Source organism: Ziziphus jujuba, chromosome 4 (assembly GCF_031755915.1).
Source record: "Ziziphus jujuba cultivar Dongzao chromosome 4, ASM3175591v1".
Lineage (NCBI taxonomy): Eukaryota > Viridiplantae > Streptophyta > Magnoliopsida > Rosales > Rhamnaceae > Ziziphus > Ziziphus jujuba.
The window spans coordinates 17,399,175-17,471,263 of record NC_083382.1 but is presented as its reverse complement, the minus strand read 5'-3'; the positions used below and the strand labels follow the sequence as shown (position 1 = coordinate 17,471,263).

The following is a 72,089-nucleotide window of genomic DNA, read 5'->3' as shown; positions in this document are numbered from 1 at the left end:
CTTGCTCACAATGACATTAGTTTCCCTTAACACCATTAAATGGATAAACTCTTCGATACCAAGATAAGAAAACTAGTAACACAAGTAACACTATTTATCAAATCATCATTTTCTCTATATTATAAGAGAACTTAATCATCCAATGATCCATGGAGCATCAAATCTCCAAAAATATTATTACAAATTGTAAATCAAAAAGCATAGATCATAAACAGTAATACAAATCTATAACTAAAATCCAATACATAACAATCCAAAGATGATAAGGACATGATCAAGAGCCCTTCAAGATGGAGCCTAGATCCACTTCAAATGTCTACAGGACCCATAACCCGAGCACGAGCAAAGAGATTGAAAGAGGCACTAAATAGTTTAATCCAGGAGGTGTTTACAACCCAAGGAAGCAAGTTCATTAGTGAAGATGAACTAAAATTGTTCCATATGATTGGGATGGTGGATACCACGTGAAAGAGAGTTTAACGCATGGACTTCTACAACATGGTGATGTGGAAAGTTTTGATGACATGGATGGTTACTTGGCATCATATGGTGACATGACACTTTTGCCACGTGGAGGATGATATGTGCCTACATGGCATTGGCTAAATTTTATAATTAGGAAAATATTAATTTTTATTTATGTTTTGATTGGATTTTGGCATGTTGCCTATTTACTTTCCTAATTTAGTTTTTATTAGGTATTTAAATTACTTTCCTAATTTTATTAGAGTTGAATTGGTCAAAACATTAAAGGCCATTCAAATTAGGAAACTAGGAGCTAAATTAGGTTTCCTAAACCTAGCCACATTAGGTTTTCTAAACCTAACCAAATTAGGTTTCCTAAACCTAATTTTCATCTATTATTATTCCACCTTTACTTTTAGCAAATTTAGGAAAGCTTTGTAATTTATTTTGCCTATTTAAAGGCACATAAGTCATGAATAAAGAGGAGATTACAATTTTGATTCAAAGTGAGAGTGATTCTCTTGGTTCTCTAAGAACTATATCGAAGTTTTTCAAGCTTTGTTTGTGGAGTTCAAATTCGAATTATCAATAGGTTATTCCGCACCTTATTGTGGTGTCTTCACTATACCAAGGTTCTTACCTCAAATATAGGTAACGGATCAAGGTTTTCCATTGATAACTTGTAATTAGACGGTCCTAATTCAATCTTTGTTACGGGTTTAGAGGCAGGTCGCTCTAGGTTCGTATCAATTTGGCATCAAAGCTAGTTTCTAATTACAGGTTTGATCTATCTATTTCTTTTCTTTTGTTTCATTGTTTTTCTTGGTTTATTTTTTTATTCTGCAATCTTAGCATTAGGTTGAGGTTGCTTCTATCATCATACATGTTCTGCACCTTTAAAAAAAAAAAAAATCATTCCTTGTCTGACCGTATTTTTGTTTCCTAGTTTGTTGGTTGTCTTTTATCATTATTCTTGTTAATTTGGTTTTTGTTGATTTTTCTTTGCTGTTTTAGTCTTCAATATTTGCATTCATATATTCAAAAAAAAAGAAAAAAAAAGAAAAGAAAATTCGAACAAATATTTTAAAAAAAAAAAAACTACACTTTTGTTTTTGTTGGAGGCTAAGTGTTTGGTGGATTTTTGGTGTGGAATTGCAATTTTTAGTTTTGATCTTTGCTACTGCAGTTGTTTTATGTTCTGTGAGTGAAGGAAAAAAAAAAAGAAGAAGAAAAAGTCGAATTAAAAAAAAATTCGGTTTGTTGAATTTGGTGTTTGCTGGAGATTTCTTTGAACTACTGCATTGTTGACTATTTGTTACATATTTGGTGCTGCTGGAGAATTATTTTTGCTACTGGATATTTGGAATTTTGGGTGCTTAAATTATTGGATTAAAATTAGTTAAAGGATTTGATACAAAATCTTGAATTACAAGAACAACAACCAACAGTATTCTATATATTTGTTCGATTTGATTGTTGTTTGAGTTTGAAATTTTTTTTCCTAAATTTTATTATGAATCCTTAATCTCTTACCATCTGGTCCATTTCTTAAAAATTCCAAAATTTTCTCATTGTTTTGCCTTATTTTGCCTAGAAAAGTCGAAAACTAGGATTTGTTAATTCCTTCCGTATTGCTTACTTTTTGCTACTGTTTTGTTGATAAGTTTAATTAAAACATACTTGTGATCTAATTGCTATTTTGTGGGTGTTTTAATTAGAACTTTGAGATAATTACTAAAGTGGTAAAAGGTAAGAGAGGTGAGAATTATAGAGGGTAAAAGCCGAACTATAACTAGAGTGCAAACACGAGTGAATTGAGACCTTGAATTTGAGCGAAACACGTGAGGGAGTGTTGTGAGGTCCTTTTTACTAACAAGTTCTGCAGAAAAATCATATCACAAGACCAAAGCAAAGAAAGTGTAGGAGGAACTCCGGGTGTGGCTGATCCTAAGTTATACATTCAAACCATGGTGGGAGAACTTCAAAGAGCACTATGGTTGGAGATGGTTGGATAGGATGGAATCATCAATCCAAATGCCATAACAACGACCTCCAGAAAGGTTTGCTCATGGATGTGGTAGAGGAAGAGATATTCCAAGAAGGGGAGATCGGGAACAAGTGGGAGATGACTATGAGGAAGAAGAGGAAGACATTGGTTCGGGAACCAACCAATTCTGTGGGAGAGAAAGGTTAGACCGAGGCAGTGACTATGGAGGAATTAAGATGAAAATACCATCATTCCAAGGTAAAAGTGATCCAGAAGCATATCTCGAGTGGGAGAAGAGAATTGAGATGGTATTTGATTGTCAGAACTACTCCGAAGCTAAAAAGGTTAAATTAGCCGCTGTTGAATTCATGGACTATGTTATTGGATGGTGGGACAAAGAGACACTTTCTAGGAAGCGAGCAGGATAAAAACCTATAGATACATGAGAGGAGATGAAGGCTTTGATGAGGAAGCGTTTTGTACCTAGCCATTACTATAGGAGCATTTTTTAGAAATTACAAAGCTTATCTCAAGGAAATAGAAGTGTGGAGGACTATTATAAGGAGATGGAAATGCTTATGATGAGGGCTAATGTTGAGGAGGATAGGGAGGCTACAATGGAACGTTTCTTGGCTGGTTTGAATAGGAAAATAGCAAATCAAGTGGACTTGCACCATTATGTGGAGATTGAGGAGATGCTGCACATAGCCATCAAAGTAGAGCAACAACTCAAGAGGAGGGGTACCACAAGACCTAGTATTGCTTAACAGACTTGGAAAGCAAGCCCATCCACATGGAAATCAAATCAGCCCAAGTTTGAAGATAAAGACACCACATAGCCTAAATTCGAAGTTAAGGCCGAACCATCCTCATCTAAGCAAGTAAGTTAATCCGATTCACCTTCAACTAGAAATTGAGATATCATGTGCTTTAAATGTTAAGGCAGGGGTCATATTGCAAGTCAATGTCCTAATAAGAGGGTCATGGTGATTCGGAAAAGTGGAGACATTGAAACTGAAGAAGAAGAGTCAAACAATGAATCCACGCCACCATTGGAGGACGTTGGTGATGAAGATGAAGAAGATTACAAGTATCCAGTTGGAGGGGACTTGTCATTGGTTGCTAGAAGTGCTTTAACTATGTATAAAGATCAGAAGGAAGTGCAACGGGAGAACATCTTTCATACTAGGTGCAAAGTCAAGGATAAGGTATGTAGTATGATTATTGATGGTGGGAGTTGTACTAATGTTGCTAGTGTTACTATAGTTGAAAAACTAGGTTTACCCACTATGAAGCATCCAGAACCATATAAGCTACAATGGCTTAATGATTGTGGAGAGTTGAGGTGAATAGGCAAGTGAAGATTGTATTCTCTATTGGTGATTATGAAGATGAGGTTATTTGTGATGTGGTACCAATGCAAGCTGGTCATTTGCTTTTAGGACGTCCGTGGCAATTTGATAGAGATACTAATCATCATGGTAGAACTAATAAGGTTGTCTTCAATTTCAAGGATAAACGAGTGGTGCTTATGCCGATGACTCCTAAACAAGTTTTTAATGATCAATTGGCTTTACAAAGGCAGAGAGAAGCTGAACAACAACACAATCAAACTGTATCCAATCACCAAGAGAAGAAAAAGAGTGGTGAGGATGAGAATGTGAGTGAAAAAGAAAAGAAAAAGAGTGGAAAGAAAAAAGAGAGTTTTTATGCAAAACAGAGTGAGATGAAGCAGCTTTTTTGTTGTAGAAAGCCTATGATTGTAATGATGTACAAAGAAGCATATATGAATCATTTAACTAACCCTGATGAATCTATTTTGCCTAGTTCTATTGTTTCTCTTTTGCAGCAGTTTGATGATGTATTTCTCAAGGAGATTCCAAGTGGGTTACCACCGATTAGAGGGATTGAACATCAAATTGATTTTGTTCCAGGATCAACAATTCCAAACCGGCCGGCTTATAAAGTAATCCAGAGGAGACAAAGGAACTTCAAAGGTAGGTAAGTGAATTGCTTGAAAAGGGGTATGTTAGAGAGAGCATGAGTCCATGTATTATACCTGTGTTATTAGTCCCTAAGAAAGATGGAACATGGAGAATGTGTGTAGATTGTAGGGCTGTCAAATATCGTCACCTTATTCCTAGGTTAGATGATATGCTTGATGACTTGTATGGTGCATGCATGTTTTCAAAAATTGATCTTAAGAGTGGTTATCATCAAATTCTCATGAAGGAAGGTGATAAATGGGAAACAGCATTTAAAACAAAGCATGGTTCGTATGAGTGGTTGGTTATGCCATTTAGATTAACTAATGCACCTAGCACTTTCATGACATTAATGAAGCATGTCATGTGATGTGATTCCGCCCGAGACCGCTCAACCGATAACCCGCTGGGGTGCTGACTCAACACGAATGAAGACTAGGCCAATCACAAGAGCTCAAATTAAGAGATTTAATGACAAACTGGGAGTATTTATACAGGGGGTAATCAATCTCAACAAAGCTTGTCCATACTTGAAGATACAAAGCCTATTCTAAGCATCCAAGTGGTGGAAGCCGATACGGACCCGGGTGACGGTTTTGGTACATTTTTGGAGCCTGGGAAGTATGAAATAGTTCCAATACTTTATGGGTTCAATACATATGCCTAAGAGGTCATGGAATCAAGTTAAATCAGCCTCAAATGCAATCAAAAAGGGCTTGTACGGACAGCATCAACAATTTGGCCGAATTTGCTGTATTGCTTGCTGGCTTTACTGTATTTTACTGTATTAGCCTTTTCTTATTTTTCCAAGCATGGGCAACGTGTGGGACTTCATATTCAGCTTATTTGGCATTCTAGAAAGAATCTAGAAGCTGATTTGAAGATCAAAGAGGTCAAAGATTGATCAAAGTCAACTTGATCAAAAAGGCTAGCATTTTTAGTTTTCTAATTTGTTTTTACTTTTTGTTTTAGGAAACTACCATTACTTTTTGGCATTTATTTATTTATTTTCTGGAAAAATAACTTTAGGATGGTTTTTATTTTATTCTTTCCATTGTAAATTAATTAATTCCTAATTTAATATAAAGGAATTAATTAATCAAACTTAGCTTAGGAAAGGAAGTATAGTTTCAGCCAACTAGGTTTCTTTATGCGTGGTGGCTGGTTTTCTTTATGTTCTAGGGTTTTATTTCATGGCTTTGTAGCCTATTTAAAGGCTTAGTTATCAATAAGAAAAAAACTTTGATTTGATTAAGAAAATACTTGTGAGATTAATTATCTCTTTGTTCTTTGAGAACACCTAAAACACCATTAGAGAATTGGTTGTTTTAGCTTGACTTATCAATAGGTTTTCCATCCCCTATTGTGGCGTCTACATTATACCAAGGTTTCTAACCACAGGTTGGTTAGGGGTTGAGGTCCATTCCATTAGAACTTGAACTTAATTAAAGATCCGGGCTAATATAATACGGGTTTAGGAGCAGGTCGTCCTAGGTTCGTATCATTTGGTATCAGAGCTATATTTTGTTCAGGTTTGATCTATCTTTATTTGCTTTATTTGTTTTTGTGTTATTCTGCAATTTTAGCATTAGGTTAAGGTTGCTTCTATCACCATACACGTTCTGCATCTTAAAAAAAAAAAAAATTCATTCCTAGTTGAATTAGGATTTCCTAGTTTTATTGTATTTTTTGTTTCCTAGTTTGTTGGTTGTTTTTCATCATTGTTCTTGTTAATTTTGGGTTTTGTTGATTTTCTTTTGCTGTTTTAGTCTTAAATATTTGCATTCATATATTCAAAAAAAAAAGAAAACAAGAAAAAAAAAAAAAAAAAAGAAGTTTGTGGCAACATTTAAAACAAAAAAAAAACTGCACATTTTGTGTATTTGGAGGTCACGGGTTTGGTGTTTGTTTTGGATTTGGAATTGCAATTTTGGTACTTACTCTTGATACGGCAGTTTTTTATGTCCTGTGAGTGAAAAAAAAAAAAAAAAAGAAGAGGCAAAGCCGGATAAAAAAAAAAAAAAAAAGGAAAAAAAAATATTTCGGCTTGTTGGAGTTTGATTTGTTTGCTGGGAATTTGTTGGACCTGCTGGGTTTTTGTTTATCTATTCAATATTTGAATTGCTGGGAAATTATTTTTGCTGCTGGATATTTGGATTTTGGGTGCTTAAATTATTTGGATTAAAATCAGTTAAAGGATTTGATACAAAACTTGAATTACAAAGAACAACAACCAACAACTATTCTATATTTTTGTTCTACTTGACTCTTGTTGAATTTGACTTTCCTTTGCCATAATTTTGTTCTTGGACTCATAAACTACTACCATCTGGTGCAGTTTTCAAAAATTCCAACATTTTCCCATTATTTTGTGTTTTCTTGTCTAGAAAGCCGAAAAATTTGGATTTGTTGGATTCTTTCGGTATTGCCTACTTTTTGCTACTGTTTTGTTGATAGTTTAATTAAAACATACTAGTGATCTAATTGCTGTTTTGTGGGTGTTTTAATTAGAACTTTGAGATAACTCATTGAGTGGAAAAAGCCAAGAGTGTGTGAGCTTAAAAGAGGGTAAAAGCCGAAACTAGTGTGCAAACACGAGTGTCGAGACCTTGTTTGAGTGAAACACGTGAGGGAGTGAATATTGTGAGGATTTATTTTATTTTTGCAGTATTTTACTAACATGGCAGATTCTAGAATAAGAAGAGGAGAGCCACCCTTGAGGATCAATGAGGAGGAGTCCGTAGCATTCCATGGCGATGCCCGAGCTACCGGGAGTGGAGACCAAGTGGACATGAGAGCTGTTTTGGAGTCAATACAACGGGTTAGTGCTCAAGTTGAGCATGTGAATCAAAGAATGGGAAGGGTAGAAGCCTCACAAGAAATGCCGAATACAAGAAATAGGCAAGAATTCCATGGAGGATGAGGTCGAGGACGAGGAGGTCATGAGAGACCGAGAGAGGAATTTGAGGAGGAGAATTTCGGTGGAGACTTTAGGGAAGGCATGGACGAAGCCTTTGCTGTCCAAGAGAGAACTGGCCGTGGAAGATATAGGAGGGAAGAAACAGATGACAATCTTAGCAATATCAAGATCAACATCCCACCATTCATGGGAAAAAGTGACCCCGAAGCATATTTGGAGTGGGAAGAAAAGATGGAGATGATATTTGACCGCCATAATTATTCGGAGGCTAAGAAAGTGAAATTGGCAGCAATGGAGTTTGGACATTATGCACTCCAATGGTGGACCAATGAGCAAAACACCCGAAGGAGAGTTGGTGATGACTTGATTACTACATGGCGACAAATGAAAGGAGCCATGAGGAAGCGATTCGTACCATCACACTATCATAGGTTGCTGCATCAAAGACTTCAATCTTTATGTCAAGGACATGGATCCGTGGAGGATTATTACAAGGAGATGGAGATGCTTATGATGAGATTGAACTTGAATGAAGATAGGGAAGCAACCATGGCAAGGTTTCTTGGTGGTTTGAATTGTGAAATAGCCAATCAACTAGAATTGCAACAATATGTGGAATTGGAGGAGATGTTGCATGTGGCTATTAAATTAGAGCATCAATTCAAGAGGAGGGGTGTAAGATCATGGTTTGGAGGTGTTTCCAACAGTGGAAGGTCCAATTCAAGTGGCTGGAGGAACAATCCCATCTATGAAAGCAAGCTAAAGCCGAAAGTCAAAGAAGAGAGTTCAAACTGGCCAAGGAAAGAGACTAGAACCAAATCTGTCCAAGCACCAAAGAATGAGGTAAAATTAGATCCTAAACCTTCTAGAACTCATGATGTTGTGTGTTTTAAGTGGCAGGGAGGAGGACACATTGCTAGCCAATGCTCGAATAGAAGAATTATGGTGTTAAAGGGCAATGACGAGCTAGAATCGGAAAGCGAAGAAAGTGAGGATGAAGCCAAGCAAGAGGAGGAGGACTTGGAGGATGAACTCGAAACCTTGCAAGCATCCAATGCTGAATTAAACTTGCTGTCTAGGAGAGTACTTGCTGCATACAAAGATGAGGATGAAATTCAAAGAGAGAACATCTTCCACACCCGATGTGAAATTCAATGTAAGATTTGTAGTATGATTATTGATAGTGGAAGTTGTACAAATGTAATTAGTAACATTGTAGTTGATAAATTAGGCTTAATAACTATTAAACATCCAGAACCTTATAGATTACAATGGCTTAATGATAGTGGTGAAAAGTGAATAAACAAGCCAAAGTAAAATTTAATATAGGTAGATATGAGGATGTAGTTTTATGTGATATTGTACCCATGATTGCTGGACATATACTGTTAGGTAGACCATGGCAATTTGATAAAGATGCTACTTATTTTGGTCGAGAAAATAGTATTGTTTTTAGGTTTAAAGGGAAGAAGGTCAAGCTGGAACCATTATCTCCTAAAGAGGTTTACAAAGACCAATTACAAATGCAACAAAGGAGAGAAGCCGAAAAGCTCAAGGAAAAAGCAAGTATGGCACCAACGGCTTCACCATTTTTTCAAGAAGGTAAGAATGAGGTTGCTGATCAAGGTAAGGTTTCTAAGACTCATATTGAGTGGAAAGATCAAGGAAAAACTGAAAGAGAGGGGAAAGAAAGTGGCAAACCCGAGAGCTTGGAGAAGGAAGGGAAATCTGAAGGTTTGCGCCAATCCAAGGGGGAAAAAGAAAAAGAAAGAAAAGAAAGGTCAAGTAGCAACTTTTATTTGAGTTTAGGGGATATTAATAAGGTTATTGAGTGTAAGAAACCTTTGCTGGTCATGATTTATAAAGAAAATTATTTTAATGATCAAACTAACATTGAAGAACTTGAATTGCCAAGTTCAATGCTTTCTCTTTTGAAGGAATTTGGAGATGTCTTCCCAAATGAAATTCCAAGTGGACTACCATCCAATCAAGAGGGAAAAGGTGAGCTTGCTATCCAAGGTAAGTATTCTAATACTCAGGTTGTGTGGAAAATTTTAGGAGTGCTGCATTGTTACTGATTTAACTCCTTTTGTTGTAGGTGATGATCTTGATTTGAGGATAAATCCTTTTCAAGAGGAGGGGAATGATGTGATTCCGCCCGAGGCCGCTCAACCGATAACCCGCTGGGGTGCTGACTCAACACGGATGAAGACTAGGCCAATCACAAGAGCTCAAATTAAGAGATTTAAGGACAAACTGGGAGTATTTATACAGGGGTTAATCAATCTCAACAAAGCTTGTCCATACTTGAAGATACAAAGCCTATTCTAAGCATCCAAGTGGTGGAAGCCGATACGGACCCGGGTGACGGTTTTGGTACATTTTTGGAGTCTGGGAAGTATGAAATAGTTCCAATGCTTTATGGGTTCAATACATATGCCTAAGAGGTCATGGAATCAAGTTAAAGCAGCCTCAAATTCAATCAAAAAGGGCTTGTAGGGACAGCATCAACAATTTGGCCGAATTTGCTGTATTGCTTGCTGGCTTTACTGTATTTTACTGTATTAGCCTTTTCTTATTTTTCCAAGCCTGGGCAACGTGTGGGACTTCATATTCAGCTTATTTGGCATCCTAGAAAGAATCTAGAAGCTTATTTGAAGCTCAAAGAGGTCAAAGATTGATCAAAGTCAACTTGATCAAAAAGGCTAGCATTTTTAGTTTCCTAATTTGTTTTTACTTTTTGTTTTAGGAAACTACCATTACTTTTTGGCATTTATTTATTTATTTTCTGGAAAAATAACTTTAGGAAGGTTTTTATTTTATTCTTTCCATTGTAAATTAATTAATTCCTAATTTAATATAAAGGAATTAATTAATCAAACTTAGCTTAGGAAAGGAAGTATAGTTTCAGCCAACTAGGTTTCTTTATGCATGGTGGCTGGTTTTCTTTATGTTCTAGGGTTTTATTTTATGGCTTTGTAGCCTATTTAAAGGCTTAGTTATCAATAAGAAAAAAACTTTGATTTGATTAAGAAAATACTTGTGAGATTAATTATCTCTTTGTTCTTTGAGAACACCTAAAACACCATTAGAGAATTGGTTGTTTTAGCTTGACTTATCAATAGTTTTTCCATCCCCTATTGTGGCGTCTACATTATACCAAGGTTTCTAACCACAGGTTGGTTAGGGGTTGAGGTCCATTCCATTAGAACTTGAACTTAATTAAAGATCCGGGCTAATATTATACGAGTTTAGGAGCAGGTCGTCCTAGGTTCGTATCATCATGCGTCCATTTATTGGGAAATTTGTGGTTGTTGATTTTGATGATATTCTTGTATACAGTAGAAATTTAGGTAAGCATGTAGAGCATCTTAGGATAATTTTAGGAGTGCTTAGGAAGGAAAGATTATTTGCTAACCTTAAGAAGTGTGATTTTTGCAAAGATAAACTTGTATTTCTAGAATTTGTTGTGAAAGTGTTTGACCTAATAGATTGGGTTTGGTTACACATAAGGAAGTCGAGGTTTCCAAAACAACGAAAGTCTAAACTCATGCCGCATGGAGATGGTCCATTCCAAATATTGGAGAGACTTAATGACAATGCCTACAAGTTGGATCTTCTAGGTGAGTATAATGTGATGCTACTTTTAATGTCGCTGATTTATCTCCTTTTTGTGCAGGTGACGATTTGAGGACAAATCCTTTTCAAGAGGAGGGGAATGATGTGGACATGACCAAGAGCCCTTCAAGATGGAGCCTAGATCCACTTCAAATGTCTACAGGACCCATAATCCGAGGACGAGCAAAGAGATTGAAAGAGGCAGTAAATGGTTTAATGCAGGAGGTGTTTACAACCCAAGGAAGCAAGGTCATTAGTGAAGATGAACTAAAATTGGTCCATATGATTGGGATGGTGGATGCCAATGTGAAAGAGAGTTTAACGCATAGACTTCTACAACATGGTGATGTGGAAAGTTTTGATGACATGGATGGTTACGTGGCATCATATGGTGACATGGCATTTTTGCCACGTGGAGGATGATATGTGCCTACATGGCATTGGCTAAATTTTGTAATTAGGAAAATATTAATTTTTATTTATGTTTTGATTGGATTTTGGCATGTTGCTTAGTTACTTTCCTAATTTAGTTTTTATTAGGTTTTCAAATTACTTTCCTAATTTTATTAAAGTTGAATTGGTCAAAGAATTAAAGGCCATCCAAATTAGGAAACTAGGAGCTAAATTAGGTTTCCTAAACCTAACCAAATTAGGTTTCCTAAACCTAATCACATTAGGTTTCCTAAACCTATCAAAATTAGATTTCCTAAACCTAATTTTCGTCCATTATTATTCCACCTTTACTTTTAGCAAATTTAGGAAAGCTTTGTAATTTATTTTGCCTATTTAAAGGCACATAAGTCATGAATAAAGAGGAGATTACAATTTTGATTCAACGTGAGAGTGATTCTCTTGGTTCTCTAAGAATTATATCGAACTTTTTCAAGCTTTGTTTGTGGAGTTCAAATTCGACTTATCAATAGGTTATTCCGCACTCTATTGTAGAGTCTTCATTATACCAAGGTTCTTACCTCAAATATAGGTAACGGGTCGAGGTCTTCCATTGATAACTTGTAAGTAGACGGTCATAATTCAATCTTTGTTACAAGTTTAGAGGCAGGTCGCTCTAGATTCGTATCAAAAGATACAACTCAATTCCGAGAATCTAGCTTAACCTCTTAACCTCTATGACATGCAATAATGCAATCATTATAATTTGCCAAAATCTTATGAATCTAATAAATCAAAAGTAAACCTTTAGGAAAAACCTTTCTAGTAACAACTATTGGCTTCAATCACACATATAAAACAAATCAATACATGCTTTTGTAATTTGTGGAAACAATAAACAGAATGTTTATTTAATCCAACACCTAGAAAAAATAGACATCACTGAACTAGATTGATAAGATATACCACACCACATCTAAATCCATATCCATAGACAATTCATATATTACCTTAGGGACATATGCATCCATAATACTCTACTACTAGTCCTTTGTGGATCAGATTAAACTAGAGGTCAGCCCTACATAAAAGTTTATCTACACATAAATCAATCAATCAATAATCAATAATATCTTTTGAGCAAGCTCTAGGCCAAATCAGTAATCATATCCATCAACCAACTCCAAGCCTAAACCATTATCCAATACCAAATTAAGTAAGTTCTAGGTCTAGACTTTGTATAGATTGAAACCAAAATTTTATAATCAAATCTAAAAGACCAGAATTACCAAATCATTTTTTGCATCCAATAAAACTAGAATGTCAAAGATATATAACTAGTTATTTCTCAAATAATTTTTGAAACCATTGCTTTACCAAAAATCCCTTTCTAATACTAAAATATGAATGATACATGTAAAACATGCTATATGCAAAGTAATCGAAAAAATAACCAGATACATTTCCCAAAGCTCAAATTATCTCTCCATAAATGCCACCATACCAAAAGTACTTTATGCATTATTTAATATACATAAAATAGATAATAAAATTTTAGAAAAATAAAGTACGCTAAACTTCGAAAGAAATTTAGATCATATCACTCCACAAAACACGATCCTCAAAGAAAATCAGTTTACACAAATCCAAAGGTTCCAAAATAAGATGACTTAATGCATGATATGTCAAATGCATTATTACAAATATATAAAATTTCTATTTCCATTTCCTAACTCAATAAAATAATTTTTGATAAAAACATGAAATCATGTATGCTCATGTACATGCTATGCATGGTATAATACACACACACACACACATATATATATATATAAGGTTTTAAGGAAAAATCTCATTTACAGACTATGCCTCCTATAGAAATCTTATTCTAGAAATGGACTTCCTTTAGACTCATTCAAGTTCTCTTTTATCCTTCTCAAAACCACATTTTGATTAATACCAAGTCTAAGAAATCAAACTATCCACTCACAAACTACAATTCTCACTTAAAGAGGTAGAGAATTGTAACACCCCAAAGTATCTAAAGATTTCTTTTTCTAAATTTCCAATATGGCATTTATTAAATTTTCTCTTACTAGTCTCTTTGAAAAATGGTAGGAAATGTTTTTGCAATTTACATTGTTTTAAAATCTATAAGCATGATTTGTACAACTAAATTTTATTTGAGAAAATACTTGTTGAATTAATTTCTTTTTTTTTGTAAGATTTTGATACCAAACCATTTTCATGCTAACTGAAACTTTTCAAATCATAAATTTTAAGGATTAATTAGTAACTGGTTTATGCTTAATTGTATTTTTGCATTTAGCAAGGTTGAAATATTTTTTTTTAATGAAATTTTAATTTTGGGAAATTGATTTTTGGACTTAGAAGGAATTGTTAAAAATTGGTAAGGTTATTTGTTATTATTCTTTTTAAAATCTTAGAGAATTACCATTTTACCTTCCTATTCCCATGTCTATATAAACCCCACATCTTTTATTTAAATTATTTTCCCTCTCATATTTTTTTCCTCACCCCACCACATAGGGATGTACGTGGGTTGGTTCGGTCTAATTTTCATCTCGAAGCTAAACTGATCCTACCTAATTGGGTTGGAAAATTTTCAACTCATAACCAATCGATTGGAAGGATAACCCAAACCAAAACAATTCAAAAAAATTTTGGTTAGATGATTTTGGTTTGCCAGTTATCATTTTTGCACTCTATCCTCTTTAAATCAAACATGTAGAAAGAAAAGGATAAGAAAAATTTTAAAAAAAAAAAAGAGTAGAAAAGCTCTATGTAGATCAAATGTTATTAAACTAACAAAAGATATTGAAAATTATAGGTGTGAGAGAATAAGATCTATAAAGTGATAAGATCCATCAATCAATAAAAATAATGACATTTAGAAAGAGATAGAAAGTCATTGATTAAAAGAAAGATAAAATAAAAGTGCATAGGAAAGTTGAAATATCTAGTACAGAGATGAGAAGTTGAAAAAGTGGTTTCTTTAGGTTTCTTCAATTTTTTTTAGTAATATAGTAAGATGGAGTACTAGCTAAACTGAACATATATAGATGTGGGAGAGTAAAAGAATATTTTTGAAAAGACATTAACGTAAATCTTTGGCTGGTTTAGGTTACAACGGGGGGTAAAAAGCCTAAATCCATTAACCAACTAATCTTACTTGAGTTGGAAGGCATGCCACCTACCAATCGAGTGACTAAATTAAAAACCGGCTTAAATAGGTTGGTTCAATTTGGGTTTGTTGGGTATTTTGTGTTAGTCGGTTCCTTGACATCCCTACCCCGACCCCCTAACTTTTTCTCCTCTTCTTCTTTTTCCTCTCCAAATCAAAAATAAACACACATCTCTTAAAATCTTGATCCATTTTCTTTTTCTTGCTAAACCCATGGGATTCTACTTGAAAGTATGGTTTAAATCTTGATGCTTTGTTTGTGTTAGAAACTTATGTCTTCTCTATTAGCTACCCGAAGGTTTCTTTGATTTGTAGCCTTGATTGTTTTGCTTTTTCAAGATTTGCTAGTATTATTATTTTATACTTTCAATAATATAGTTTCTAATACTTTAATCTTGTTATATGTGGAATCTAGTAAAGTTTTTAGAATGTAACTCATGTATGTTAATGAGCTTGTAAACTCGAGAAGTATAGAAGCTCAAACATGAACTTTCCTTTTGGATTTAAAATTTTTATTGTAAGTGTTGCTGGAATGTGTATTGCATGTGCTGATCCATGGGTTTTTCTAAACAAAATTTGTTCTATTTTTTATCCTCTTCAAAATTGTGAATCTGCAAGCTTTGTTCTTCAATTTTTTTTCTTGAAATTTTTAAGTTGGATTTGTTCTATGATCTAACTAAGTTAAATACTAGCTTGTTTCTTGGTTTGCATGTTGAAGTTGGTAAAGTTTGATAAAGGAAAATTTTGGTTTTGGTGAGTCCTTAAATTGAGAGCTTTCTTTGTGATGTACTATGAATTTCTTTTATTTTCCCTTAAAATCTAAGCCTAAAATTTTTACAGTGTTTTGGCTAAATGTGTTTTAAGGATTGATCTTGCCTTACATGTAGTTTTTGTTGAGTTTAAAAATGGAAATTTCTCTTCTTTTTCATGTCGTCTCAAAATTGGGTTAGTAATTACTTGTTCTTAATGACCTTTCTTTTATGTTTTTTAAACCTTTCTTTCAAATTTAGTGCATGTCTTGGACTCTTGAATTTCATAATGGCTTTATTTGTCACATGTTGATGTCCATTTATTTTTCAAAAACAAAAGTGATAGACTTGTTATTCTAGACAAATCCAAGAGGATTGTTTTAAAATTTTCTCAAGGAAAATCTTGTATTTTTCTTAAGGTTTATATTTATATATATATATATATATACATATCTATCTCTATGTGTGTGTGTGTGTGTGTGTGTGTGTGTGTGTGTATTGGACATGTAACCTTTGTGTTGTTTCAGTTAGAAGCATAAATTTTAGTATTTTTGAAGCTATCTTGGTTCTTTTAAAAATGAAACCCGTAAGAATTTTTCTTAAACTTTTCTTCTTCTTTTTTTTGTAATTTTTGTAAAGTTTTGACATGGAATTTTTATTTGTTTTGGTACTTGAGTAATTAAAAGATTGATGATTTTGTGTATGAAGACTCTTGGAGATCAGGATGAATAAGCTTGGAATTTTAGTTGTATTTATCATGTGTATATGGTTTGAATATTGAAACGATGGAACCTTTATTATTGTAGTTGGAATTTCTTTCACGTTGAGAAGCTTGGATTTGTTGAATGGTTTTAAGTCATTTTGAGCATGTTAGATATAATGTATTTGCTTATTGGTAGTTCGCCTTGGCTTTGATCTTTTAAGAAACTTGGAGAATTGCTCCTTGTTTCAATAATAGATGGTTGCTTGAATTAAAGTTTTGGGGGATTGATATTTGAACTTGTGAATTCTTTATGCATTTTTGTAAGTTTAATTGGAAATTGAAAATGTTGTAATCTTTTATTTGTGGTAATGAAATTTTTGAACCTAAATTTGCTTGGCCAAATGGTTTGTTTAATTAAAAATGAATTGACTTTTGCTTGCTTATTTTAGAAAGAATTTTATATATTATTTATAAAATGAGGTTAAGTACAAGTTTCTTAATTTTTGGATAATTATGATTAACTAAATTCTTAAGGTTAAGTTAAAATTTGTCTTTTACTTAGGAAGACTTGGAATTTAATTATTTTATTATTAAGGTTAAGGAATGGATTCTTCTTAAAGCTAATGACAATTGAACTTATGTGTACTTTGTGGAGTTTGGTAAAATTGTTTTGGACTTAAACTTGTTAAAGCTAAGTGTTTATTTGGTTATGTCTTACTTTTGGACATAAATATTTTTTTAAGGCTGAGTCTTGTTACTTAAGATATAAGTTATTGATTCATTATTGTGGATTGATTTGGTTTTGTTTTAAATTGTTTGTGTTGGATGCTAAATGGTCTGGTTTGTAGTTGGTGATGAATTGTTTGGTGTTTGTTGGAAAGTACCAAACTTATTAGTTTGGAAAATTTGGTAGAAAGTGGAACTATAGTTGAAGTGATGTATTGTTTTAAGGTTGAGATTTAGTAACTTGTGTTAGAAGAAATGTTTATATAACTATCCACTCCTTTGAATTGCAAGTGTATAAATGTATTTGGATTTTGGAATCTTGGATTGGATACTAATTTAAGCATGGCTTTTTAAACCAAATAGCAGAACCTGCATAAGTCTGGAAGGCAGGTCCTTTCCTAGGATAGGATTTGCTAAAAACTTACTATAAGCGAGACTTTTCTAAGCCCATTTAAGTCTATATACATATAAGGCTAAGTATAATTGCATTCACACATTCATGAGAATTGTATATAGTAGGTTGTTTTTGAAAGTTTATTATGCTTTCTTATTTATATAGTTTGTGTAATATCTTGGAAATATTAAGTTGGATATTATGTTTGTAAATATATATGACATATGCACATATTGTATCATACATAGCATGCATTTGAGCATAGCATAATGACATCTTTTATAGAAACTATTTTCAAAGTTGATTTTGGAGAATGTGCATAGATTTTGGATATATAAAGAATGATTTTAATTAGTTTTGACATATAGTTTTAGCTTAAGGACTTTGGATATTTATATACGATGGATTGTGAGTTGTGATTGATGGATTATGGATCGATTAATTGATGGATTATGATCTCTAGACTTAGTCTGACATAAGAACCAAAGACATGGCTATCCTATAGCCTTTGATTGATTCACTGGGGAGACCTGTGGTCTCGAAGCTAATCATTGACCAAAGACAGACAAGAATGATATATGGATTTAGTTTGATCATCAAAAACTAGAGTTAGGGTTGCAATGATGAATTTGGATATGATTCTAGTTGTCTACACACCATACATATTAATAACATAATGTTCTCCTAGCATGCTCTAATTTGTTCTTGATATGTGTTAGTACAACAATTTTCAAATAGCAAGCATACATTGATTTGTTCTTTATGTATGTTAACTGCTTAACAAGCGTACATTGATTTGTTCTTTATATATATTAGCTAGCTTTAAAATAGATATTTACTATATTAAGACATAGTTTTCACTAGATTTATGGACCCTAAACTCATGATATTCATATGCATTGCTTTACATCTCCTGTTTTATACATATATATCCTTATAGTATTTTTATACACTAAAATAATGACTATTTTAGTGTGAGTGCTTAAAACTCATTCATTGGGTACATAATCTCCACAAGTTTTTAATGAGTTCTAGTGGATGATGGGTTGGTAAAAATTGAGCTTGTTGGTTTATTTGGTCCTGATAATACCTATATATGTATTTTGATATTGTAATTAAATTTGAGTAGTGATGAGATTATTTATAACTTGTATTGGAAATTTAATTGCAGATATTTTGTTATATTGTGTTGAGATTAAGGTTTATATAGTTGTGGGACTTGATGACTTGTATTGGAAATTTACATGGATTTTTAAGCTGTTAAGGTATTTGGTTTCTACTAATTTTACTAAGTCCTCTCCCAAATAGAGGAAAATGAAGATTTAATAGAGGTATTAAATAAGGTTTAACCACTTAATGGCGTTAGGGTAGCTAAAATCATCGCAGCAAAACCTAGTAAAGGGTCGAGTCCTGACAAGAACCATTCAAAATATAAATCCAATACAACCTTGTAACTCCAGCATCAATAACATACAAACCCAATATCAAAATCAAATTTTAATCTCAACAATTTACCAAGTCCAAAAATTATCTAACAATTTCATCTCCTCAACAAATTAGACTTGATAATACCAATTAAACTTAAAAATCAAAAATAAAACACAACTTCAAGAATTAGATACCAAAGCCAAATACAAGATTAAACAAAATAATATTTACAAATCTAAATGTCTCCCAAATCCAGGATATTTAAACTAATCCTCAAAAATACTTTAAATTAAAATTCCAAAAGTCTCCCAAAATTCAAAAACATATTAAACTTAACCTTTCAAAAAAAAACAAATCAAAAAGTCCAAAAATCTCTCAAAATTGAAGAAGATTAACTTAACCTCAAAAATATAAATGAAAATTACAATTTCTTTTCAATTTAAACACACCCAAAATCAACAAAAACAAATCCTTTTAGTATCATAAAAAAACCATTCAACCAATCTTAACCCATAAATCAAAATTCATTTCCATAAATTCAAAACTCATAATTTCCATTAGTTAAAGATATTAATCTTCGAAAAAATTCAAAAACACTAATCTTATCAATTGCAAGTTAAAATTAAAACTTAACCTCAAAAAATTAAGCATCAAAATTTAAATCCAAATACAAGCTTACAAACAAGCAAAATCAAGTCACCATCATTATTAAATCAAAGTACCAGGCCCACAACATTAAACAAATTAATCAGCAAATTTCCATTTCTTAACTCCAAATTTTTTTATTCACCCAATCAAATATGCAAATTCAAGACCATCATTAACATCTAACCCAAGCACCAAAATTGCTTTCCAACACTACAACAAATATGAGTTTTTATAACATATAATTATAACATTTTTAAAAAATGCTATCAATAATAATAAATGATAGCATTTTTAATTAACTTTATATTGGTTAAAATTAATTAAATAGAATTTTATGTTTTGATAGCATTTTAAATGTTTAATGGCATTTCAAAAAAATTTAAAAAGCGGAAGGTAGGGCGCTCGTTTACTATTTGTTTTGTATTTTGAGAGTTCAACAAAAGGAAACTCCCTCAACCTATATAGCCTTATGTGCCAGAAACTCTTCTGCTCACTCGTCTGCAAATTAAAGCCCTTGTCTGTATAATTGCGTCTCCTTCTCTTCAATCTGAAAAATTATCCTCATGCAAAATCCTCATCTGAACACTCACTGAACAATTATGAAGCCCTTATCTGAACAATTGTTCTTCTCTTCAATTTGAAGAATTACGTCTCCTTCTCACTTCAAGTCCTCATCTCCTTCTTGCTTGAAGCTCTAGTCGAAACCCTCATTTACTTCTTTGTCTTCCTCAATTTGATGAAACAAGGTATTTTCTTATTCACATTCAATGGTTGTTGATTTTTGATAATTATTTTATTTAGATTTGATGATAAATTAAATTAGATTTGATGATTGTTCTTAGAATAGCTGAAAAAAAAATAGTTTACGATATATTATAAGTCCGGCTAGATTCTGAATAGAACCACAATATGTGCAAAAATATCACAAATATGTTTAAAATTTCAAGCGTTAGGTCCCAATGTATGTTGAATCGACCAATTGCCAATATAACAAATATTTAAATCCTTTTTGTATGGTAATATATGTTTTAAATATTTAAAAGCAGTTTATATTTTATTTTTTTCTAATATTTTTAAAATGTTTGCTATTTATAATTACTCCACAAAACTGGTAATTGATTTTTATACATCATATTCTTAGTATTAATTATACTGCACCTTGTGAGGTGAAGAGAAATGCTTTTCTGCAGCTATGGCGTTGCACTTTATTTGGTTATGTGGGTCCATTGAGTACGATACATCCACGATGATAAGCTATAATGGAAATCAAAATTTTTGTATTATCGGTCGCAAACCAGGTATTAATATTATTCCATTTGGCTGGATTTTTTGTCCTCTTTCTCATCATTTGACTGTTGGATCAATTATGCATATACACACATATGTATCTATTTAGGTTTTCTTGTAAAAGGACACATAATTAAGTTTGCATCATCATGATATATTATATATATATATGATCAGAATTTTTCGGGAGTATTGATGATGATTAGTACTCTTAGCAATTTTTCACAATATTATTTAAATGATACCACTGACATTTGGAGTTCTTTTAATTATTTAATCCTAAACACATATTTTTTTAGGCTCTCCTTGTTGTTGTTTTGGAATCCAAATACCCATATTGATCTTTAATTTGACCCCAAACCGTCCAATGTCATGGCCTTTATCTCTTTGTTTCTTTCCTTTTTATTCCTCTACAGCAGATAATAAATCATTTCCATTGCATCTAATCCCTCCATTTCACATCCAACACCTCTAAAAGCATTTCTTCAAATTCTCAATTTGAAAAAGTTGAAAAGCTTTTGTGTATATATTTACCAGAAAATCTTAATCCTAAAATATGAATAGGGCTCCTCTTGTTTAGTGGGTTTTTGGGTATTGATTTGTGTTTTACAATTTGTCATTTTCTATCTTAGAAGTAAGTGATTAAGACTAGTCTGTCAAAGCCATAATAATGATTAAGATTTATTTATTTATTATTATCTATTATGATTATTATTAATTTTGCAAACGCTATTATCTTGTTGTACCATTCTCATTGTTGTCATTCTGATTTTAATATACGAGTATATGTGTATATATGCTGGGTGTATAGTTATGAATTGAACTTTCTGTTTGTTTCTAAAAATTGCAATAGTTAAAGCATACCATTTGAACAGTAAAATGCGATAGATATAATGTGCTTTGCATTTAATATTTATATCCCACCCATTATAAACTATTATAAAGTGCCCAAAATTACATGAAGAAAAAACATAGTATAAGGTGATTATTGTATTATGCTTTCTGTTGCCACTTTTCTTAAATGCTTAATACATTTTGTATGAAAAATATAAATAATATTTTAAATGCTTTTTGTATGAGTTATATAATGCTGTAGGGGTGTGTTAGGCCTAAAATATTGATGATTTTATGCCATATTTATAGCTTAATATTTGTTAGTTTGTGTTAATTTGTTATAGAAAGATACTCAATTATGTATTTTTCTTAATCTGGGTGAAAGAGGAAGAATTTCAAGAAAACAACCATAAAAATGGATTCCTTGGTTCAAATTGTGGTGGGAAGCAAGATTTGAGCTCGAACGGACTAAGCATTAAAAAGATTCAAAAAAGATTCCTTAAAGATTTCATAAAGATTCTATCGGGAATTTTATGGTGGAAGTGGATGTTATATGAATCCTCACAATCTAACGATCTCAAATGTCTCACTATTTTTTAATTTCGAGGTGCGAGTAAAAAGATATCATCATTTAAAGTTTGGAATTTATAAAAAGGAATATTTCTAGTTAAATATCCATCATAGATTAAGAGAGGGAATCAAGGCAATCCAAGGGCCAAAGGCCAAAATTAGGACAAATGTAGATAACTAGTTAATTCATCATTAATGAGGCACATGTCATGTCACATACTTCATTAAGGGTAAATAAGACTAATTAACTATTTTTTTTAGAAAGAATTAGAGAAAAGGAAAGTATTGGAGAGCAAATACTATCAAGTTTCTTTTTTACACATGAAATTCATCCAACCCTCTTCATGGCCTAAAAAATGTATCTTCAAGACTCCCACATTAAAAATAAAGAGAGAAAAAGGTTCCCAAGGTCCTATGTATATAGCCCCGACCACATTGAAGTAAGAGATACAAGTTTAGAGAGTTATTTAAGAGCTTTTAGGAGGTTTAAATAGAAACAACCAAATTTTAGGAGTTTTTAAGGTTCTCTTAAGGGTTCTAGGGTTTTAAAATTTTAGAGTTTTAGAAGATCAATTGGAGAGTTTGGAGGGGGCATAGAGACATGGGCTTGCTTGGAGAAGAAAGCTACGACTTGGAGAGCTTTTGGAGGAGGATTTCTTCAATAGTTTTTATTCTCTTCTCTTTCTCTTTAATTGTGAACATTATTGTTTTTTCTTTATAATTATGGATGTTGGAATTATTTTTTCCATGAACTAATTTCATAGCTAGGGTTATGGTGTAGCCCTAACTATGAAGGTCAATTATTTTAATATATGTTGAGTTTTATTTAATTAATAATATATTTTGTTAATAAATCATTGGTATGCTTAATGCTTTCATAGGCCGGAAGGAATGAATGATTTTAATAATATTTGAGCTTGGAAAAGGATAATATTACGGATCTCGAATGATTTACATGAATGCATAATTGATTGGAAAATAGTTATGTCTCATGCCATATTATTTGCATAATCTATGTTTAATGAATTTGCATGATTTAATTTATAGGCCGGAAGGAATAAATTAGACTATGTGAATATTATCAATTGTGAGTGGAAACTACTTTTGATTAATTTTGTGATTAAGTGTGGTTAACAAAATTACTAGTTAATTAAATTCACATATTTAAGTAATTAAATTGGAATAGTTAATGGTGAAATCAAATACCCTGGTTTTCATAATTATTCAATTCTCTCTCTTACTTGAAGTTGATCTAATTTTAATTGATTGCTTTTGTTTAATTTAGTTTATTTAGTTTTCAATTGCCATCTTAATCGTTAGTTCAAATATTACCAAAACCTAATTATCTTTAGTACTTAATTCTTAATCCCTTGGGTACAACAATCCTATTTTTCCAATTTATTACTTGAAAACGATTTGTGCACTTGCGAGTTGATTTTACACATCAAGTTTTTGGCGCCGTTGCTAGGGATTAAGGCATTAATATTAATTCGGATTGGGTTTAGTAGTACTTTGAATTTTTTTTTTTCTTATTTTCAACTTTTGTTTATCTTTATTATTTTCAATTTTAGTTTGTATATTAGGGTTTAATTTTAATTGTTTGCTTTATAAACCTACAATTAATTTGAACCTTTGTTTTGCTAGTGTTAAACCCTTTTTGTATGAGTTATATACTGCTGTAGGGGTGTCACGATACATAAAAGTTTTTTAATACTATCTTAAATTTGATGCTTTTTTTTTTTTTTTTGGTGAGTGTATATGTAAAGCATAATTATACACCAAATTTTAAATATTATGTTCATGAAATTCAATGTTTTCTTTTTTTTTTTCCTTTCTTTTTTAGGACAAGCCAAAAAAAGTTGAAAAAGGACCACCATTTTCTCCGTCAAATTTATAAGAAAGATGCTTTAACAAAAGTCCTAACTTGGGAGAATCCAAAAGAGTAAGAGATATTGGTAAAAGATTTACCCTTACAAAGTTTTCATTACTTCAACAAAGTGATTTGACTATGTCAATCAAATGCAAGATAAGCAGGTAGAACTAGAAGATGAAGCGGCTTGTATAAAAAAGTTAATTAATGGCTTGATGAAAAGTCAGGTAATATTACATTCTATTAAACTAACTATATTTTGTATTATTTATAATCTGTTTACATTATTATTGTTTATAATGAATATATTATCAAACTTATAGTTTTATATACTGAGAAGTCATTTTTTTATTTAGGTTTTGGAAGAATCTATGAAGCAATAAGAAAATGCTATTTTGGTGATACAAGATTCAATATTTACTTCGGGTCACAGTGGCAGCTCAAGTGGTAGAGCATGCCACAACCCACACTGTAGTGTGGGTTTGACTCTTGGGGGGGAAGGGTGACCGGGCCAGCCACAGTAGCAACAACAAAAAAAAAAAAAAAAAAAAGATTCAATATTTACTTTATAAATATTTTTGTTTGGTCATTTTCAATAATAAATTAATGTAACATCTAGTGGCATCTTTTAATTGTCAATATTTATTTTAATTGTCAATTTCAAATGTCATTACATCAAATAACTAGTTTTATCTAGTGACATTTTATATCTTTTAATGAGATTTAAAAATGTTATTAATAATTTTTTTTAATGACATTTATCTTGTCATTATAATTTTAGTTACATTGGTATCCATGATACTTTATATGAATATCACTAGTTTATTAAATGTTTAAAGTGGTAATTTTGTGATATTTTGAATTGTCATTGTATTATAACTTTTAAAATATTAATCAACATTTTGAAATACCATAAGACAATTTAACATAACACTTTCAAATGATATAAAATATACCTAATATTGCATTTACAATATCTACCATTGTATTGATCATAGCATTTAAAAATATTATGAAATCTACTTGACATAGCATTTTCAAATATTATAAAATGTATTTAACATTACATTTGCAGGTGCTATTAAATCTACCAAACATAGCATTTAGAATTGCTATTAAATTAAATAAACAAAGCACTTACAAATGCTATTAATGTACTAATCATAAAGTTTATAATTGCTATTAAAATAACACAACAACATAGGACGAATGCTATTAAATATTATTTATAACATTTAGCATAACACTTCAAAAATGTTATGAAAGAGTAAGACTTTTTATAGCATAGGCTGTCATAGCATTTCTAAAAATACAATAATATAACTTTTATAGCATTAATCACTTGCTACAAAAAAACAATATATGTTGTAGTGCAACTACTTCAACAACATCAAATATAAAAAAATTCAACTGTATATGTTTCAAGAAAGCAAAATCCATGGTATACAACCATATTAAAAGAAAAGCTTATAAAAACTCAAACCCTCAAGATCCAAAGTAACCCAGAACTTGCATGTATGATCTATAACATTAAATTCCACTTCAAAATACAAAAACTCAAGTTTACAATCAACATGCAACAAACCAAAAACTCAAGATATATCCTTAGATTCAACATAAATGAAACCAAAACTAAGATTCCAAGAATACTGGCCCTTTTTCTTCAAGGGTCTTTATATTAAAACTCTAATACCCAAAACATAATTCAAAACCAAACTAAAATTCCAACAAAAATCGAGAAATTTTGTTGAAATAAATAAGCTAAATTCTCGAGTTTGAAATAGAGAAGAACTAGACTTGTTTTATTTGAAAAACTAAGTAAATCTTATACATTCAACATGAAATCTTAGTTCAGAAACCAAATATTCAAATCATATGGAAATCTCAAGCTAAGAATTTAATTAAAAACATTAAAAATAATGCAAAGCGAGCTCTTGGTTTTGAAGAAAAAAAAATAAAAGAACATAAAATGGAAGATCTTTATTTGACATTTCTATGTTTTAAATAAAAATGAATAATTTAAAAAAAAATGAGAAAATGGATAGGGAGAGGCTCGGCTTGCAATAAAAAATAAAGAGGAAAAAGAGTAATCAAGGAATTTTCATAGTTTTGTAAACAAAAAGTCAAAAATGTCCATTGCAAGTCTGAGTGAAATTACGCATGTGCCATTTTATGAATTTACTTTCCAAAAACACCCTTAAGACAATAAATTCTCCAACCATATATGCCATTTAATTTCCATAAGTTTTAAAAGTAGAACAATTTCTTGTTCACTAAAAATAAAATTAGGCATGTGCATATATATATAATCATAAAAATAATGTTTTCCCCAAAATAATTTTGAAAAAAAAAATACCACGATTTTTCCAGAAGAAATTAAACAAGAGGATTTAAGTTCTAATTTTCCAATGGTAATATTGGCTTTTAAATTTTTTTTTCTTTTTTTTTTTCCCTTGATGTTTCTAGTCCTCTAGATTATTCTTGGTCATATGTAAGGCATTTCATTGATCATCTAGCTTTTCTTTTTTTTTTTGGCTCAAATGGTTTTTTCTTCCTTTAATTTTTATTTTTCTTTAATGTTTAAATAGCAACTAAATCATCTAATCCAAACTAACCTCCAACAAATTGGATTTAATACAAAAGTTGGCTTGGATTGAATAACCATTTTTAAAAACCGATCATAGTTGGATGGTTTAGTTATTGTTTAAAATTGTCATGTTAGGATTGATGAGCAACCTTGCTAGAAGGCAAAATTTAACCCAAAAAAAAAAATACTTATTATGATGGTATCAATAAAAGATTAGTAAAACCTTATAAGCTCAAACTGAAACTTTTGGATTTTCTATAAAGCCTTAGATCCCATTTGACTTGTGTCCAAGTTAGTCAACATTTGAAATTTATTGAGAAAGAGAACTTTTTTAGTGTTAAAAAGTTTTTAAACGTGGAAAAATGTGGGTTCATGGAAATCAAATTCTAGAAAATATGGAAAATAAACCTGACAAAATGTCATACAACCCATTAATATGATATAAATCCATATGATAATCTGTGAATTTGAATTCACGATATTGGATTGGGTCCATATCAGTGTCACCAGACAAGATCCATTAAAAAAACGAATGATAACGGATGAAACCTGTTAAACCCGTTAGACCCTTTAATATAGTGTATTTTTTTAATTTTATATAATATAATAATTCTACCCTAAAACTAAATTTATATGAAAATTTAAATAGCGATGTGTTGTTCTATATTACTGTTTTCTAATAGTTATGTTGGATTTTGAATGTTAGTTCGATTTGTAATTTTTGAATATTTTAAATTGGCAATGCATGTTTCTTAGCAATGATGGATGTTTAATATAGATTTAATTTATAATATTTTGAATTGACAATTATTAATACGTATGAAATTTTAGTATATGGATGCTTTTCTTTTTTTTTCTTTTTTTTTCTTTTTTTGGAGACATTTAGCTTATCAACAAAAATGTCCATTTGATCTTTTCTTTTTTTAAAATAAAAAAGATTTTATTAGATCATTTTGGTACCTAATCAAAATTTGGCATATATACTTAATAAATTGAAAGACGGGTTATATGAAAATTTAATAAATGAGTTTAGATCTACACATTTCAACACGAAATCTTAACAGGACCTATTTGGGTCGAAGAAATTTGATATAAACACCACACGATATGATACAAACACAATTCAACATGACACATTGTTACGTTTAATGAAAAATAATGTGGAAAGTCATTCCCACAAAAAATGTGTCATCTCATATAAATAATTGTGTTATTCTCATATTCTTAGGATTACTTACTCTATATATTTTGTTAAAGATAAATATATCCTTAATTTCAAAACAAAATAAATTTAATTCTTTGTATGTCTTACATTTTCTATTACTAACCAAACACTAACAAAATAAATTTCAAAAAAACTAATTATTGGGGAAATAATTTTTGGGAATTAGTTTACTTAAAAATTATAACACTTTCCAAATAGGTCCTATAGCTTATCAAAAGCTAATATAATGTAAACATATGAAAAATCATTATTTTTCCTTTTTTTAACAAAATCTGGAAAATCATTTGATTATAAATTTACGACCTTATTCAGTAATCCCATGTTTAGGGAAAAAATAATTAGTGATTTCTAACAATAAACTCAAGAATAACTAATTAAACAATCTCTCAAAAAAAAAAAAACTATAAACAAGAAATATCTCCAAAATATTTTAAAGGTTGTTCGATAATGATTTTTAAAACAATTTTTATAAATGAACTTTGTAAAGTAAAATTGATAAATTGGATTTTGTATTTTTAAAATTTAAAAATGTGTCTAGTGATATATATAAAAAAATATTTTATGAGAACAAAAATCATAAAATCATATTTGATAAATGTTAAATATAATATAAATCTAAATAAAAAAATTCTTTGTTTTTGAAAATGGTAAATATTATCCATATTTTTTATATGGTATATATACAAAACATATATTTTAAATTTAAAATGATAATTATTATATATTCCCTTCAATATATTTGTTTTCAAAATTTTTAATATACATGTAAAACATATCTGGCATCATTTTTAAATTAATTTATATTTTGAAGAATGTTTTCCACTTTTTTAAAATTCTATATTTAGAAAATAGCTACTAAACATATTTTTCATATTTTTAATTTATTTTGCAAAATAAAAAATTGTTTTGCATAATTTTAAGATACATGTCCTTAGTTATTAATATGTTGTGGTGTCATTAACTTTTTTTTTTTCTTGGTAATAATCCTCGTAACTAGCATGATCAATGTGAGATCCAGCCAAAATTTTATGGATGTCTAACCTTAGGAATTTTAGTTCTGTCATTATAATCATCTAACTTGCCGTAGTCATAAACCTTTCCTATTCATAAATAATAATAATAATAATTAAAAAAATTTTAAAAAAATTTCTCCTACTTATAAGTAAGGTTCAAAAAATCAGTATCGACGCAAAAATACAGAAATTTTCATAGAAATATCGGAAAGTAACAAATATCGATAAAAAATTATAAAAAATGATGAAAATTTTATTGAAACTTTAGAATTAGCTTATTTGATCCATCAATTATCAACTTAATTATAAAACTTGCTAAAATATTGAATAGATATTATATTCTTCTTAGTCAAATTATTTATAATAAGTATTAATGACCATAAATAAATTATTATTAATAAAAATATACCAACAAATATATATTTGATAAAATTATTTATTAATTAAAATATATAAAACAATTATTACAATTACATTATATTTCATAAATGTCATCTTAATATTACGTAAAATTTCGGGATGGTTGAAAATCATTGGTCTCTTCCTGATTTTGATTATGAGATGTGAAATGTAAGAAATAGTTTTGAAAAAATATATCTCCCTGATAATTTTGCATATAATTGTTAATATGTCAGCTATATGGATCTTGCATTAGTGCATTATGGATTGACTATGTGCATAACTTCTACTCTCTGATGGTTGAGTTTGAGATGGTATTTGATGAAATTCCATAAATATCCATTGCATAAGGGTTATGAAAATTATTTTCAACCCTAATTGATCCAAAATTCATAAAAATCGAATCATCTTCTTATTGTGATATCTTCATTATATATTTCTCTTTACGTATATAGTATTTTCCAACAGCACTAATTCCTTGACCTGTATCTCTACTCTCATGATCTTTAGTTTGTATTGCATGTATGTAATATTGTTTACAAGTAAATGGGCTTAATCCAGCTTCTCGACTTGGTGATTCCCTTTGGTCACTATCACTTCTAACTTTTAATTCAGATAATTTATTGAAGTTATCTTCATCATTGCTTGAGCTAGAGTGACCACTAACAGTATTAAATTGTGAATGTGTACCACCTAATGGAGCTTAAGCACTAGTAGTTCTAGTTGGCTCTTACATAAGCCTCTAAAATGAATTACTATTATTAGAATTTACTTCTTTAGCAATCATTTTTTGAACATTTATTCTTTTTTTTTCTACTTGTTGAGCAATCTTTAAATCAAAATTCCCTTCATGATCATTTAAATGAACATCTCTAATCCATTGGTACAATTGGTTATCCTATTCATCATCATCTTTCATTATAATTTCAAATATTATTGTTGGATTCAAGTCTTAATAATTTTCTTCTTCAGCTTTCATATCCCTCAACTTGAGTTTCATATTATAATAATAATAGACTAGTTTTTCAATTCTACTATATACTAGTCTATTTCTTTCATATTATAATATTTATGAATTAAAAATTTCATGGATATTTTCGAAATTTCGATGGAAATTTTGAAAATTTTCATAGAACTTATAGATTTTTTAATCAAATTGTTAAAGATTTAATGTGAATATTTTAACTGAAATTTCCATGGAAATTATAAGAAAATTTAAGAAATTTCAAGGGATATTACGGAAATTTTACCGGTTTCCATTTAAAACTTAAGTTTCATTTTCCACCACACGGAAAAATGGATATATAGACGAAATTTCCAAGATATTTTTGATTTTTTATAAGTAAGGTTCAAAATTTCGGTGTCGGTGAAAATATCAAATGTTCAAAATATGAAAATTTCCATGAAAATATCGAATATAGATAAAAATTCATAAAAAATTATGGAAAATTATTTTAAAAATGGAAATTTTTGTTAAAACTTTAGCATTAGTTTATTTAAACAATCAATTATCAAAATAGTTATAAAAATTACAAAAATATTGAATAAATGTTATATTTTTCTTAATCAATTTAATTTATAGTAAACGATGACGATCATAAATAAACTATTATTGATAAAAATATGCCAAAAAAATAATACATTTGATAAATTGTTCATTAATTAAGATAAAATAATCATTACAATTACATTATATTTAATAAATATCATCTCAATACTCATAAAACTCTTAGATAAATGAAAATTATTAGTAACTTTCTCATTATTATTTTGATATGTAAAATGTGAACAATAATTATTAAAAAATATATCTCGTTAATAATATTTTATGTAATTATAATATATCAACCATAAGGATCTTGTATTAAATATAGTTGTCTTTAATGTTTAGTATAATATATTTTATCATCTTTTTATTTTTATTTGCTTAATGTTATTAATTTAAATGTTATCAATATTAATTTTATATAATATTGTATTTCCATGTTATTATTTTATGTTATTATTTTTCATTCTTATATAATTAATTATTAACTTATAATTATGGGATTCTAATGAGTACATTTTATACAAAATGTATAGCAAATATATATATATATTAACAACGAATAGAACTTATTAAGGTTATTGAATTCAATTTACTTTGTTTTATTTATATCATTAAATACTTAAAAAACAATTAAAAGGTTAAAAAAAAATCACTAAAGTTAATTTGGTAAAATAATTTACTAAACATCAACAATATTTTTGAATTTTTTATAAAAATAAAAAAATTTCATAAATATTTTCAAATTTTCATGGAAATTTTAGAAATTTACATGAAAATTTTCAAAATTTCGATGGATATTATAGATTTTTTAACCAATTTGTTAAGAATTTGATACAGATATTTTGACAGAAATTTCTATGGAAATTTTGGTGAAACTTCAAAAATTTTAATGGATATTATGGAAATTCTATCCATTTCCATTTGAAACCTAAATTTTATTTCGACTCTTTAAAAAAATACAAATTTCAAAGAAATTCCAAAAAAAATTTCAGATATTTAAAACCTTATTTATAAGTACTGATCAAATAATTAACACACTCACCAAAGAAAACTGTCAAAAACATAGAGAAATTCTGTCTTTAATGATACTATTTACGACTCCTATAAAAACTATGTTTTTATCATGTGATATTATATAAATACATATATATATTTATATATATTATATTGAAATAATATCATGTCACGTTATAAATATGGCTTGTACGTTGTCAAAAATATTTTTTGACTATGTTTTTAAGCAATTGTTTCAATTAATATAACTTTTACATGTATAAAGATTATTTATGTCTCGTTGCATATATAAATTAAATTTGGGTTAAACACACTTAACCCTTTAAACTATTTTACATTTTATGATTCACCCCCAAACTATAAAAATAGCCATATTGCTATTTTTTTATTTTTGTTATTTTAGTCAAGTTATGCAAATTTTATAGATAAATTTTATAAAATTGATTATACACAACTAAAGTTATTTTAGTGGAAAAAAATAAATTTATTCTATTTCATTTCATTTTTAATTCATGTATCTATCTAATTTTATCAATTTATTAAACAAAACTGAAAAATTATATTAAAGTGACAAGAAAAAGACCATCATCAAGAAGTAATATGATACTTTTTTAAATTTGCGCTTAAAGTGTAAAACGCATAATAATTTGAGTGGTTAAATATATTAACAGAATAAAATTTTAAAAACTTCAGCAAAAATAAAATAAAATACAATTTTAAAAACTTCAATAAGGATTTGCAATTTTGGCAAATGGTACATCTAACAAATTGATTGTCTACAACTTCGATTACAACTTGGATTTTGACTAGGAGGGTAAGAATTCAAATCCCATCATCACCTAAATTAAAAGTATTGTCATACCTTTAGTAGAATCAATATGGATAGTCTATAATTTAAAATTATAGGAATATATCAAATTCTACTTTTCTAATTTTTTTATTAAAAGAAAAAGTTAATTGTCTATAATAATTCTATAATTACTAACCTCCTATTTGGCCAAAAACCAAAATGATTATATATTTTATGGCTTTATAAATACCAAATTAATGGTTAAAGATTTGGAGGTTTTTAAATCTGAAAAATATTATTTTAATTCAAGAACAAACAATTTTTTTTTCCTTTGCGTCGAACATGAACGAACAATTCTACCACACTGTTCGCATTCTCACCATACAGGATAAAGAAAAAAAAATGCACGAAATCAAATTCAAAAAATTTTAGAAATAACCATTTACTATATTTTTAATATATGAATTAATATATATATTAAATTATTCTTAATGGAGCTGCGGTGCGGAGAAATATTTAGAGATATAGGAGAAAGAAAAATAAAACTAAAAAAATATTATCCAAAGCCAACAGGAAAAACCATTTTCATTTTGGTTTAAATTATTTATTATTATTATTTTTTTCGTGTGAACAGAATTATAATATTTTGGAGATAAAAATAAATTTGAACATTTTGCAAAAACCATTGGATAGGATGCAAAACATCGGGGTTCCATCCCATGTGAGACTTGTCGCTTTGCTTTCCTAACAACAGCCCACAACCACTTATCCTGTACTCAATCGCACATGATCACAACCCCCCAGCACTCTTGCGGACAGCGATAATAAGGAACACATGGATCACTCTCATTGGGTCGTGTAAACACTCTGCCCAGTTCCGCGTGTAGGTCTACACTTGCTGTCCCTTTTATCTATTTTCCATTTTTCAACTGGAACATAGGAGAGAGAAAATAGATAGAGAAAGAGAAGGAAAAAAAAATAGAAAGAAAAAAAAAAAAAAAATCTAGAGAGAGAAAGCAAGTCTCACATGGCCTCCATGCCCTTGGGGCCGAACCATCAACCACCACAGCCACAAACACAGCTACAGCCACAGCCGGAAAGCAATGAGTCTCTGAAGCACGGACCTCGACGAGCCTCGGAAATGGACTCCGATAAGGTGCTCTTTCTCTGTCTAACTTTTGCAGTCGCATTTTGCAAACGGTTCTCTTTTTGATCTTTGCTTTAACCGCTTGTATTTTTTTTTTTTTCTCTCTCTCTCTTTTTGTCTATGTGTCTTTGTTTGTGTAAAAGTGTATTTTGTTGCTTGGATCGTCTTTGATCCAGCTCAAAACCATGATTTCATATTGAAATTGGAAGCGATCTACATGTTTATGTTGCTTTTTGAGGTCAGATTGAGCTAGCCGGAAGTTCCCTCCGGCGGAATTTTATGGATTGGTCTTTATCGACTGGATTTTTTTAGTTCTTTTGCTTTTTTTCTTGCTTTGATAAATTTTTGTGGTAGATTTTTTTTTTTACATTTTTTTTTTTTTTGCTTTCACATTCACTGTTTCTTTTTTTTAATTATTATTTTTGGTTTATTATGTTTGTCTTTTTTTCTTGTTAGTTTTTAATTATACTTTTTTTTTTTTTTTTCCTTGACTGAGATCTTGATCTTTAGGTTAATGTCTTTTTTCATAGTTCGTTTACTCTCTGTTTCGCTGTCGATGAAAGTAATGAAGGAAAATAAAAGAAACTTAAATGTGCGATGCTTCGTTGTTACTTAAGGTACAGCTATGGAAAAAAATAAAAATAAAAAATTAGAAATATGATGTCATGTATTAAGCTGAGCTATAACAACTTTCATACACTTTGGCTAGCCAAAGAGAGCACTGGAATTTGGGTGTATTTCGCTATTTATTTTCTTCTTTGTTGTTTTTGCCTGTATCTTGCTCGTAATTTTTTAATTTCCGCTTTGGTTAACTCTCTACCTTCAGCAATGCTGTGTTTTTGAGAAATTTCTAAACTGTTTTGCAAATGGTCTTCTATTAGTTTGCTTATTATATCATCTTACTGGGGGTTTCTTGTAAGATCTTGATTCTTTACTTGCTTCTTTAAACAACGTGCTTACTAAAGGTGGTAGTTTTGTCTGCATTTGTAAGCTTTATACTATGAATTCTCCTGGGTTCCTTTGGTTTCTCAACATGGTTTTGATTTTCGTAAACTTTTTGCCTTTTTACTTTCTCTTGGTGTATTGTTCTTCGAAGCATTTTGGGTTTGCTTGAGAAGTTAATGTTCTTTGATTCTTTACCAATAGTCTCTTGTTTGGAATACAAGTGATTCTTTCTTGTGAGCTGTGGCTATCTGTTTTGCTTTACTATTGATAACTTTTGAGATCCATCAGACTTTTGCATTTCCTCAATTGGAGTCTGAATATCCATCTGTTGTGGCAGTTATGTTTGGATTTTTAGTCTTATTTATTGTTAATGTATAATCATTTATCATAACTGCCCTAAGATGCCTTCGACAAATATTTTAATCGAAAATGTAACTTGCTTATATTAAGTTTTCTTTGCAACTTGTTTATATTTAGTTTTCTTTGCATATATCACCTTAATGATGTTAGTTTAATCCTCATGTTTATTGCCTTTTCACATTCTAAAGTAGACCAGAGGTGCCTGAAGTAGTTAACCTAACAGGAAAAGTTTTAATATTAGATATGGAATTTGTTTTTTTCACCTTATGAAGAATGTGTAAATGTGCATAGTTTGCATATTAATATGTGCATGTGTATACATAAACATTTGGAACTTGAAAATGAAGGATGATGTTATACTTGGTTTGAAAACAAAAAAGAAACAATTGAACTTTAATGTTTCTGTTGATGCTTTTGCATCTATTACTGGGACCAACTGGTCTTTTCTACATCTCCATGGTGGTGTTGCATCAACAAGTTGTCCAATGTTTGTACCCTTGTATTTATCTTGATCCTTTGAGTTTTACAAATTGCAGGATATGTCTTCTGCTGTTATTGAGGGGAACGATGCAGTCACAGGCCACATCATTTCCACAACTATTGGTGGAAAAAATGGTGAACCTAAACGGGTTAGCACCGGATCTACCTTCCTTATTTTATTTTTTTTCCCTTCATTCCTGTTTATATTAAAAATTGGCAAACCTGATTGGTTAGTGCAGCTCCTATTCTTAATCATTCATGGATTAATTGTCAAGAAGATTAGTCTAGTCTAGTAATTGTTGTTTGTTATATGTAATATACGCATATATAATATTGTTTCCTTCTTGTTTTCAAGAGTTGGCAAAACTGGAGGTGCTTCATCTAGATCTTGAAGGACTAAATTGCTGAAGGGTTACCTTTCTTTGTTTCTTTTTCGTTACTCAATTCCCCTATTTATTCTGAGGTCCTTTTTATGCTTGTTGCAGACAATCAGTTACATGGCAGAGCGTGTTGTTGGTACTGGATCATTTGGCATCGTTTTTCAGGTACAGATATTTTACTCTTATAAAGATGAAATACTTTTTGCCATGGTTTTATCTGAGTCTCTGATATGCTATTTTCAGGCAAAATGCTTGGAAACAGGAGAAACAGTGGCTATAAAGAAGGTTTTGCAAGACAGGCGATACAAAAATCGTGAGCTGCAGCTAATGCGTTTGATGGATCACCCAAATGTGGTTTCACTGAAGCACTGTTTCTTCTCTACAACAAGTAGAGATGAGCTTTTTCTGAATTTGGTTATGGAATACGTACCCGAGACTATGTACAGGGTTCTGAAGCACTATAGCAGCATGAACCAGAGGATGCCACTTATTTATGTGAAACTTTATACATATCAAGTATGAATTTTCCTGTTTTAGTCCGAGTTGTGTGAAACTATTTAGTATATCATTGTTTTTTCTCTTTGTTGTCCTTTATATTATTTGCACATCATGCCCCATTTCTTTCATATCTTAGTAATAAATGGAATACATTTCAGATCTTTAGGGGGCTGGCATATATCCATACTGTTCCTGGAGTTTGCCATAGGGATGTTAAGCCTCAAAATCTTTTGGTATGTTTTCCAACTTCATTCTTTCCTTAATTGCATGGGCTGCTTGTCTCACCTATTTTATTGCTCTGCAGGTTGATCCTCTTACCCACCAAGTTAAGCTTTGTGACTTTGGAAGTGCAAAAGTTCTGGTATGTTTGTGTTTTCATTTTTCACTAGTGCATTATTTGAAAAATTGGTGCAACAATGTTTAGATTGCATGCAGTAATATCCAACATGAGGTCTTCATGATAGACTCACAAAAGCTGTTGAAAAATTCCCTCATTTCTGTTAGTGGACTGTAGCGTAGTTGGCAGTTAAATGTGCTTGCTTTTCTGACTATAACCCATTCTGCCTGTAAGGAGTTCAACAACCCCATTGTTCAATTGCATTGCATCCTCAGGGGCTTGAAAAGGAAACCTCTACCTATAAATTATAATGTCATTTAATTTGTACTCTAGAAGAAACTTTACATGGGGATATGGGACAAAAGGCAAAAAGAAAGAAGAGAGAAGAGAGATAGGGAAACTGAAGAAAAAATATTTTGGTGGTACATTGAATATTTAACAATCATTAAATGTCCGAGTATGGTTGTGCTTCTACATATGTGTTGAAGGATTCATCTTGTTTATTCTTTTTGAACTACATGATGAATTAAATTAATGCAATATAAATTTACAATCTGGGATATTTTATTTACATGGTGAGTCAATTTGGTGATTCTAGGTAGCTTTACATATTTCTAAGCTCTGCCAACAGTCAGCTATTATTTATTGAAACAAAATGGCATCGTTTCTTCAGATATCTGAAAACAAAGTGGATGCAAGATGTGAATTTGGTTCCTAGATTTTATTGCAGTTGAGTTGTTGCCAAGTAAATTTCAATTTGATGAGTTTGTTTCTCTGATCTTCAGGTCAAGGGTGAAGCAAACATATCATACATATGTTCTCGTTATTACCGTGCTCCAGAACTCATTTTTGGTGCGACAGAATATACGACATCTATCGATATTTGGTCAGCTGGCTGTGTTCTTGCTGAGCTCCTTTTAGGCATGGTTGGTATTTTTTTGGTCATTATATGCTCAATGGAGGCCTAAGCTTTTTTTATTTTTTATTTTTATTTCAGTTTAATAATGCTTACCATTCATATGTTTGAATTCTTTTCCAGCCTCTATTTCCAGGAGAGAATGCAGTGGACCAACTTGTAGAGATTATTAAGGTAAAGATTTAGCATCTATGTTGAAATTTCTATGGATTTTGTGAATGTGATAATTGTGTGCTTATAGTTTTGGTGTCTTGCAGGTTCTTGGTACTCCAACCAGAGAAGAAATCCGATGCATGAATCCAAGTTATACAGATTTTAGGTTCCCTCAAATTAAAGCCCATCCTTGGCACAAGGTATGCTCTAAGGCCATAATGGTCAAGCTAAGTTTTGGACTAAGTTGTTTTGAGGGTAATAATTTTATGCAGGAAAAATAGTGTAGAACAATATATAATTTGTTATTACCCAAAAAAAATTGTTTTATCGTGTATGAATATAAGACAACACAATATGCATACAGGTTTTTTAGGATGATATGACGGCACAATATGCATGAAAGCATGCATGTAACTGATATATTGTCTGCATGCACATGCTCCACTCATGTATTCTCTGCTTTGCAGGGGGAGGGATTTTTTATCTGAAATCTGGTGTCGATCCCTGCTTCCAGAAAGTGTAGTCTTGTTGTTGTGGTTGTTCATTCTTACCTTTTAATGTTGAAACATTTATATTATAATGTTCCTTAGGTTTTCCACAAGAGAATGCCACCAGAAGCAATTGATCTTGCCTCAAGACTTCTTCAATATTCACCAAGTCTTCGCTGCACCGCTGTGAGTTTGAATTTTCTCCTTTACATGGAGCTTTGTCAATTTGATTCCAAGATAGACCTATTTTTCACCGAAAAGATGAAAAAACATGTCTTTAAATGTAAATTTGAGTTTGGTTATAACTTTGTTCTTAGCATTCATGGGTCTTATTTGGCATTTTAACTAGTTTGCCTGTGCATGACGACTAATTTATCAACCCTTTTTTTTTTTTTTTTCCCCTACATAACAGCTAGAAGCATGTGCACATTCTTTCTTTGACGAACTACGTGAACCTAATGCCCGCCTTCCAAATGGCCGTCCCTTGCCACCCCTATTCAACTTCAAACAGGAAGTGAGTTCAGATTTATTTGTTCTTACGTGTTAATCTGTGATGTATTCAATATTTTTTGCAACCATGGCAAGCCAATCCTTGCTGCTTTTGAACAACACCATGAGCAAAATAGTTGCATAGCATGAATATATCTGAGGATGCCCATGCCGTGGGGACACGCTTCCCCTCAATGCTGCTAAACCTTATTAGTTCAATTGGAAATATTCTAAGAATATTTCCCTTGTTTCTGTAAGCAAATAGAAATTACCTGCCAGACAATCATTTTATCAGCTTGCAACTTTTCTCTTTTCTGTTTTCTTTATAGCCCTTTTAATTTTTTTTTTTTTCCTGCCAAATTTGGTATTACAGTTATCTGGAGCATCACCCGAATTGATCAACAGGCTCATACCAGAACATGTGCGGCGGCAGGTAGGTCTCAGCTTCCCGCAACCAGCAGGTACTTAAATTGTAAAGATATGAAACCAAGGAATGATCTCTTTAGCTAAGTGGATGGACGTGAAGCAAAAAGAGGGCCTCTTTTTGGTCTTATATAACCGAGCATCTTGGCCTAAAGCACAGTTCTCACCCTGCCAAGATGTACGCATATACTGGCTGTTCGGCGTAACCTGGAAATTGGTGATTCTGTTCTGTCTGCTATATTGTCATTTTAGTCTTAAAAAAAAAAAAAAAAAAAAAAATACTATTTTCTTGCATCTGTACATTGTTTTGATCGTAAGGATTCCAGTAAAAAGAAAGCTAAGAGTACAAGAAGGTGATGCTATTAAATGTCTAGCTAGGTGTAGGGGCTTCAAATGCCCACAGAAGCTCAAGGGTTCAATAGTAGTTCAGCGTGCTTTTCTTTTCTTCTTCTTTATCTTCTTTTTTTAATTTTATTTTACTTTGTGTTTGTTTTTACTTTTATGCATGTGGCGGTCTGGCTCGAATTATAAAGTTTTTACTATTCAAAAGTAACCTTGTCTTCCCTTCACCCTCTTTTATCTTTTCTTGGGTTCTTTCAATTACATTGCTTCATGATTTTCATGATAAGCTTCGAAATTGTTAGTTTTCTAAAGGTTCCAATAGCCAAGTCCATTTATGTAATCTAATACTTATATTCATTGATGTTGCTAAACTTGCAGTTTGAAAGTTGAGTGTTTAATGCGAGGTGATTCTTTGGGGTGGAATTCAGACTGTTAAATGCAAGAGCAACTTGCTTAACGATATTGCTATAGGTGGTAACACCAAATTATTTCACATGAGGTCGCATGGTAATGTGTAGTAAAAATTAGAATGATTTAGATATGAACAAAGTAAATTTTTAAATGGATAGTCACATGGTATACGGGTTGTCACATTGGTAAACAATTTGTTATTGGCTTTAATATTATTGTTGTTGATTACCATTTTCTACCTTAAGCTAGTCTTGTGATAGCTTACCTGTTAAAAATAATAATAATAATAATAAGAGAAGAGGAAATAAGTCGATAAGCATTTTATATGTACATCTTTTAAACTATATCCCTCCACTTTAATTTAGAAACTATCGTAACTTGATAAAAACAAATTACCTTGTTATATGTATCCTTTCATATTCATTCTAAGTTGTTTCATTGGCGAAGGACGGTCTAGGCTTTTTTGTATATTCATTCCTTCTAAACTGGAATCCTATTAGGGCGTCAAGGAAAAGAGAAAAGAGGGGCTCAAAATTGCGTAAGAGATGAATTAGCCGAAAATTAAATTTGGGTTTGAAAAAGAAAATAATTAGACAATATAACTATAAAAGAAAAATATTTGACCGACTGAGAAAACTACTTTCGTACTCAATAATTACTCGGATTTAATTAAAATCCCAATAGTTTTATTTTTTCCCCAATTAATTTGCTGGCTTGGATAAAAGCCGCTCTCGATTATTGCTGTATTACAGGAGCCTACTAATCCGAAAGTTACAAACCCTCCCAGGGATGACTTTTAAAAAATGGAGGAAGTCATGTTAATTTTTTATTGCCCGTTCATAAATTAATGAAGGGGAAGCAAATGTCAAAAATCCAGCGTCCGCAATGCTTGATGTTGCATTACAGGGTCCCTATATCAAGTATCTATGCAGATTTTGTGACTTCATGTATAGCATTTGCAAGATATCCGACATTGCCGGTGGTAACACCCGCCATACTGTATATATGTTTCACGTTAGAGAAATTCATCTTCACGCATATATATATATATATATACACATATATATATATATATATAGAGAGAGAGAGAGAGAGAGAGATTACCTTATACGGCCATTGCGAGTCATATAGATATGGAACTCATTTGTCAATTGATCAACCTGTTCAGGTGTCAACCCACTATAGCAAAACATGCCAATCTGGGTTGCAAGGGTTGGCGTGATTGTCAATAAGATATGGAGTGAAAAAACAAGAAATAGAGATTGAAAATTGACAAGCAATACAAAAGATAGACTGTTGATAGAATATTCCAGTATACCTGGTTAGTTATGTGCTCCCATGATATGGGGGAACCCAACTTTTCGAGGTTTTCTCGAAGGGCTGTTCGCATTCCGATTATGCGATCTGCCATGCCCTGAAAAATGAAGATGTTATTGAAGCTTCTTTTGAAGCAAGATAGAAAAGAAAGCTAGCTCTTCTTATCCCCAAATTCTACAACATATATTTATTTCATTACATGATTGCTTAACACACTTCCTACATATGTACGTAAAATGAGTAACACCTAGACCCTACAAGAAAATTGGCTGGTTATGGATAGGTAAATACACGCTTTTACAATAATGGTAAGACTTTTTTATCTGAAGAGTTTACCTCAAATTCCTGTCACGAGAAATTTTTTATCAAACAGCTGTCAGTACAACATTTTTCTTCAATATATAACATGGAAACAGGGAGTCAATTTGAAACTAACTTGCCAAGAGTAGCGTATAGAAGAACAAAGAGCACATTGAAGGCATTTGAAACCAGAATTTCTATGCCCAATGATAGATAATGGATGTCAATACACTAGGCATAAAGAGGAAAACAGGACAAATCAATAGCTGGAAAGTCAGTCAATCCAAAATAAAGTTTCATTCACAGCTATAAACTGGCTCTCACCCTTGGTTTGGAATATCCAAGTAAAAGCGTTGGTCATATAAAAAGTTTTCAGGTTTTGTTTTACTTTTACATATGTGATCATTGACTCAGCTCAGATTTACAACAGCAACAAACTAGGTATAATACGGTTGTAATATTTCTTTCATTTTCACATTTCTTATATACAGCATAAATTCGTTGCAAAAACATAATATAAATTTGCAGTGGCATACTCTATAAGTTAAAAGAATCTGTACAAATTGCAGAAGTATGCTTGAGAGGTAGAGTCGGCATATCATGACTTGAAAAGGGATTCATTTCTCAAAACAACTACACAGAGTTTAGATAGTATTTTATTCATTAAATTTAGGTAGTCTTTAGTTGACAATTATCTATACAGGCATTCGTATGCAACATTCAATCCATTTAAATTTTACTTTTCTCCTCTTTCAAATAGTTCCTATTTTTATTTTATCTACGTTCTTTAGTTTCTCACACAACCTCATCTATCTAATTTCTCTACCTACTTCTCTCTCCTCTTTGTCTTCATTAAATATTGTGTAGATATACAGATTAAGCCCATTTAGTTATACATAAGCTTTTGGGGACTAGTACTTAAAAATGGAGAGCTTAAAGACCACAAGCTGAGTTCAAACTTCGTACTAAATGTGATACCCCTGAATAGACTGGCCAGCACATGAGGTCCCACATGGTAATATACTAAGCCCTCTAGTGTGTATAAATTGAGCAAGTACGAATTTGATAAAACATATTCCACTAGTATGTGTAAACTGAGGAATTATGAACTTGCAGAACTCATTTTAGTTGTGTTAGCACATGAAGCAAGCTTAAAGAAAAAAGAGAACAAATTCTGCACACAATTCAAACATCATGAGCTCTCACACAAATTGTGAAGCCTAATTTATTAAAACACAAGCTTTTTCATGCATTCTTAAACTTACTTCCCAAAGCCTCCACCTAGCATGTAGAATAAACAAATGATGGTTGCACTCATTTTATTGTTGCATGTAGCCATGTCCATTTCCTCACTCATAAACATCATCATAACATACAAGGAGATTTAAAAATGAATACATTTAGAAATAAACGAAGCAAAAGTAGCACTGAATTACCTTTACTTCCTTGAGCCATAAATTCTTCAATTCTGGATCACCAAGTACAGTTGAGACTATTACTGCTCCATGAAGAGGTGGGTTACTGTACATAGGTCTAGCAAGCTGCTGCAACTGACTTTTTACAGCAATTGCTTGTTTTTCATCTTCACAAAGCACACTGTAAAATATTAAAGGACATCATCGTCTATCTCATATAATTATTTTCTTTGCCTAAACAAGTATTTTCTTTAGTTGTATTCATTAATAACAAGATTAATTCCCAAATTTTAAGTTGTTCGGATTGGACACCAACTACGGCCTTTTCAATAACTATAAACCAACTAGTTACACACAAGACCATACTGATATTATGAGCTCTGAACTATGTTAAATAACCATCAAACACAAAAACTTAAAGCTATTAAGAAGTGAAGCATACAGCTCATGTAACAGCATTATCAACTTCAAAATGATGTTTATATTTCCAGATTCTAGTCCAAATTTGTTCAGTAAGTGTCTTTGACAAATTCATAAAGCAAAAACAATTTAAAGAAGACTAAAATACAGGTAAATTTTCATGAAAATGGAGTGAGTCTACACGAATAACATTAAAAAAAAATGTATTCTCCTAATATCTCAAACAAAAATAAGATCGAAAAACAAATCTTATGTCTCTATACACAGTTTAACATATATTACTTCTAGTTGTCTTTAACAAATAAAACAATTTGCACCGACCATTTTGAGAGAATCAAGATAGGTTAATCACTAGGTATTAACGAATGGTGAACTGAAAACAGGATGTGAGAATTATTAATCACAAAAATCTATTAGATTTTGAGAATCAACTCCTTTAACTTTGTTATAGTTACAATCAAACTTAAAAAGCTTAAATTAAAAGGAAGGGGATCCAACAATACAAAGCAAGTCAACCCAATGCGGACTTAACAGAGAACATTTTAATCAATTGAAGTAATAAAGATAAGGAGAAGAGGGTAAAAAGCTTTTTCTTAAGATTGCAGCACCTCCTTAAACATGTAAAGCTTTAAATGATTTTATTAGCATTTATTACAAGGTGACATTTCAGATCTCTAAGATTCCCCCAAAAGATTCACTTTTACTTTAAGATAATCTAACATAAACACCTAATTTAATATGTAAATCATGCACAAAAACATCTCTAGCTTCTAGCTTGGGGTGAAGCTAGAGGATGTAGAGTATTTTAAAGATTTGTACACCTGATAGATAGTATTTAAATAATTTGTAGTTTAAAGTATGTAGCCATCAATAAGAAGATAAAAGTCATAAAAAACTGTTGTTGGCTCTCTTATCATGTAACTAGACAAAGGACGAGAAATCTTCAGATAACAAGTTAAGAAAAATAAAGCATGTGATGATAGATTGATTATTACCTAAGGCATCCTACTCTCTGGCCATAGAGTCCCATATTTTTTGCATATGACTGGGCAATTCCAATGTGATGGCCATCCTCAAGAAAAATCCTGATGGACTTGGCATCCCTCTCTGGATCACCACTAGCAAAACCTTGATAAGCCATGTCAAAGAAAGCAAAATGGCCCTTTACCTGATATCAATCAAATAAATCAACATGTAGCCGACATAATGAAAACTATTAAGGGAGAAAAACATCAGGGAAGAAGTGTTCACCTTGAACTGGTACGATATCTCTCTCCATTGTTCCTCTGAAGGATCCACTCCGGTTGGGTTGTGAGCACAAGCATGAAGCAGAAAGAATGAGCCATTTGGAGCATTCTATTTACAAAGATTCATGAGTAATAATCAGGAAAAGGGAACAGAGTATAGCCAAGAAGTTACGCGTAGAAGGCAGACAGTAAAACCAAAAGGCATCAACAATTGATTGATACAATATCATAGCAAAATCAATTTCAACCTACTTTAGAAATCTGTGTCATTTACCTTAATATCATCCATCAATCCTGCAAAGTCTAAACCCCTAGACTCTGGATGATAGTAATGGAAAGTCCTTTGAGGAACTTGGGCATCTCTCCATATGTTATGGTGACTGTTGAAATTTCATGCAAGTACCCATAGAATCAGAAATGGCCCGCATTCCAATATAAAACCAAATTTTGAAACAAGACTCACTTGGCCCATGTAGGCACTGGAATATAGATTTGAGAATCAGGACGAAAACGCTTTTGAAAGTCCGCAAAGAGCCTGCATGCACCAGTTCCAGATAGAGATTGCACTGCCGCTATCCTTTTATCTTTGATGAAGTCAGAATTCTCCCCATAGGCCAGCTTCAATGTTTCTTCAACCATCTTTATGCTCCCCCCCATAGGAAGATATTCCCTGGTTAGAAGGGAAAAACAATTAATAAATCTTTAAAAAAAAAAACACACACACACATGCACGCACAATAGAAACCACCGTTACAATGAGACATAGTAGGAGAGTGTAGGTTTTACTATCAAAGAGAAATAATGAAGGATTCAACAACACCAATAACTAAGATATAGTGGGAAGCCATGTCCAGGCCGTAATGTTGGTGAGAGGGTTATATTGAATATATTTTAGCTTTTTCAAGGAGTTACTGATAATGCCGTTTTGATTTATTACCAAAAAAGAAAAAGAAAAAAAAAAAGATGATGAAATTCTGAAACTCTGGGCGGCATAACCCGTGTATTCATGAAATTCTCTACATTTCGATATGCACCTCTAATTCTTTCCTTCATTCCTTGGCATTTGTATGCTGAGGACCCTGCCTCTAATTTGAGACTAAAATAGAAGTTATTTCTTTATGGACAAACGCCTAATGCCTAGAGAATAAAAAATTAATTGAATGGAAAAGTATATACATATATATATATATTATCATGTGTTTTATGATATTCAGTAGTACTATTTTCGGTAATGACATTGAATCAGACCAACCCCAAAACTACCATATCAAACAAGGCATTAGGAAACTCAAATTGATAATTGATAAAATAAATTGCTAATAAAGCTTCTGACCTGGCTATTTATAGAATCTGATGTCTAACCATTGACATTACGGACCTATCTACTAATAGCCATGCCATGGCCATTCTTTCATTGTACATTCATTCCCAAATATATATATATATATATCTATATAAATATATTACTGTACATGAATACACAAGCTGTTTTGGAAACACGACTTTCCCTTGTTGCATATAACATTATAAACAAATTCCAGGTATCAGATGAAGCCCAACGCATTTGCTTTAGAGCAAGAATAAAATTAAAGGCCAAAAAGGACCAACCTAGCAGGCAGTACAACAGCGGGTGAAAAAGTCCATCCACATGGCCATTATTCAAAAGCAGTCATCATGGAATATGGCAAAGAATAAAGTTGACAAGTGGGAAATCCAAAGGTAAACTTGACGGACCACTAAAAAAGTTACTAACTTACAATTTTATTTATTTTTATTTATTTTTATTTTTTTTTTTGGGAGAAGAGTTACAATTAAATTGCTAAAAAAGACAACAAGGTAAAAAAATTAAAAAATAATAAATAAAATAATTAAAAAGAAAGTGGCAATATGATTATTACCAATCAGGCATCCTTCATTACAAGAATACATCTATTTCGACCTAACTGAATTATGTCAAATAAATATGGAATAATTCCAAAAAACTCATTTCCAAATTTTGGGTCAAGCTTCAATTTGAACGTTAAATTTTTTCCTTTTAATCATTCCCACTTAAACTATGGCATGATATCAAATAGGTCATTTTTAAGTAAATTTTATAGAATTTAATTAAAAATTCACTAGAATTAAAGTTTTAGAAAATATATATTAATATATTATATATATATATATATTATAAAATAATAATAATAATTAGAAGAAAATTTTTCCCTCCTTTTAAAAATCTTTTTGCATTATCGACTTTATCAAACGGCAGATCTTTGTCCCCCAAAAAAAAAAAAAAAAAAAAAAAAAAAAAATTCTGACTGTAGGTGAGTTACAGTCAATAGGAACCACTTGACTTTATAACATATAATATTATATTATATGTTGATTTTTTGTAAATATCATAATGTATCGAATATAGTCCATGGTAAGAAAGTATAACCCACTTACATGTTTAAGCTTCCTGCAATCCTCCGCTCTGCTTCTCTGACGCACTCCAGGACAACTGGCTTTCCGTTATCATCACGGTAGGCACCCTTTGTGATTCAACAGTTTTAAAAATTAAAAAAACAAAAAGACACCAATTAAGATAATAAATAAACTAAAAAAACAGCACAAATGAAGAACATCGCTTCTGTGCTTCGATGTCTATGAAATACAAGAAAAGTTAGAGAGAATCAGAATCCAGAACATTAAAACCGATCATCCTAATCCTTCTTTACCAGAAACTGAAATTAAGCCTAACAGCAACCCAAACTACTTGTCTAAGATATGGGAATCGCTTATTGTTTTAGTTTAGAGAGAAACATAAAAAATGAAAATCCTCCTCTGTTTTTCCTTTTCTTTTCCAAACTATTCCAAAAATGTAAAAATATGACTTCCGAGAATAATTTTAATAACTGTCGCTGCTCAGAAATTGCAAAAATAAAAACAAAAAAGAAAAAGAAGATTTATTTATAATTTTCTTTTTTAAAAAAATAGAATAAATAAAAGAAAAAAGAAAAATATAAGCCTCGAAAATGTTCGATTACTCTACAAAATTTTGTATTTTATAATAAACACAGCAAAACAACAGCCAACTGAGACGGTAATTGTAAATTTAAAATTCTATCTGAATTTAAAATTTCTCGACAGCCAAACAAACGCACACGCCGGAAATATTATCAAAATCCAAAAAAAAAAAAAAAAAAAATCTCTAGAAAATACCAGAAGAACTGGTTATAACTAGGAATGCAAAAAAGACGTCGATTCGTCATTAGAGCCTAAGAAATAAAAAACTTAAACTTAACCTATTTGACACCTTCTTTTAATTATATTATAATAAAAAAATACAAAAAAAAAAAGAAGCACATAATTTCTGATTTATTTTTAATTTTCCAAGCAACCAATCAGATGATCAAATCCCCAAAAAATAAAAAAAATAAAAAAAATCTAACAAAGTCAAAAGAAGAATCAAACTCACAACTCCAACATTGACTTTATCGGGACTCGGATCCGCAAGAAAAGCCTCTGTGACGCCGAGAATCGGATCCTTGGGGGCAGGTTCAACGCTCCCCCACCAGGAAGACATGCATCTCGAACAGGAAACAGAGCTCCTGGAAACAACCTTGCTCAGCATCGCCGACCTAAACGCCATGAAAGCCCGTTGTTTCAAGTTTCGAACAAGTCAGAGAAGGCGTGTAGACGAATCCAAGTAGATCACCAGCTCGAATTTATTGGCAGATAAAAAAAACAAAATAAAAAGAAATTAGAGAGAGAGAGAGAGAGAGGCCTTTTGTACTTGGTGTAACGGCCTTGAAATGCGTGACACTGTCGTAATATATATATATATTTTTTTAACTTTTTGCTTCTATGGACTGGAATGGAAGGAAGGACGAGAAGACGCAAAGCTTCGTTGGCAAAATGTTTGTTATCGTATTACGATGTTGCCCCTCAGGTCGTTTTTTTTTTTTTTGGGTTTTCTGTCTGGTAGTTGTTATCTTCTGTTGGAACGAACACCTTGCGTGTCAGTTTTCAATTTGCTAGTTTGGAGGTTTATACGATTTTGCTTTTCCCTTTTTTTTATTTTTATTTGGAAATGATGAAGGTTTTTTGTTTTCTCTTTTTGGCATAAATTAGAGTGGATTTAGTTGAAATCTAAGACAATTTTCTTTTTGTTTGGTTAATTGATTTTAAATAACTTTTTTTTTTCTTTTGAGGAATTGTATGATTAGAAAATATATTTGATATAAAATTTTAAATAATTTTTAAAAATCAAAATATGTGTTGAGAAAAATGCACAACTTTAATAAAATGATAGATAAATCACCAAAAAACAAAAAAAAAAAAAAATGAACGCATCACAGCTATATTTTATATTAAGGAATTTAAATGTTGAGTGGTTGTTTCACTTCAAAAAAACAAACAAATAAATAATTTTTTAAAGGATTTGAATCATTTGCTTGTTCATTTTCCCTTATTTGCTTATGTTTTTTTTTCTTTTAAAATTTTAAATATTATATGAATCTTATTTTAAATTTAATCATCTATTTTTTTAATAATTTGTTTGGCAATGACTACGATTGAAAAACAAATATAAACGAATATGAACAAAAAGAAAAGGTTAATTTCATTATTCAAAATGCAAATCAAAATATTTTAAATAGGGGTTAATTGCAATTTTATACTTTTTGTTTTCAATTATTTTTTTTTTCTCTAACAATGATTAATTACTGCATCATATTTTATCAATATTAAAATGCAATTTGGTCCAACTTGTTACGATGTATATTTTTAATTTTAACTTGTTGCAATTTAAACCTTCTATAATACATTAAGCACATTGTATTAAAAGGGGGAGAATAATAAAAAGAAACTTGTTCAATGTTTGGTTGCAAGTGAAGCATCTATCAACATGTACAAAAGGGTGCGGACTTCACCCTTTAACACACCTTATACTGGAAAATTTTAACTAGGGTTGTTCATCAGTTGGTTCCGATCAGTTTTGGTCAATTCCAGTCGATTTCAGTGAAAAAATTTTCTTTACCGATCGATTATTTCATTGACATCTAGTTTTTGGCAATTCAAAACCAATCCTAATACCGACTGATGAAGAGCTGGGTGGTTTCCGTCGATTTCAATAGATGAATCCATGTAGTACGATTTTGATAGATGAATCTATTCAGTATGACCTTTGTCACCAGATTTCTTGGCGCTTCTTCAACCATATATAGAAGGTGGTCCAAAAATAAAAACTTCTTTGTAAACTTCTTATAAATTTCTCATTTTTAGTCTAAAAGATCCTTTTCTAAAAGCACTTTTGCTATTGTAAGATAATAATTGTATTTTAAAAAAATGATGGTCTTTATAGTTATTTCACCATCCAATTACAATGTCCTACATAATTCCGAAATAAAAGTTTCAAATACTGATAGCAACTCCTAGAAGCTTAAATGCTATCGTTTTTGCTCACAATCAAACAGCCTTTTAAGTAAAGCAAAAACCACAGTGAAAAGTGAATATTGCTAGCTAGGATTTTATTAATTATTAAAACAAACCCAATCACGATTAATTGAAGACCTAACCAATTCCCTAACTCAACCAAACCATGGTTATTCACTCCTAAAAGCAGATCCATCATTTATTTTATTTTTATTTTTATGAAAAAAAAAAAAAACTCCCGGTGGATATTATCGATCTAGAATAATTGGGAATTATGGGTTATTAATAGTCATGTCTTTTCAATCTAATAAGAATCCATAAATTATCCAGTTCATCACCATCAGGTTGTCCCAACTTTTTTCTCTCGTACTACTTTTTTATATGAAGTCTACACCAAAATGCAAAATGAAACTACTGAAAATCAAACCCACAGCTCCTATAAGCAGATCCATCATTTATTCATTGTTCAAAGTTGCCTTCATACGTCAAGATTTAAAATCAAAGTTGCAAATCTGTTACGGAATTGGGAGAAAAATAAATAGCAACGGAAACAAAGAAAACGAAGAACAAACACAGGATTTACGTGGAAACCCTTGACGGGAAAAACCACGAGCAGGGAGAAGCAAATCCAATATCGAAAGATTGATACAAAGGTGAGAAAAAACTGCGCTATACCCTAAAACCCCAATTACAGCCGCAAAACCCCAAAAGAATAAGAAATATATATACGGAAGAAACCCTAAAATTGAACAGGTCTGTACCGAGCTACGGTCTCGAGCCTATCGGCCCGAGACCTCCGCTTCCACCACAGAGCCCCAAATTTTTCTCCAAAATTAGTTTCACCAAATAGGTCGCACCGCGAGCTTTTCGGGTCGGATTATCAAGAATTCGGATCACTAACTCTAACAAAATTAATCTCTTTTTCCGAGTAATGGTGGAGTTTGGCACTACTGCTTTGTGAAGCCAAAGGGAGTGGAACTTTAGTAAAAAATATATATTGGAGAAAAAGAGTTGGTCAGTTTCAGTAATCGTCGGTTGTGGGATATGAGAGACTGATATAGACCGTTTTGTTCTCCTCGTCAAAGGTTAATCAATCGATCGACTGCCTATCATCGAAAAATTTCAATTGATCGGGTTTTCAATTTTCCTAGTTTCATGCACACCCCTAATTTTACCATGTGGGGAGGGTTGGGGTTAATGGTGGATTGCACTGTTTCATTCAATTATATGCCTTTTTTTTTTTTTTCTTCAATACCCGCACAGCTGCACCTTATTAGTAATTTTCATTTCCACAAAAAATTGCTTCTTTCTTTCACTTTCACGCCTGCACTTCACTTTTTATTTTTGTTTTTGTTTTTTTTTATTTTTTATTTTTTGCTATAATGCCTCTGATTTGTTATTTAAAAAAAAAAAAAATCTATTTTTCATTTCACAAAAATCCATCTTTTTTTAGCGCCTACACTTCTTCTTTTTTTCTTTCTTTGTCTTTTTTTTATTTATTTTGTTTTCTTCTTTTTTTTATTTTTTATTTTTTGGTACAATGCTCGACAAAAACTGCTCTTTTATTTTCTTTTCCTTTTTTTTTTTTTTGGTTGCTACATTGCCTAGGAATGTTAACAAAGCATGGCGGGGTTGGTTTTTGAAATCTCATCCCCGTCCTTGTGGGGATATTTTCATCCCATCCCCGCGGTTTTTCCTGTTTCTTTAGATGCAGAACGGAGATGGGATTCCCCAATTGTGAATGGGATGAAGCGGTTTTTCCTTTTTTGAAGGTGGATTAACATTTGTTGTCGAATCACTAGCTTCGGCCATAATTTACCTTTAAAAAAATAGCATAATGAGTAAATACAGCCGTATATCTTTTTATCTAATTAATTATTATTACTTTTTATTATGAAAAAAAATGTAGTGATTCAAATCAACAAATGATGGCTAGACGAAGCATGTTTATAAATACCACATATGGATGACTAAATACAACTTTAGTTATACATTGATTCTTGAAAAAGTAAAATTCAACAGGAAGAAAGTATAGATTGTCCCCAAAAACAAACAAAAAAACAAAAAAAAAAAGGGTAAAAGCATGTCTTTAAGAACTAAATATCTTTACTTGTCATGATTTTGAGGCATTTCTCATAGTTTTTCATGTAACATTTTGTCAAATAATTTTCATAACTATAATAGATCAATTCTATGAAACATTCATGGCGGTAATGGTACTTAAATTTTAAAGATTCAAACATTGTTCACTAAGTAGTATTTACTCAAAAATTTTAAATATTCATATATTGTTCACTTAGCAGTATTTACTCATAAAACTAAAAGCATCAATCGGCTAGTTAAGGAGATTAAACCAAACTTGTTATTTGAGAATCTAGTGACATTGTCTTAAAAAACTAAAAATTCACAACAGCTAATGAATAACACCTTGGTATGCAAATCTTAAAAGCACATCATAAGTCTACAAAATGATTTTTTTTGTGATAATGACAACATTTTGAACCAAATTCCCAAAATGCAAATTGACCAATTTATTCTTACAAACTAAGTGATCATAAAAGAATCATACGCTTCATGCATTGAAAAAGGAAATGAAGGACTGACCTTTTGAAGATATGAAGGTGCAGCAGTTCTTGAAAACCTGCTAAATCATCAGACAATGAAGGTGCAGCAGCAATTGTGAGATGCAGCAGCAGCTCAGCTATGAGGTGAGGTGAAAGTGAAGGTGTGGTAGCAACTGTGACGTAAGGGTGAAGGTGCAGCAACAGCTCAGCTGTGATGTGAGATGAAGGTGAAGGTGTGGCAGCAGCTTAGCTATGAGGTGAAGGTGAGGGAGAAGGTGATGACAGCTCACTCACGGCAAGAAGAAAAGCAAAGGAAAGGAGTTGTTTTTCTTAGGGTTACATCATTTTTAACGTAAAATAAATTATAATATATATATATATACCGGGTCGGGTTCGGATTGGGATTTTCATTCTCCGGGTTTAGCCCGGTCTCGATCCAGGTTTTGATATATTGCTTTGCCCTTGCCCCGCAACCCTAATTTTTGGGGGAAAAACCACCCAGTTAAGGGCGGTGCACCGCGGGTTTTTTGGCGTGCGGGTCAAATTGTCATTCCTAACATTGTCTGCACTTTGTTATTTAAAAAAAAAAAAAATCATTCTTCTTTGTTAATGCAATTTTTTTTTAGGTCATTTAATTATCATTATTATGAATAATGATTAAAATTCAATTTAATTTATTAAAAATAATGTAATTATTTGAGAAAATTGATTATAATATTAAAAAATAATGATAGTTTAATTTTTACTAATTACAATGTAATTTTTGAAATAAAATAATATGAATAATAACAAGCAACTTTATTTTAATAAATACAATTTTTTATTTTTTATTTTTACAAAAATTTATAATACAATACGATGCATCACCAAATATTAATACAACAGCCTAATACAATCCAACATAACAAATGAGTCCTAGTTCCATAATTTGTATTTTAATACCTTGTAATTTAGATCTAACATTAATCATTGTTTTTGGATTCATAGCCAAGTGGTTAATAAAACCATTGAAAATACATTTTCAAATTTAGGATGAATTATTGGTTTGGATGAAATCTCCTCTCCTCTCATTATAATGAGTTGTAAATTTTTATAAAATAAATAAATAATCATCATTTGCCAAATATTTTAGACCAAAATGTAATAAATTGAAGCTTGAAAAGGTGCTAAACTACCATGTCCCAAAAAAAAAAAACAAAAAAAAAAACAAAAAACAAAAAAAAATAAATAAATAAATAATAAATAAAAAAAATTGTTGTACTACACTTATCCCTCTATATAAATAAATAACCAGCGAAGCTCCAACAATATGACAACACAACCATTTCCAATTATTGGAAAAGGCAAAAATACGACAATAAATTATTTAGGAACCTAACGTCTATCCTAAGAGTTTCCTTTGCAAGATTAATTAACAAATATAGGAATTAAACTACCAAAGAAAATATTATAATAATAGTCTTTTTTTTGTTTGAAAATAATATAATAATAGTTTTGGATAGAATCAATGTTTAAAATATTCAAAATTTTCTTGAAATTATTGTTTTTTTAAGAGATTAAAATAAAATTTAGGTTTCAAATGAAAATTGGTAGAATTTCCATAATATCCATTAAAATTTTCGAATTTTACAATCAAAATATCTACATCAATTCTTTAAAAATTTAATTAAAAAATTCATAATATCCATCAAAATTTCAAAAAATTTCATATAAATTTCAAAAAAAAATTCATGAAATTTTGGAAATATCTAGAATATTTTTTTAATATTTTTTATTAAAAAATTCAAAAATATTATTGATATTTAATAAATTATTTTATCAAATTAACTTTAGTGATAGATTTTTTTTACCTTTTAATTGTTTATTAAGTATTTAATGATATAAATAAAACGAAGTGAATTGAATTCCTTCATAAGTTCTATTCATTGATAAAATATATATACTTACTAAACATTTTGTATAAGATAAATTCATTAGAATCACATAATTACAAATTAATAATTGATTATATAATAACATAAAATAATAACATGAAAGTATAATAATATGTAGAATTGATATTGATAGCATTTAAATTAAAAACATTAAATAAATAAAAATAAAAAATAATATATTATATTATATTAAATATTAAGGACAAGTATATTTAATATAAGATCCTTATGATTGACATACTAATAGTTACAAGAAAAATTATTAAGGATATATATTTTTTAATAATTATTTTTTACATTTCACATTTCAAAATAAAAATGAAAAGGATACTAATAATTTTCAATTATCTAAAAGTTCTATAAATATTGAGATGATATTTATGAACTATAATATAATTGTAATAATTATTTTATCTTAATTAATAAATAATTCATCAAATATATACTTTTTTTACATATTTTTATTAATTATAGTTTATTTATGATCGTTACCGCTTACCATAAATTAAATTGATTAAGAGAAATATAATATCTATTCAATATTTTTGCAATTTTTATAATCAATTTGATAATTAATTGTTTAAATAAGCTAATGCTAAAGCTTCAACAAAAATTTTTATTTTTTAAAATAGATTTTCATCATTTTTAGTGAATTTTTATCGATATTCGATACTTTTTGATATTTTTATGAAAAATTTCATATTTTAAATCTTCGATATTTCCACAAATACCGAAAATTTGAACCTTGGATAGAATTTTAGAACAATGAATGGACGAGTAAGCTCTAATTTTACATTCTTTAAATGTCGTTCAATCCAAGATGAAGATTGTAGAAATTCTAACAATTGTTTTTCAATTATTATTATTTCTTTTTTTTTATATTAAGGTTAAAGGATTTTAATTTGATTCATTATTCAAAAAAACAATAATTTTATTATTAGACTTTCTTAGAGATGTTATTCTAAAGTCAAAAGACACAATAGGATAATTGGCGCATTCTTAAACTTATTTTTTTTAGTATTTTGGTCTATAAACTGATACCATTGGCAACAATGGTCGCTAAAATTATTTTTGTCAATTCCCTGACCATTTTGATCATGTGCATGTCAAATGCAAAAATAAAGAAGAATAATGAAGGACAAACATGGTCTTTTCACTGTATGAAGAAAAGAATTTAAGGACTAAAATGCTAAATCACGTGTAGCTCAGGGTTGTCTTTTCACTGTATGAAGAAAAGAATTTAAGGACTAAAATGCTAAATCGCGTGTAGCTCATGGTTTATAGTGTTAAATCTCGTGTAGCTCATGAGCATATGCACTAATATTATTTTTGTAATAAACTAATTATTTTTTTTAAAAAAAATCATAAGCTAAACTTGTCTTTGTAATATCATAAGCAAAAATCTATAGTTATTATGTAATTGGTGGTGCATTGTTAGAATGGAGTAATAGTGGCTTATTTTAAGGTTCTATTATTTTTGAAAGCTTTATACTATCTTTTAAATTGCCTCTATCACCCCCAAATTTTGGCTCTAACATATATATGTATTAAGTGATAACTTTTCCAATATAAGGTGGAAATATATTGACGTGTTAATTGTTGAGGATAATATAGCAATTATGATATGTTTGGCACACTATATTGGTGTGTATTAGGAGAAAGGTACTATCTAATACGGTATTTGGTGGTGGAAGGTATTGTATTATCTAATACCCTTTCGTATTTTTCAATCCGTCCCGTACCGTATTAGTAATACACTTAATATGACAGTCCAGACCATCCGTATGTAGATATTGTCCGCTTTGGGCCTGAGAAATCCTTTTACAACCCAGCCCTCACGGGTTTAAAATGCGTTTACAAGGGAAAAGTATTTACACTCTTATAAGTCATGCTTTGTTCTCCTTTCCAACCGATATGGGACTTCACAATCCTCTCCCGTTGGGGCCCAGCATCCTCACTGGCACAGCGATCCGGGTCCGGCTCTGGTACCATCTGTGACAGCCCAGACCACCCGCATGTAAATATTGTCCACTTTGGGCCTGGGGAATCCTCTTACAACCCAGCCCTCGGAAAGGTATCTACAAGCTTATAAGCCATGCTTCGTTCTCCTTTTCAACCAATGTGGGACTTCACACTTGATTTTCTTTGTATTACCTAATACGGAACAGATCGAACCCAATATGCCGCATCTCCTCCCAACAACTACATAGTCGCTCGATTGATTGCTGCAAGTGAGGGTTCTCAATTTTTTGATGAGGACCAAATTTTTGATGATGAGTATAATAAGCATTCTCGAAACCCATTTGGCATTCTTCATCTTTCACCTGCAAAGCATCCAAAACAGAGAAATTCCCATAGCCATTTCCCAAATTCGGATTGCTATTTTTAAGAGGCTGAAATTGGGTTGTTGTTGTTGTTGTATGATTTTGACAAAGACTTACATTTTCTAATTGCTGTCTAGGAGGTGAAGAAGAAAGAAAACCAGAACAAATTTGGTCCAGGGAATGAGATTCATCAATTGGGTTTTGATTTTGGTTTTGCTATGTTGTTGGGTGGTCTAAAAGTACTTGAAGGATATCAATGGCGGAGTCTGAGAAGGGAGAGAATTGGTCATCTGCAAAGAAGAAATCAGAAACACTGTCAACCGAATATATAAATAAAAGAGTTAAATATATATATATATATATATATATATATATATATATATATGTACGGAAATTCTATGGTGAAGACGGTCCGCATGAAGACCGCAGTATTAGTGACGGTTTTTCATAGTATTAACGATGGTTTCTTAGAAAATCGTCACCAATACTATAAAAAACCGTCACCAATATTGTGGTCCGTACCATAGACGGACTGTATATATATATATCCTTCCTATTAAAACTGTAGATATATAAATAAAAGTGTAAAAAATATATATATACATATATATATATATACCTATTTCAAAATATATATATATATTTACCCAGAGTTTATCTGTAATTTATTTATCCAAACAATTCATGTTTGGAACATATGATATTTTTATGGTGTTTATTTTTTTAATAACAATAATTTATAAAATAAAAAATAATACAATACAAACAATATTGTATCAAATAGAATATTATTTTATACGATTCTATACCAAATGTAGTATAGGCATAATATAATACATTACAGTACAGTTCAATACAATACAATACAATATGGCATGTCAAACGAATCTTTAATGATTTAATATTAAAACCTGAGTTGAGCAAGTAGAAACCTGTAGTACTTATCAAGTTATTAGATCCTAACATAAAGTAGAAACTATATTCATAATATAGATAGAAACTTTGTATGTATAGAAATATTCTTCTAGTGTTACAATTTACCACAATATATTGAAGAACATAAAAATTACACCCAATATACACTTACGCCTTATCACCCACAAGAATAGGACTATGTATACATATAACTTTTTCTTAAGGAAAAATCTGTTCAAGATGGTTCATGACAACATCACATGTGTTAATGATAGTATAATATCCCGCATTGTGTTGCTTGGTGTTATTCTGACCATGCTGGATAGATTTCTCTAAGAGTGAAAAAATACAAATACTTATATAATCTGATTCTCGTGAGTGATAAAGTTCAGGATTACTCACAAGAATCCTTTAAAATTCTTTTCTTTTATATTTTTAAATACAATTGTCTGATTTAAGTTAGATTTTTGCATATTTTTATTTTATTTTATTTCTTTCCAAATGAAGGTGGCAATGCCGTATCTACATTTATAGAGATTACAACTAGTTTGATTATTTTTTTAATCAATAATTTTAATAAAAAAAATGACAGAATATTTGGATCCAAAAAATCCAGCTAAAGTGTCACTGATACTACAATTTTTTTTTTTTTGTTCTAAGGCAACAAGGTTAACCAATTAATATTCAAAAATAACAAATTATATGCCACTCCGCTCAAAATTAATAAATATCATCTTACTGGACCAACCTTTGAAAATGAAAGTAAAAATAATTTTCCATGGAACAAAAATTACTATCACCAATAAAAGAACATGTATAATTGGTGAATTTGCTCCTGAACTACGCAATATTTGGCATTTTAGTCACTTAACAATATAAGATTTAACATTTTAGTCCTTGAATTTTTCTTTTTCGAAGAGTGAAAAGAACATGTTTATCCTTCACTATTCATTTTCGTTTTCATTTGCACGTAATCAAAATCATTAGAAAATTGATAAAAATAAGTTTAAGGGCAATTCTTGTAAAAAATATGTCAATTTAGGGATTAAAATACCTAAAAAAATAACTAGAAAATTAAAATGCCAAAATATATATATAATTTAAAGGGAAAACACACTATTACCCTAAACTAAAATAACCAAACCACGTTTTTCTTTTTAAATTTGATTACAAAAATGAAGTATGACATGGATAAAATTGTAATGACCTTATTATTTTGGTGAATAAATTGTAGTGACCTTTATCCCAAAAAAAATAAAATAAATGTATTGATCTTATAGTAAACTACTCATTTGTCATTCGTGGTACGAAAACTGGAAAAATTGACCCATCAAAATTTCAAACATTTTTTTAAACTTTTATTTTGTACCAAAAAAAAAAAAAACTTATTTTGAATTCCCATAAAAGAAACTTTTTTAGAAAAATCAATATTGTATGGAATAAGTATAGTCCATCCACTCTTGGTTGCTAATAAGGGACTCAACTAATATCTTATAGAATGATGTTACAAGCACCATAAATACTAAATGTTTATAGGTTTTATTACAAAAAATATCTTTAGATAATGAGATGTCAATATTTAATTAGTTTAATTGTATTTATTTATCTCTTAGTATATTCATTTATTTATATTTAGGTTTTGTTAAAGAAAAAATTATATTTTAATACCTTATTAATTATATTATTTCTTTAGGGATTGTACAATTTTTTCGACACCTGATGATTTCTATTTTCAAAATTTTTCATTCCAATTTAAATCTATTAATTTTTAAACGAACTTGTTTGAAAAAGTTTACACAGGACTCATGTGACTTCCAAAATTAATTTTTTTCATTTTTTTTCAATTTTTTGGAATTAATTTGTAAGAAAATTAATTATAAAACCTAAATCTTTTTTGACGGTCTAACCAAATTTTTCCTAATCTTTTTTCCTTTTTGGAATTATGGTATTTCAATTTTTTTGCTCTTTGCATCACAAACAAATACACGGATCTTATTTTTTTAATTTATTTATTATTAACATTATTTTTTTTATGTTGATATGCGAGGAAAGAAGAAGACGAAGTGGATTAATAAGAACGACAGCAAAGAGATTCCAAATGGTACCAAAAGATTTAGGTTTTATAATTAATTTCAAATTAATTCCAAGAAATTGAAAGAAAAAATGAGAAATAAAAAATCAATTTTGCGGTCATAAGTCCCATGTGACCCATCTTTTACTGTTTATGTTGAAATTAACAAATCCGAATTAAAATGTAAAATTTAAAAAATATAGGATATCACGTGTTGAAAAAATTATATTGCTAGAGAAGTGAAATAATGTGATTTTGCCGAACTAAAGTGTAGTTTTCCCTTTTATTTTGTAGTTTTCCCTGTTATTTTGTTTTTTAAATTAATTAAATGATGCGTCATTACTTAACATCTCAGTAGACTTTTCCGTATTTATAGATTGCTCTATATTATATATGTTTAATTTTTTTTCAGATAAATTGGGAACAGAAAATTTTAGAACATATATCTCGAAGGAACACATATATGTTTAAATGTTATGTTAAGCAAACTATTTATTTTGTATGTCCAGAAAAAAGAGAAAAAAAAGCAAATCATTTTGAAGTTATCAATTTCATAATGTTGCTAGGTGACATTTTGTATGCGTTAGTTATTATGTTTTTTGTTTTTACTTAATTGTATTTAATTTGTAAATTTTAAATATTTGTTAATATTAATTAATGGTCCCCACCTGTATTTGTCGAAACGTATGATTTTCAAATTTTAGTCTTATCAACTGAATTAATCTTATTTGATAATATTAATTAATGATAATTAATATTTGAATTTATCAGACATCTCAAATAACTATATATTAAGAGAAAAACATTTAAACTGATTTTATTTGGTGTTTCTATATATATATATATATATATATATTTTTTTTGGCCCTTTAAATTTGTACTTAACTGAGAATTTATCAAATTCTAATTAATATTAACACAAACAACCGAGTTGAAAAATATTAAAAACCAACGTGTTAAACATCACCTGAATAATAGGTTGTAAGATTTGATTATAGGATTTGGCTTAATTGTAAGTATCCAAAACTGAAGGTACCAAAATATAATTAACAATCAATATTTGGACAGCTAAAGTGTTGTTCACTTTAGTTATATACAATATAATGTTATGCATACTTTTTTAAAAGAAATTTGGTTTGTTGGTTGACTTGTGAAGAAAAAGTTTACAGATTAATTAAAGATAAAAAAAATAAAAAATAAAAAACCTATAGAGGGAACTTGATGAATAATTGAGATTAAATAAACAAGTAAGAGAGAGGAAGAAGTGGAGAGAGACAATATGGCAAAAGAAAGTGGTAAGAGAAAATAGAAAGAGAAAGTGGAGAAAGAAAATAGAGAGACGTGTTATGCTTTAAGAAATTAATTATTATATGATATGTGTTAACGGCATTTTTGTCAAAAATGTTTGTTTCCATTGTCCATTCAAGTATTAATTTCAATGTTAAAACCAAATATTGGAATCCATTCCAATTTCCACCTCAATTCTCATTGCATCACCAATTCTATTCCATTTTTATCTCCGTTCTACCGACCATACATAGGAAACATTGTTGTCACTTCCAATGAGATCAAATTGCTGTATCAAAATTTAAATTCACAAAGCAACTTTAGTCAGTTTCTCCCAATGGGATATGCACAAAAGCTTTTTTATATCTTTGGGTTCGTCCGAGAATCAAGATTTTGTTATCTTTGGTTTTTGATCGTGAAGCTACTTACAAGAAGCACAAACCGTTCTAAGGAAACTAAACCATTAAAAAGTTGATAAACGTTTTAGGCAGCTGAAATGTAAATTCTCAACCATGAATACCCAGGTAGAACTTGGGGGTAAAATTCATCTTTTTACAGAAAAAAAAAAAAAAAAAAAAAAAAAAAAAAAAAAGAGCCAGCTGAAAGAATGCTTGTGACCATTTTTCAGATTGTTCTAGGCCAATCACGGCAGGCACACCGCAGATGACACAAAAATCATCAGTGTGGTTGATAAGGACATCGTTCTGAAAAAAGACAAATGAAAGTTGCTAAGCCATCAAACTGAGAATAGATTCTAGGACTTCACTTCCATATTAATCTCTACACCTTATCAAGAAATAATTTGATTAAAAAATAAAATTGAGTTTTCACATAACAGGATTTTGTAGTTAGGGTCTTTGCACAAACATTTGCATAGTCATTTCACCTACTCAAAACAAAAAAAGGAGTGAAGCAACCAGTTTAGTAAGGAAGAGAAGGCCACCAACGACGATGAAATATACCCTATGGCCTACGAGTCTATAACAGTTCTTAAAGGAAAATTTACAACGAAATATACCCAACGAGTCTATGACAGTCCTTAAAAGGAAAATTTTCAGGTTTAAAATCCACTAGAAGTTAAAGCAGCAGATAAAATTGTGTTTTAATCTTCTTCTTTCTTTCTTATTTTTCCTTTTCATATGTAATATCACATCTATCTTCTAAATAATCTTTAAAAATGACATTTAAAACAAATCAGGCGACGTGCAGCAAATTCAAGTTTCAAAGTAGCATGCAAAAGTTGGATCATGTAAAAGAAGAGAGTAATTACACTATGAGATAATACTATGGCACATTTTCATCTAATAACTAATACTTGACTAGAAAATGGGGCCCATCCTCTCATCTCTTAGTTGAATTGGAACCATCGTCTTTTTGGGTTGGGGAGACATTCCAGAAAATGACATGAAAGATTATCAGGATACCACACTTTTCAGATTTTATTACTAGCATAATAACTTCCTTCTAAGCAAACCTTCTAATTTCCTCTGCTTCATCACAATGTGCCATTTAGGGTTCTTAAGTGGTGCTCCTGGTTGTGTCTCTTGTTGGTAAAGATCACTCCCAGTGCACTGAAAGAGTTTTAGTCAACCATTGAATCAGAAAACTAAACTAGGACTACTGCTGAAAGGTCACTACATACTCCAACTTGTTTCCTTTTCATCAACAATGCCCTCAAATTCATTTGTTTCTATTTGAATAAGATTGTTAAAGGATTTAAGAAAAATTGTTAAAGGACCTACTAGATTAAAGTCAATTGCTTCTGTTAATTTATAGATTGAGTTTCTACTAAATCTTGACCAAACAGATTAACACAACATATAGAATTTACTTGAGAAGAATACTCACTTTGAACTAAGCTGTAATAGACAGTTTTCCCTCTCAAAAAGAGTTTTGAGTACCGTACTCCCAACAACATCCTCCATCTCTCCTGCCAAAACAGAACAAAATAATCAGTATGATTTCTACAGCAGTACAAATCCAATTTCCAAGAAAAGCAAAGTATGATAAACAATAAAATCAAAAATATATATAACATATGCACCTTTTTTGGTACTTTTCAAGAACATTAGAGAATTCACAATCATACAAATTTATAAACCTTGAACCTGCATAAGAGTAGAAGTTCACCTATCATCCCATCAAAACTTATATTGCCAAGATTTAGAATTTCCCTTGCAAAATGATTCCTGGATTTGTCCAGTCTTATGCAAATAAGGGTATAATTTGCATGTAGGTAGTATAGTTCAGTCATTTACCAGAATATTACAATGCCAAATTTGAGATGCACATGCAGTTCAAAGTAGTTATGTACCTTCCACTTCACGGCTTCAGCATAACTACTAATCAGTAGTAATTTGTGTTTTGGTGCCATAAGACATTAACTCAAACTACTGAAATTTACAGCAGGATGCCTTTACACGATGAAGACCATGGCCCCAGTCTTAGTGGAATGAATCTTTATAGTATGTCAGTTGCATCCCTTAGACCTTAAACCATATCCAAATCATTAATTTAACATCCGAGCCAACTGGATTTTTGACTGAAGCTTTCTAGCTTCATTTCTAAACCCTGAATTACGAAGGCCATCAAGGACAGCCCGTTGTGTACACCTTAGTACTCTCATACCACCTCTAAAACAAGTTAACATGAGCTTGGATGCACAGAGAAACCTTCTTGCCTTGCAAAGATTATGCACCAAGGAGGTATATGTAATAGAATCCTTGATCTCCATTGCTTCAAACAATTCCATTGCCTGATCAATCCGACCATGTTTACACAAGCCATCAATCAAGCAGTTCAATGCAGCCAAGTTTGAAAAGCCCAAGCTATTCATCTTATTGAAATGTTGTTGAGCCTCAACAATATGACCGGCCTTGCACAATCCACTGATTAAAATTGTGTGCGTATATTGATCGCATTCCAAACCTCCTTTCTGTATCTCATCCAACAACTTGAAAGCAGCGCCAAAGTTACATTCTTTACAATATAGATACATTAAAGTGTTATAAGACACTAAATCAAGTTCAATGCCATTATTCATCATCTGCTCCGCACAAGCATTTGCCTCTTTAATCCTACCTGTCTTAATCAAAGCACTCATGACAGTGCAATATGCAAAACCATCAAAGGTGAATCCTTTGCTCCTTATTTCTGACATGAGCTGAAGCCCTTGGTCATATTGCTTGGACCTAAAGTAGAATTTCAACATTATATTGTATGTTATGGCATTCGGCTCGGGGCCTGATTCCTGAAGCTCCTTGATAATTCCCCTTGCCGTATGCAATCTGCCTGCCTTGCAAAGCCCATCGATAAGAATATTGTATGTCATCAATCGGGGAACAAATGCATGACATACATTCCTAAACAACCCAAAGGCATTGTCAACATACCCATTTTTACAAAGACCATTAATCATGATGTTGAATGTCGCTGCAAGAGGAGGATGAGAAGGAAGAGGAGAAAGATGACTATTTATAATATCATGGAAAATCTTATAGGCTTCATCTGGTTTACCTAATTTAAATAAACAATGCATCCGAATATTAAAGCTCCAAATATCTGGACAAATACCTTCCCGAAGCATATAGTCAAACAGGTCCAAGGACTGTTTTAATAATCTTTTCCTTGTGGCTCCAGCCATCAAAGAATTGTAAGTAATAACATCTGGACTTATGCCAGCTTCTTTCATTCTATAAAGTATAGAATAAGCTGCATCTAATCCGACAAACCGACAATAAGCATCAATCAAAGTATTGTAAGTGACCACATCTGGAAGTATCCCCAATCTTACACCATCAACAATAACTGCTTCAGCTTTCCCCAATTGCTTGGCCTTGCATAAAGATGCTACACATATGTTCAACAATCTTGTTGATAGCTTTTTAACCCTTATATACATCACCTGCGACAGCTTCCCGATAAATACAAACCTACAATTAGGATATGTTAGATATATGCCATTTCCAACAGTTGACGCTTCAGAGATTCCCATACTCAAAATCTCTCTTCTTTTTTTTTCTTTTTTTCAAATTAAATGCATCTCAGATTCACATGGCAGTAGTTTTTGTACAACAAAAATTTCCATTGCCGTTCCCGAATCAAAAAAAAAAAAAAAAAAAAAAAACCCAAAACCCATTCGACAGGTTAGATATTGGGAATAGCAAAAAAAAAAAGGAACATCGAACAAAAATAAATAGAAGAAAAAAATTTTAAAAAAAACTCAGAGATTTCAGCATCCAGGCCCGAAGTGAAGAAAAACTAACCTGAGCAGCCGTGAAAGAAATGGAAATCGTTTCCGGCTGCTACCGTCCGTCCGGTGGCCGCCCAAATGCATATGAGGTTTTGTGCTTGTTCGATTACTTTCGAGAAAACAAAAAAAAAAAAAAAAGAACTTCAAAACATTCTAAAGACAGGCTAAATAGTTTTTGCTAACATTTTCCAGTTGAAGAACCACACCAAAGCAAATTAGAGGAAAAATAAAAAATAATAATAATAATCGAAATTGAAGTTTTTCTTAAAAAAAAATAAATAAATAAATAAATTGTTATTTTATTATTTCAAAATCAATATAATTTTTTAGTTCAATGGGATCTAATAACATTTTTTCTTTTCTTTTCTTTTATTAATTTATTTACTTAATCAAAATATTAAAAGTAAATAAATAAATAAAATATGCAGTCTGGCACACCTATAGTGGTTTTTTTATTTTAAAAAGCATTATTTTTATAAGTATTATTATTAGACTCTTTATCATGTATTTTATTTTGATATTGTTTTATAAGTATTATTAATTATTATATACTATGAAATAAAAATAAATTCTATAAAAAAATTTTGATACTAACGATGAAACTTGTGCAATACCAAATAAAAAATCACATAAAATATAAATCCAAATACAGATTCCTTTATAAAATATAAAAAATGATAAAAGGCTCCTTCTCATCCTCTTTACTTTTATATTTTTAATAAAAAAATAATTATTTTATACTATAAATAAATTTTTTTTTTTTAATTTGTGTTAGTAAAGTTAAAATTTGTGCAATATCAAATAAAAAATATTTAAAATACAAATGCAGAATTGTTTTGGCCGTTTACATTTGAAAAGCCAAATTAATTTTTATGCTAAAATGTCTAAATAAATGGTGGATTGAAGGATTTTTTTCAAGATGAGCTCTTTAAAATAAAAGCATGTGACAAGCAATAAAGAATTGCAATACTGATACCACTCTTTCAAAGAACTACACCAAATATTTTTATTTGTACTTGTAAAAACTAAAAATTGCTCTTTTAATTGCAATAATAATAATAATAATAATAATAATAATGCCACCACTCTCATAGAAAAAATAAATATATAAATAAACAGTGCTCCTATTACCAAAAAAATTAAAATCTAGGAAAAGAAAATTAATACTGTATGTTTTTTAAGAAAAATGATATATTGGTAAAACCCAATAATGAGTTTTACATATCCATATTACATTTTAATTTAATTGATTACTATTGTAAGTTGAATAAAAAAATAATATATGTTATATGTCATAAAAAAGTTATATATATACATATAATTAGTCTTTTGTCATAAAGTCCTAATAGATTTTTTATAAAAATTTTCACTTTTTAATTTTTTAATTTTTTCAAAATTAAAAAATTTAAATTTAAATATATATTTGTAATTTTAGATAACTTTTATAAAGTATTAAAAACTTTATTATGACAAACCTTCTCATGTATAAATTTCAAAAATATATTTAAATTTTAGCCGTTGAATAAATTAAATGATTGATAAATAAAATTTTAATAATAAAAATCTATGAGAATGTCACCATAAAATATTAGTTAAATATTATATATATATATATATATATATATCAATTAAGAGGCCTATGTTTTTTTTTTGTTTTTTTTTTTTAATCGTCCATTACCTCCTTTACAGGTGTGAAAAGATTACTATTTAAATTAACCTCACTTGACTTTTTATTGCTGAAAGTTAATAAGCATACTTTGAATATATAAATAAAAATATAACATAATAGGAACAAATTATGATTAAAAAAGTTTTTTTTTTATAATTTATCAAAATTTTGAAATCAATTGATTGATGATTTTGTTTAAAAAAATAAAAAACGAATGCAATTATATTTACAATTCTTGAAACGATAGTTTTGTAATTACATTTACCAGCTGACAATTATATTTTTATATAATAGTTCTTCTTAATCTTTAAGCAAATAATTTTAGATTTGGTAAAATTTCATACGATAATATAATATAAATTCAAATGATAATTTAATTGACAATATTATATTGAATTTGTTTTAATTTTAACAATAAAATCTAATAAATTAAAAAAATTTAATGGATAAAATATGATAATATCATTATACCTATTAAAAATGAAAATTTTATAAATATACAAATTTTATAATATTAAAATTATTTAATTTATTATTAAATATATACTGATTTGTTTTTTTAATTTAATATTCTAAAAATTTGAAAACAAGGCAAGATTTTTTTTTTAACGCGGCAGAAACACGATATGATATTTAAGTTCCCAGCCCTAAATAATTCCCTTAAATTAAAACTCTTCAATATTATTAACTTTTTATGGTTCATCAAGTTTTGTCTCATTCCTCATCCTCCAAACCCTTGGCATACTTTGTTCAAACAAATTGTTTTGACGTAGATTATCATCCGTGTTCTAAAGAGATAAAATTGTTTTTTTTTTTTTCAGGTAAAAATAAATTCGTTTTTATTAGCTTGTATGATTTATACTTCAAAAAAAAAATAAAAATAAAAAAATGTAAAGTTTCAGGCTTTCAGTTTTATGAACAGATTTACTTATTTAATTAACTTTTTAATTATTAATATATATTGTCACGTGAGGTTTTTTGGGTTTTGATGAAGATGGATGCCATCACGTGAGTTAAAAAATAAAATAAAATAAAGAAAGATTATCAACGTTGCTTTTTCTTTTTCTTTTTTTCTTATAAATTTTTTGTAGTCAATATTATTCTCTTTTTTTTATTATTATTATTATTATGTGTCCAGATTTTAGATTAAGCCCTTTAATATTGTTTTCAGAGTAAGGTCTTTTTGCATAAATATCCATTATTGGTTGCTCAATGTTTTTCTAACAGCTGCACAGCTGCATCATAGCTAAATTCAAGTGCTTGAACAATTTGATTGCTAATTGAGTTTTACTTTCTTTTCTTTTTTTTTTTATAGTTTACTATTTATTACCACCAATTACCAACACTTAACACTCGTGAATTCATATTGACATGATTAATTGAAAAAGTAAATTTATAAAAACATCTCAATAAGTGAAATCTTAAATAATTTTCCACCAATATTATTTATTTATACTCTTTATTTTTTATCTATAAATATTTGTTGCTCTATTTATATTTTCCCGTTCTTTCTATCTACGTTCTCTTTTGGTTAGGTTACCTTTATAAATTTATCATAAATCTCATCCAACCCATAACTCAAACCCTATATGTTGTGGGCCATAAGAGTTGCCTCATTTCGTCTTTATTTAAATCATCTTTTAAATATTATAATAGTGACATAAAAATATATAATAAATAAAAAATAAATTTAGTTTTTAAATATGTAGAGTAAAATTCATTTTTTATACCAAAGAGTTATCATAATTAGTCAATTGGAGTTAATATTAGCTATTTAAAATAAAAACCATGTAACAAATAAAAAATCCTTTAATGATGCTCTGAAAGATAACCAATTGAGTTGTTATAAAGACATATTGATAGTGATGATAAACATCTTCAATGGTTCTCCATTGCTAGAAATATTTTACTATAAAGAAACAGCCTTTTGAAAAAAAAAAAAAAAAAATCTCCAATAATTATGTGCAAGGGTTTTATTAAACTGATGTGGAAAACAAAATAAACATAAGATGTTAAGAGAATTGTTTATTTTTTAAAGCTGATTGCAGTATGACTCAATCTTTGATTTATTTTTATCAATTTTTATTTTCATTTTTTTTTTTTTTTTTTTTTGGGGCTCTAAACCAAACTCCAGCTTTCCATCCCCTTACCCTTACGAAATTCTAACCGCTGGATATTTACTCCAACTCATGTTCAAGCTCCTCTTCTCCACATCATCTGCCAAATTTGCCACATCTAAGAAAAAACATAAGAAAGAAGAAAACAAAACCTTATACCTGACTATCAAACTTCAACCTAGTCACTTTTACCTTCTATATACAGTAGTAATACAAACACCTAAGTTTTTTTTTTTTTTTTAATAATAGTAATATACAAACACCTAACTTGATTACTAAGTAACTTGACAAAATGATTAAAAATTTAATATAAGAGTAAATATAAATGAGTGAATCTTTAAAATAATATGTGAAATTGTCCCTATAGAAACAACTTAATAATAAAAGCTACTGTTTCCTCAAATAATAATTGAGTTTGAATCATTTCTTCCCCTTGATCAAATGTATTTTAAATATTTTTATATATACAAATGTGATTATATGGAAATTAATAAATATATTTATTTATTTGAACACAAAAAAAAAATTCATAAATAATATAATTTTATTTTATTGATGAAAAAATTTGAAATATCTTTTTTAGAATAGAATTGCTAAACATTATAAAGTGAAATTTATATTCTAAATAAATTATTTTATGTTATTTTATTTACCCAATAAGTCAAATATATTTGGTTATAAATTACTAAGTGTTATTTTTTGGTTATTTAAAATTTCGATATTCAATATTTTAATGGTTTTTATTATTTTATATTTCTATTTTAGCTATTAAAGTTATTAAAGTTTTTTCGTTTTTATTGATTTTTGAAAATCGAGAGCTATGTGAAAAAACCAAGAGCTGACTGAGAAAAAATGTTTTTAGGGGGCTTCAATTGAAACCAGCTAACTGATGGAAAAAATTGATTGATTTTACGATTTTTATTTTTGGTTTTTTTTTCATTATTTTATTTTATTATTATTTTTTTCTCAGGGAATTGCTGAAAGGAATGTGCATCTCCTCCTCATGTCTCGGTTGAATCCTCAAGGGTAGGAAAGTGATTATGTGTTTAAATGAGGGTAATTTGGAGAAATAATCTAAGTATTTTATTATTGTTTTTTAAAATAAATATTAAATGTTTAATTGGAGACTTATTTCCCAAAAAAAAAAATTTTGTTTAATTGGAGACTTGAAGTTGTTAGAAAAAATTAAATATCTAATTAAAGAAAAGAAAAAAACACTGAAATAATTTTTTTTAATTTATAAGATTATTTTTATAATCCTATAAATTAATAATGGTATATATCTTTTTTTTTTTCCTCTTTTACTTCCTTTTTGTTTTAGTTTTGCTATAAAAAGATGGAGGCACACTACATGCTCACATACCTAATGATATAAATCAAACTAATTGTAGTTGTCATTGAAAAAAATAAAAAAGAAAAAGAAATAAGACGCATTTTTAGTTGTTAGTAAGTTTACTTGAAATTAGTTTTTAACTTTTTTTATTAAATTTAAATTAGATTTATAAATTTGAATTTATATAATATATAAAAATAGAATAGTCAATACCACGTATTATCATAATATTTAAATAGATGATGGCATCATCAAGTAGTCAGGACAATTAGCACAACACTAGACAGTAGTAGACACTAGGTATTATAGTAATAAGTAGTAACCTCTATGAACCATATTCGGCACACTTTATATACAGCCTGAATCATTAATAACTTTCTCACTTCTAATTCTTAAATTACTCTCTCACTTCTATTTTAAACCTTTCATATTTTCGTAAAAGCTTATCTTTTTAGTTCTTTAAAGTTTATTAGTTATACTGCGACAATGGATGGTTTTCTCAAATGGATCTCCTTAATTTTATAATCAAAACATGTCTAAAATAATAGTTATAATAAAAAATATTTTAAAAAATAATGATCTATATATTAATATATTTATGGTTTTATTATATTTATTTTATTGGTAGACAATAAGATTTTATGTATAGTAATTAATAATAAAATAGATCTTCTAATTTGTATAATTTATATGTTAATATCTTTATTCCTTTGTCATGTTTATTTAATTGTAAAATAATAAATTATCTTACAAGTTAAAATATATGTAACAATTAATAAATTACCTTATAAAGTAAAAAGTAAATAATGATAATAATAAAGGTAATTAAATTATATTATAAGGATTTAATATAAAAAAATTAATTATTTCTAAAGAATAAAAAAATGATATTCATAATAAAAAAATAGATTTATAATCTCTTTATTAATATCTTTGTTCGTTTATTATATTTATTTTATTGTAAAATAAAAAAATTTTGTACATGGTAATAAAAAATTACATTCCGTACATTAATACATATACATATACATATGTAGATGTGTAATAAATGAAATTTCATTATCATAATATATAGATTTCAATAATGAAATTAATATCATTATTTGATCTTAATAAAATATATCTAACCATAAATAAATTATCTTATAAAATTATATGGTAAATAATAATGGTAATAATAATAACAATAATAAATATAATTAAATTATATTATGAAGATTTAATATCGATAAATTAATTAATTGCAATATCATAATATATAGATTTCAATATCATAATATAATTAATTATTTGAAATTAATAATGATGATTCAATATTATAATATATAGATTTCAATAATAATGAAATTGATCTCCTTATTTAATCTTCTTAAAAGAGAGATGGTGACCATACATGGTCAATTTTCAAGTTAATTCAAATAATAAAGAAAAAAACTTTAATTTGAAATAATGGTTTAATTTTAGGAATTGAGAAAAATTTTCATTCATTATTCAAAACAATATTTGTATACTTATAAATTTTGAAGATTTTCATCTATGAAGCAAATGATCTTTAAATCCCAATCAATCAGGCATATAACTATTAAACAATATTTCCTCTTTAATTTCAATTTTTGTTATAATAAAAATTATATAGTTAATTAATTTGATTCGATTTGAATATAATTAATTTTCAAAATCATATATTATAGTTATGCATATCGTGCATTCACGAGATTGGTACTAGTGATCGATGAAGTTCAATATAAATCCAAAAAACAATGATATAACATCTTACCCCATCGCCTAATAAACAA

General features: G+C 29.7%; 3 protein-coding genes across 11 annotated transcripts; 1 reads left to right on the top strand and 2 right to left on the bottom strand.

Moving 5' to 3' along the window:
* The first annotated feature begins 33,300 nt into the window (after window positions 1–33,300).
* On the top strand, window positions 33,301–39,541 carry LOC125420367 (shaggy-related protein kinase eta). 2 transcript variants are annotated; one of them, XM_048471770.2, is made up of 12 exons: window positions 33,301–33,512; window positions 35,345–35,437; window positions 35,774–35,833; window positions 35,912–36,184; window positions 36,325–36,399; window positions 36,471–36,527; window positions 37,289–37,429; window positions 37,543–37,593; window positions 37,677–37,772; window positions 38,163–38,246; window positions 38,473–38,574; window positions 38,923–39,541. In XM_048471770.2, exons 1-12 carry the CDS (start codon window positions 33,384–33,386, stop codon window positions 39,016–39,018), a joined length of 1,257 nt encoding a protein of 418 aa, XP_048327727.1. In that variant the 5' UTR covers window positions 33,301–33,383; the 3' UTR covers window positions 39,019–39,541. The 2 variants fall into 2 exon arrangements, with proteins under 2 accessions (XP_048327727.1, XP_048327728.1); XM_048471771.2 differs by lacking the exon at window positions 38,473–38,574.
* Window positions 39,219–48,199, bottom strand: LOC125421882 (aspartate aminotransferase, mitochondrial). The gene is made up of 10 exons (XM_048471769.2): window positions 47,870–48,199; window positions 46,858–46,943; window positions 44,888–45,094; window positions 44,699–44,804; window positions 44,429–44,533; window positions 44,173–44,345; window positions 42,779–42,938; window positions 41,044–41,139; window positions 40,830–40,924; window positions 39,219–40,722 (listed from the first exon to the last, which is right to left on the bottom strand). Exons 1-10 carry the CDS (start codon window positions 48,041–48,043, stop codon window positions 40,650–40,652), a joined length of 1,275 nt encoding a protein of 424 aa, XP_048327726.2. The 5' UTR covers window positions 48,044–48,199; the 3' UTR covers window positions 39,219–40,649.
* Window positions 48,200–61,487: 13,288 nt separating this feature from the next.
* On the bottom strand, window positions 61,488–65,393 carry LOC107410068 (putative pentatricopeptide repeat-containing protein At4g17915). Of its 8 annotated transcripts, none has more exons than XM_060816691.1 (5): window positions 65,188–65,393; window positions 64,496–64,854; window positions 63,237–64,354; window positions 62,771–62,852; window positions 61,488–61,626 (listed from the first exon to the last, which is right to left on the bottom strand). In XM_060816691.1, exons 1-3 carry the CDS (start codon window positions 65,256–65,258, stop codon window positions 63,432–63,434), a joined length of 1,353 nt encoding a protein of 450 aa, XP_060672674.1. In that variant the 5' UTR covers window positions 65,259–65,393; the 3' UTR covers window positions 61,488–61,626; window positions 62,771–62,852; window positions 63,237–63,431. The 8 variants fall into 8 exon arrangements, with proteins under 8 accessions (XP_060672674.1, XP_060672675.1, XP_048328752.2 ...); XM_060816692.1 differs by having other exon boundaries at window positions 63,237–64,213; XM_048472795.2 differs by adding an exon at window positions 62,967–63,030 and having other exon boundaries at window positions 63,181–64,854; window positions 65,188–65,392.
* Between the last annotated feature and the right edge of the window lie 6,696 nt (window positions 65,394–72,089).

Excerpts from the sequence above, each read along its gene's own strand:
- LOC125420367 (XM_048471770.2), top strand. The coding sequence starts at position 33,384 with ATGGCCTCCATGCCCTTGGGGCCGAACCATCAACCACCACAGCCACAA. Across the intron at positions 36,185-36,324 it reads TGAAACTTTATACATATCAA|ATCTTTAGGGGGCTGGCATA; the intron begins GTATGAATTTTC and ends AATACATTTCAG. Across the intron at positions 38,247-38,472 it reads CAAGTCTTCGCTGCACCGCT|CTAGAAGCATGTGCACATTC; the intron begins GTGAGTTTGAAT and ends CCTACATAACAG.
- LOC125421882 (XM_048471769.2), bottom strand. The coding sequence starts at position 48,043 with ATGGCGTTTAGGTCGGCGATGCTGAGCAAGGTTGTTTCCAGGAGCTCT. Across the intron at positions 44,534-44,698 it reads GATTGATGGATGATATTAAG|AATGCTCCAAATGGCTCATT; the intron begins GTAAATGACACA and ends CTTTGTAAATAG. Across the intron at positions 44,346-44,428 it reads AGATATCGTACCAGTTCAAG|GTAAAGGGCCATTTTGCTTT; the intron begins GTGAACACTTCT and ends GATTGATATCAG.
- LOC107410068 (XM_048472794.2), bottom strand. The coding sequence starts at position 65,258 with ATGCATTTGGGCGGCCACCGGACGGACGGTAGCAGCCGGAAACGATTT. Across the intron at positions 64,855-65,187 it reads TTTCTTTCACGGCTGCTCAG|GTTTGTATTTATCGGGAAGC; the intron begins GTTAGTTTTTCT and ends TCCTAATTGTAG.